We start from the raw sequence: 72,089 nt of genomic DNA, 5'->3' as shown, positions 1-72,089 counted from the left end.
AGTTTCTTTGGAATAAAATACTAAAAGTGAAAAGTCAGCATGGTGTGAGCATTTTTACAACAAACACAATGCCTCTTTTAAAAACATCACATAACCCTACCACCTAACCTAATACATGGGTATTGATTGGACTTTCTGAGCTAATAATTGTCTGGAGGTTTTAGAAACAACTTACTATATAATCAACAGAGAACCATTAGGAATTAATGCAATGTGGTGTGTTAGCAGGAAGAACATTGAGAATGTCACAAAAGGCTTCCTCTGGCGCTGTGCTTCCCAAACATTTTGGAACCACGACCTACCAAACTTTCTCGTCCCACCTAGCTTTATTGAATATGAGGTGGGTGATTTTTTTAAGTAACTAAATCATCGTGTGGTAGTGCATTGTCATTCACAGACAGCCCATTTTCAGTTGAAATGGCCACTAAATTTTCACAGACACACAGCTTTACTAATAAAACTATATTGCACAGAAATGAGAATGTGTGGAAATTGTGGTTTTCATTTATATTTATAATTTGTGCATCACCAAGTAAAGTGTCTTAATTTGTTTTAATCCAATTAAGATGTTTGGTTCCATCACACTTCAGAATTACAAAAAAAAGTGTTTCCGTTTTTCTTTCCTCAGTACTGAATGTTTACAGTACACTTGCAGGTATTTACATTTTGTTGTGTGTTACAAAATCTTACACCCTACAGCCTTTCTGTTCATACTCAGTGTACCCTGTCGCATAAATCACTTTACATTTCCTTCTCTGACTACAAAGTGAGAGGAGTTTATAAACATAAATCCCCATGTTAAAAAAACAGCAATATGTCAGAAGACCTAGCCTGACCTTTGACCTCTGTCGTTGAAGCCCAGCAAATATGCCAAGTTAAGTAAGGAGTTTAAAGGCATCTTTATTTATTGCTTGGAGTTTCACCACCTACCAAAAATCTGCTTGCTACCAACCCATAGTGTGGGAAATACTGCTCTGGCGAGCTCATGGAGAACATGTAGTGTCAGGTGAGAAATATAAACAAAGAATGAGCATCATGAGTCAGCATGCACTGTAAGCAAGTTTGCTGCGAGGGCTAACTGAGGCCTAGGTATCTCTAAGCCAGAAAAACACACTTTAGCACATCATAATAATTTTGTTGCAATTGCAATAGCTCTATGTCAGTATATAAGTGTGAAGTGGGGTGCAGAGCACATAGTATTAATGCACATTTTAGTTCAAACAAACTAAAGCTCCTTCACTTTCAAGTACTGTGCACAAGGGGAGCATACAATTTTCAGCCTCTGGGCCAGAGGACATTACAAATACCCGTAAGCCAATGCTACTATCATGCACTGATAGTAGTTAATTAAAAAATCTCTTTTGGTGGACAAGATAACGTCTACCCCAGGCAGAGCTTGGCATATCCTGATATGGTATTGGGAAACACCTCGAGGTACACAGAATAGTTCTACCACAATGCACCAAAGTGAAGCCTTTTATATGGCACCCAGGCCAGTTTTTATGTATTAGCAGTATCCATGCTGGGCACTGTTGTTTACACTGCTATCCTAAGGCCTTTGACACTGCCCTCCAGTTAGGTAATCATGTAATCCATTTCTACTCCTGACTCTCCAGGAATAGCTACGTTGAGCAGGAAAAGCTTACTGTGAGTGGTGGTAGTAGGATGGAACTTAAGAATTATCACAATAACTTCAATTTATATTAAGAGCTATGCTTTTAAAAAACAAACCTGCATTTGTAGTTAGGTCACATATAGTAGTTAAAGTTATGCACACCAAAGAGAGTCAGAAGGCCTTTGCACCTTCTGGAGTCCAGGTGTAACCCCTGGAAGTTTCCTGCTCCTCACAAAAGCTAACAATGGGTGCTATAAATAAATCTAAACTTGATTTTACAATACATGTGCACTGTATCTCAGTGAGGGCTCTCATCAGGACATCCCAGCAGGACAATCTTCTGCCCTCAGACTACCTGACAATGCCAGCTGTGTCAGTCACAGCCAGGTTACTATCATGTATCTCCTGTCCTAAGATATGTCTAAGCAGGGCTTTTAGTTGAATAAAAAACTGGGGGGTCTCTCAAATGGCATGGCCGATGTATTAAGGGCGTGGCTTAAAAATACGCACGCTAAAAATCTGTGCTTAGCATAGAGTGCCGCCGTACTGGTATTTTGCTGCTCTGGTCATTGCATCCAGAAATATAATATAACAAGTAACATTACACCTACAACAAGTCAGGGCTATTGGCTTTGCCAATGGTTGCTAGTTGCATAAGATAAATAGGCAACAACTATAGCTTCATTGTATATAATATTAAAAGTGCTTCCATTTTGAAATTATGAGACTGTGAAAGAACTATAATGAGCCTCGTTGAAGTTACCTCAAAGGCAGTGAAGGGTGGCACTGGGGCAGAGATAGTTAAGATTTTTTTCACCCTAAGGCTGAGGGCAACAATGGAGAGCACGATAGGGAACCGTCTCAGCACCTGCTTTGAAGAACTGTCGATGCTGAGCACAGCGAGGCCCCGGCCCATTTAAAGCCCTATGTCTAAGGCGTGTCTCGGTTTCTCCTGCAGCTCTGGGTTGAACCAGCAGTAGTGCAGTTATTGTGCTCAACATACCAGTAGCTACCCACTGAAAAATATCTCCACCCACCACACTACTAGCGAAGTGGTGTTATTGTAACTATTGGAGTTTTAAGAGCTACTAGATACGTGTTTTTAAATGTGAATCCATTACATGTGCAGCACCTTTAAAACAGTGCCTTTCCATTGGGTTTAATACCTCATCCATGCACATAATGATTTGATTACAAGTGTTATACAACCGTTATCAGCAGGCCAAGGATGGGATTCATGTTATTTGAGCTGTCTGGTGTCAGGGGTTATGTGGGTGACGTGACCCTTATGCGGAGGTGTACCTGCCCCTGAGTGAAGTCGGACACAGGTGAGTGGGGACCACAGGCTCTTCGAGAAGGAGAGCGCATGCGCGGCGGGTACCGACGGAGCGTGAACTTCACAAGGGAGGAGCGCCTCGCGGGCCTGTCTGAGGCAGGCTGTCAGGCTGTGACAGATGACGGAGGGAGGGGAGGAGTGCATCAAAGGCGCGCGTCTGGGGAGAAGACTTGTGGTAAGAAGAGAAGGCCGGAGCTAAGCAGGTGTTTGTTTTACGTCTGTCAGAAAGTTGATTAAAAGCAGGGAGGGGGGGAGAGAAGCAGCTGGCGCCCAGCCCAGTGGCATTAGTCGAGGGCAGTAGCGTTTAACGCTGCATCTCCACAGATATAGAGGCTGGAAAACTACAATTAACCCCCTGGAGGTAGTGACCCAAAGGCCTGAAAGGCAAACCCTTCAAGGTGCAAACTGGAAAATATAAATAACTGATACAAAAGCACGCCTTCGGAAGTGCACATGTATTTTTATGGTTTACGTTAATTTTATTCGCTTTAAGAAAGATATGCAAGCATTAGCGAAGCTAATGAGTCTTGGTCTTGCCTATGAGAGCTATTGGCAATGTTTTTTAGCCATGCAAGCAGGGTGGATGCTATGAAATGTGGTTAAAATTAATTTTAATAAGTTTTGTGACACAGCCAGGACCAATGGGCTTTTTTTTAAAGGTGTATTAGCATTTGATGCTTCATAGTCCTTTTTTAATTTTATTATTTTTAGGCATGCTACACAGCAGCTACTCTGCTATATTGCAGGGCTACACATCATTGGAGAGGTCGGCAATGCCCAGGCTGTACAGCATGAACAAAAGGCAATGACAGAGCCAATAGTTTCAACAGTGATACCTATTGAATTTGCAAATGCTTGTTAGGTCTTGGCAGAACACACCTGTAATTCTGAGCAAATCAGTTAATCTCCCTGTGGGTGGAAACGAAAAAAAATATGACATTTGGCAAAGACTCCTTTCACATCAAGAAAGCAATTGCGCCCATATCCATGTCTTAGTGAAAATACATTTGGAAGCAGATAATATCTGTTGTCAAAATAAAAGCAGATCACAACTGTTGTCAAAATAAACATCCATTTCAAAAGAGAAAATGGCTTCTTTAAAGTGTGCGTGGCATAGTAGAACATAGCTAGAAATGGCAAGAGGTTCAGAAAAGACGACACGGAAGAATAAAAAAATTCAAATACTACCTCAATCACAGCGCAATCGGTAGAAGGACAGCAATCAAGCTAAAGCAATCAGTACTTGGTCCATGCTGCAGCCAAAAGAATAGGAAGGAAGCTGGCTGATTAGAAGGAAACAATTAAGAGTGACAATCGGCAAACAAATGTTAAGCAATGGGGGCGGTGCAAGCCCCTTGTCGTATAAAATATCTCTCACAAGCAGGGCATGCGTTGTTGCAGGTGAGACCTAAAAAAACAGAACAAAAATCATCATCCAATGTTCGAAACAGACCCCTTCACAGTCAGAAGAAAAGAGGTACATGGCTCTTTGACCAAAACCAATCAAAAATATTGCAATCACCAGGGATCTTATAGAGTAAACTCAGTCTTGCTGAAGAACCTTCTGACAGGGTGGTGAGTAAAACAATGTCATACCATAAATATTCATTAAACAGAACTCAGAACATTATGCATTTTAGGCCTAAGTACAGCAAATAATCTTCAACTAGTTAAGTGCCCTACCGCTCTTCTCTTTTACTTCGCCCAAACCATTACTATTGCTCACTGTCTTCTACCAGACCAATACAGATTTTCTTAATGAACACAAGGATCTAACCACTAAAGTTTCAGAGAACATGAAAACTCTGCCTACCTCATTGGCCCTCCGTCTTGCTGGATTCCACAATGAGGAGTCTATCCTAAGGGACACAAGGTCCTTCTTGATAGGTTACAGTGAAAAGTGTTGCCCAAAGGTAGCCAAACTCAAGCCCAGAAAGTTTTGGATCCTCAACTCTCTGTTTCCTATATCCTTTTTCTGGCCGCCCCCCTGGTAACCATCTATCTCTTTCTTTTATTCTCACGCTCGACCAGCACTATTGTTGTTCCATTTTAATGGTCTTCAGAACTCCTGGTAGATAAACGTTGAACTCTCACTACTGATATGCAATGATCAGTTGCTTCTCGCAAAGATATCCGGCTACAGGAAATGTTGGACCTCTAAATGCAGGTTGCACCGTTAGTCTGTGGCAGCAATGCCCAGCATTCGAAGTTCACTGTTCATGGCCTCTATCTCCAATATGTCTATCTTATCTTCAAGGCTGACTACAGAGGACAAAGCACAGTCTTGAAATCTCAGGGAATTCTGGGAGTCCCCATCAAGTTGTTTGATAGTATCTTCCACGTTCACTACCTGATAGTGCTCAAATATGTCTATATTGTGGTTTCCTCAAACAGTGCTTTAGGGACAATAGTCTTCTCTCTATTCTCTTAGAAGATCCGTGTAAATCACACAGTGCTTCTATGCTTGAGGCATCTCCTGTGTGAGGGGAGTTCCTCCTACTTCTGCCAGCACTTTTCGCTTTCTGGTGGTGTTCCACAGAGCCAATTGCCTCTCACGAGCAGGGTTTCCGTAGCCTCCATAGACACTCATTTGTTATCCTTAGGTTCCATGGGTACTCTGGATCACCAATGGGAAGACCACGTCCCTCCTCTCATGCATGGAAGGCAAAATATCATTTGTCAGGGAGAAAGGTGTAACCAAAACACGAAGTCCTTGAGTATTCCCCTCTGTTTCCCCTTACTGCCACATCCTTCCCTGCGCCTTAATGCACTCCACATTCAGCATCGCAGGGTCCCCTCGGTTGCCGATTCCACCAGGGGCACTAGATTGCTCCCAGATGCTGTTGGATATTGCTGTCTCTTCTCGGCATAGGTTTAAAAGCTGACCACTGTCACCCTATTTGTCACTGGAGACTCATGTCTCATCTTATCCATGGGATGGCCAAGGGTTCAGGACCCACTGGAGCTCCATTCAGGGTATTTAAATTGAGCTGCACTTCTCCTCCCTTTCAGCAACTCACTCCTAATCTGCAGGCGCAGGTTGCTGTACAAAGGCCTTTCGGCACCTCGCCCCCGGTCTGCAGCGGCAGGTTGCTGTACGAAGGCCGGAGTCATGCTGGAGCTCATCGGGTTGCAGTCATCTTGGTCTGCAGCAAGCTCTGCCCCTATGTAAAAGGCACAGCTCTTTTGCTACAGGTGGTGTGCACCATTCAGTGATTGTATATTTCATTTTAAAGACTATTTTTCCAAATGCATTTTACTTTTTATGTTTTCCACATTTAGAGCTAGATTGGAGTCCTGAAGCGCAATATATTGTTGGTTTTTGGTCTTCATTTCCCATACATATATCTTGGAATCAACTGTATATACTGTTGTACAGATTTGGATCACTTGTCATGCTTCGTGCTTATAACATGTAGTAAAAATTTTGTCACTTTGTGATACAACAATTGTCTCTTCAGTTACAAGCCCCCGTTTGAGCGATGTTCTGTTACATGTTATGCTGAGTTGCCCTGTTAGCCTGCACAACACTGGATTAACACTATAGAGCCATGCAATTTTATATACCAATGAGAATTTACCACAAGTGACTAATACGAATGTATTGGCATATTGCATTTCAGGATTCATAGAGGTGCCACGTACCACTGAAGAGATAGGGGCACCACACATTCAGGTTCGCTGTCCCTCAAATGGGGTGGGCGCCTAGGACCAAAAACCTGGTTCCGCTACTCTTTAGCAGCGTAGTAGGCTGCGACTCTAGTTTGTGAGTGAAGCTGCCCTACATCAAGTGGGAGATCGGCTATAGTTCAGGGAGACTAGTTTTAGTAAGAAGTCAGCGTACAGGGTGGGCGATGATCTATGGCAGGGGTACGCTCCACACAAATAGCAAACTTGAGGTGATTGTAGCTTGTTAGAGGATTGTCTCCGAACTCAGTGTTTTGGGCATCCACTGGAATGAGGGGCCACAAGTTAGGGTTGTCTAAAATGTATATTTCATTTTCTTTGGAAACATAAGTTGTAGAATGATAGCGCAAATGGTTCTGGAAGCACAGAGACCTGTCGTAGCCAATGGTGAATTGGGATTATGGCTGTTTGTCCCTCCCAGGCCGGAGAAGTGCGGTTGTGGCCTCCCACAAATACCCATGGGTCAAAGCTCATCAACTGGTGCTGTAATGCTGTTCTTTAGAGGTTTCAGCATATTCTTGACCCACGTGTAATGGAGTTGTAATTCAGTTTAAGCATGGCTAGGTCTCATTTGAAGATTATTGTAGATCATAGGCAGTCTGCCTTCCTTTAGCCATCATCCATGTGGTTCTCAGTCAGTTAAAATGTCTTCTTATGCAACATATCAAGTCTGCTTCTTTGAGTGCAGGCCGTCCTGCAGCTCAGTCCCTAGTCTGGGCACAGCTAAGGAGCTCACCTGGGTCCCTATTACGGGCTGTGCGTACTGACCCTCTTTGTTTGCTGGTGCACATGGTGCAAACAGGCTCAGTGCACCCTATTACAATGAATGCGCTGCCCCCAGAGTGGCTGCAAAATTGTGCAGGCCTGAGGACAGCGCATTCAGTGAGAAAGGAAGTGACTGCTTCAAAGCCACTTTGTTTCTCTGATCGCCATGCAGGCAGGTGCAAGGGATGACTTCACCTACCTGCAGGTGGATGTCTGGGGGTACATTGGACTCCCTTTCAACTTAAGGGAGGGCTGCCCTCAGCGGGTGCACTGACAGTGCACCACCTTTTTGTGGAACACTGTCAGTGGGCTGCCGAAAGGCTTGTCTGCTCCCGCATCTATAATGCAGCATGGACACAGCGGTACAGTGATTCTCTCATTTGCGGGAAAACCCTCCCATGACAGTGCTGGCACTACATGTGCACCAGTACTATCAATATTACATAAGGTGCCGCGCAAGCATCAGGAGCGAATAGTCTGGTCTGGTTCCTGTTCAGATCTTTTTTTGATGCGGGTGCTGGCGAGGTTTTTTAGGTATCCAGGTTAATAGAAACTATTTATTTATTTATTTATTTAAGACACAGGAAGGGTGCAAAGGCCCACAATAAAAGGTGCCACCTGTAAAATTCATATTTTAAAGCAACCAGAGCTGGGCACTCTTTCTAGTTCTTTTTCACAGGTATTGGGGAAATGAGCAAAGCTCCAATTGGAAAGCAGATTGTGTATTAGAGGGACATAGTGCAGTTTCTGAGGATGCCTGTCCCTTATTGAGCAACAAATTTCAAAGCTTGCCAGGATGTAAATATTGATTATCCAACCTTTCCACATGTAATTCATGACTTTGCATAGGAAAGCTGTAGGCATGTTGTGACAGTCACCTGGCCAAATGAACAGGAAGGGAATTTCTATAATGTGCACAGCCTCTTTTCACAGGAAATTAACAACTTGGAGATGCTGTTGATATGTAGCCATGCTCCTAATCCTTGCCACCGTATGCAAATTTGCAACTTTGCTGATCAGCTTATTAGAGACCAGCTTGTTGTAACGTATTGTAATAAAAAAACTTCAAGAATGTTTGTGGTCATCAAAATACAATATTATTAGGTGTTTCTGGATGATGAAAGTATGGAAGCTTTTGGTCCAAAAGAGTTCTAGAGTTCAGGGGTCTGGGGCCCAAGATGTATATACCAAAATCCTTTGATCTCTTAGGCAGAGAGTGTCTGTGCCCAGCCAGAACCAGTTCTGCCTTCTCTGGTGTGACTTCCTGGCAGGAGGTGGAGACGGCATGGTCAGAGGCAGACCAGGCCCTTTGAGGTGCAAGGAAATCTCCTCCCCTTCCCCCGTTGCAGCCCAGGTCTATTCAGCCCTTTCCTGACCCTACCTAGACTATCTGGAGCCACTCCTGCTCCCCAGCCTTCAGTCATCCAAAACCCAGACAGGCAATCCACATTCCAGCAGAGGCACACGGGATGAATGAGCAAGAAAATACCTACTTTTTAAAAGGGGTATTTTCAAACACAGAATGTAAAAATCAGCTTCACGAAAAGATGCCAGTTATGTTTATAAGATTTTATAAACAAACTCCCTATTCTGTCCTATGGGGAACAGGTAACGAGTTTAATCTGACGGTCGTACATCAGTACAGATGATGTACGAACCTCAGATTTAACTCGTTTGCTCATTGGTTCCCCCTGTGTAGTTGTTTTGAAGTATTTTTCAGACTCTAAAAGTATGACAGGGTCAATTATACTTTAAGAACACTGACTGCCGCTGAGCTAATGCAGAGCACAACCAATAAATCAGTTCAGCTAATGTCCTGGGCCAGTATAGCATCCCTGCCTCCCAAAAAGAGTGTTCCAGCTTCTACCCCTTCCTCCAACCATCCTCTCAAAAAAAGAGAAGACATTCGATCACCTAAGAAGATTGCTAATGCAAATGGTCCCAGTGAGACTGATGGTGAAGAAACAGAAGGAAAAAAAAAAAAAAAAAGAAGCAAAAGAAAAAGAAACCCAAAGCCAATTCAGCTACCCCGGAAAGTCCTCAAGTTGAAAATGCTGTAGTACAAGAACTACCGAAGATTGAGGATGATGAAGAGTTTCCTGATTTGAGAGTTTCGACCACTGGCAGAGAAAGCAGGTTCAGAACAACAAGGCCTTTCTCCAGCAGTGGGATAACAGACCTACCTTCTGAGACCTGGGTAAAACCAGACATGGGGTGGCCTCCACAGAAACATTTTACAACTCAGTTGACAAATGCCAAACCCATTGGCACTTCATTGAAGACTCCTAGAGCAGAAAGTGCAACTGTAGCAGTAGAAAAAAAGAAAATACAGGTCGTCCTCCATATCTGTGGGTACTTTTCCCCGCAGTTCAATTATATGGTAGGTAGCAGACTCACCCTACCATAGTGTGTGGATAGTTTTAATTTGGTCCTGAAGAATTGCCATTGATCCCCCTGACTACCAGGCAAGAAACATGTTGACCAGAAAAGTAAAAGTAGAGCGTGATGCCTTGATTCATTATAGTCAGATAGCCGCCACTTCTTTTCTATTTTTAATCAGGTAGGGAGCCTACCAGAATAAATGTTTCTTATTGGACTTCCGCATCTGTTTTAGTTTTAGCACTCACCAGCACATCACATCCACACCTATTAGGCCCCTCACCCCCACGGCTCCATACGGCGAGGAACAAAAGATCTCCGTTAAAGAGTCCCTCATTGGGTGCCCGTCGGGTATTGCAGTGCCGACCCGACGAGGAGCAGGCCCAATGATGAAGCATGACACCTAGCGGGCTGCGTGTGTGAGGGCCCTAGTTCCAAAGGGATGATTTTTCCTCCCTTTTTCATAGGACGACAATTCACCACAGTGGATGTTTCACTAAGCTCTCTCACCTCTTTTTTAGACCCACAATAAGGAACTACGTACCCTCTCTTTGTATGACTGAGAATGAGGGCACAGAGAGCAGGGGCAGCACCATAGATAAAATATATATTGCCTTTTAAGATTAGGGAATAAGATTGTGTTCTAGGGATACCTACTGAGAATCAATCATATTATCATGTGACCTAGTGCAGTATATTTCCATTAGTAACATGCCTGTCCTATAGTACAAGTGTACCTGGACGACATGGCTGTTATGTAAATGCAATGAAAACGTACAAATATTACTTTCCGATATTACTTGTAATAACTTTTTTCTAGATCAATAGTTTAGTATTTCGGTGCAGTGTCTTGAACAGTGAAAAAAAACCTTTTTAGGTCTCGCCTACGCAGCGCCACATGCTGCTTAGAGAGACCTCTTGGCATCGCTCAGCACTTTTGCTAAAACTCGTGCATGTTTGCACTGCTCTCTATGGGCACTCGTGCACGTTTGGCGTTTCCCTTGCGGGAGTGAGCAGCGCCGCCATCTGTTAGCAATTATCGTGCCTTGCTGCTCGCTCCCTCAAGGGAAACGCCAGCAGCACGCATTTGTCATTTGGTGAACGTTTGCGTTCCATTTAATTATACAAGCATGGCTGCTTTTATCTTACCACTCGCAGGATGTGATTCTGAGTTTCTTCATATGTAATTATTCTGAACATTTCTCGTTGTGCTAAAACAGGCCGGCTCCGTGGAGGAGGGCGATGCTGCCATCTGAGCTCTACGAAATACAAAGGACGAACACTAGAGCTGCTGCGGCGAACCAGTTCCGAGCGACGAGTCCGAGCGGTGTTCTGTTTTCTCGGGGGTGGTAAATGCGCTTTGTGGATTTACTCACCGCGCTATCATCGCCGGGGGACTGAGCTCGGTTAGAGGATCATGTCCTGTATATAATTACCGGTCTCCAGCAGTGGGAGTGCCCAGCTGCAGTTCAGGACTATAACGGTTTAACAGCCTGCACGCGGCCTCGCTTGTTCCTCAGACAATGGTATGACCACGCGCACACAGCTATAACATTTCAAAAACTAAGGGAATGACGCGTTATTTATGAAGCCTGCCACACCGCGATAAAAGGTCGCTGCTCCAACACTTCATTAGTTTGTGAAAAAGTTACAGCCCTGGCAATATTGAATATTCAGTTGTATTGTCTGCCTTTGTTATTGATATCAGACGCGCCTTTGGTGCATGTGGTCCCCAAGCATGGGTCTGCCCATGGCTCCCTTTCCCGCGCTTCCCGTCATCTCCATGTTTGCCCACAGCTCATCCACCTTTTACCTAATCTTTTCTGCCTTACAATGTAGCCTAATAGACGTGTGTCCTTCTCAATACCACGCCTAGGCCCCGTCAGAGCTCCCCCCACATAAAATACCCCTATCCCATCATGCTTTTCCCAAAATTAGCCGTATCATTTCAACTGCAATCAGCCTCCCACCCCCTCGCACTTCAGCACGTAACCCCTTCGGAATCCTTTGCACTTCATCTTGCAGTCCCCCACCCCCTTTCTCCAGCTAGTCTTCCTTTAAAATGCTTTCTAAAATCAGCCATTGCCGTTCAGTGTTACATTTTCCCTCCTTAAAGCCGTGACCGCACGCCACCTCAAAAAGCAATCTGGAACTGTAGCATTCTCGCCTATAATGCCATTAATTCAGCATTTATTTGTTTCACAAACCTAATGTTTTCTTGGAATCTAAATAGTATGTTGCTGTTCCGCAAATGAATAGAACTCATTTTATTACACTAACACGATCGGTAGTGGTAATTGGTAGTAAGTAGCTTACTTACCCCAAGTTGTGGTCCTAGGGGTAGAGGGTGGGTACTTGGACTAAGGCACTATTGGTTCGGCGGTTAATGATAGGCTAAGAGGGAGGGAACGGCAGGAGATCATCAGATAGATACAGATTCCCCAACACCATTCGAATGGATGAATTTATAGAACAAATGTTTTACTGTTTTCTGTTTGTTTTCTTTTTGCAATTTTTATGTAGTGCCAACTCGACCTAAAGATATTGGAGCGCTTTACTTGAGCACCAGTTACGTTTCAAAAGGATACATTCATTTTGGGTAGGCAGGAAGAGATTAAGTGATTTGCCCAGAATCACAGGAAGTTTTTTTTTGGGGGCAGATTTATATAGCGCGAACACGACCCGAAGGTATTGGAGCTCTTTACATGAGCACCAGTTACGTTAGACAATGACAGATGTTGAGCCGATGCCGAGACTCGAACCGTGTTCCCCCAGTTCCCAAGTGGGCAGCTCTGGCCGTTACGCCTGTTCGGTGACAGATTTTCAGGGGGCGCACCGCTGCCAGCCACACACTAGGGGGCTGTATGTGTGTCCGGCACAGCAGCACTGTTCGACAAAGGGGCACACAACTAGAAAATAAAAGGCTCCAAGAGAGACACAATCTCGCGGTCATTACCCCCAGGTCCCTCCGTCCTCGTCCCATTCCTCACAAGTGGAGATTACTATCTCCGCGACAGATAAAAAGAACAGGAGCATGCTGGGATATCTAACCCACTCCCTCCCGCTGGGAGTACATAAGCGGTACCAGCCCAGCATGCAGCCTGTTCTTTTTTTCTGTCTTCCGACAGAATGGGACGTGTTGCTGACTTACCTGTGTGTTTCTTCGATGGATGTGTCGTCGGGCTGCTGGGCTGTCCTCGACGTCCTGTTCCGCGTCTCCTGGCCTGCCGGGCTTGCTGGGAGTCGCGTTGATTGGCGCCCGGCCCTTTGCGGCTGGGGCGCCGGATCTCTTCCAGGTTACTGAGCGCGTCTTCCTACGGCTTGGCCTGGCTGGAAGACGCGCTGATGTGGCTGTTATGGGGGTCCATGGGCTGCGCCGGGCGGTGCTCCTGGTCTCCCTGCCTGGCTTGTTGGTGTGCTGCTCGCCTTCTTTCGTCCCTGTTGCCCCTGCTGTTCCTGATGTTGGTGCAGGGGCGGACCTTGATGGGGGTCAGTGTCTGACCGGTTGCTGCAGCACTCTTCCTCGCCCGGCGCTGGTGTCTTGGAGGGCGCCTGGGCTGGATCTTGGGGGCAGGGCGCTTTTGGTGTGCTCTTCCTGCCCCTGTGGTGAGTACCACATAGCGGTTCCGCTTTTCTTCGCTACATGTTCCTCTGGCTCTGTGGTCTGTGCTTTGCCTGCTGGGTCTGGCTGTGCGCGGTGGGCTGCTTCGGCGGTCTTGGCTGGGGGAACTGCTTGGCTGCTTCGGTGGTATTCTCACCTTCCTTGCTGCTGGAGCTTTCTACTCTGGGACCTGGCATCCTCTGGTCTCTCCGTCTGCTGGTTGATTCCTGTTGGGGATTGTCCGTGCTGGCTTGTGGCGCTCCCTGTTCCTGCTTGCTGGGTTGGGGGCGTTACGTGGCTTTCTGCACTGTGTCTCTGCCTTGCTTCCCGGTGCTGCGGGGGGGGGGTTCCTCCTCCGGTTGTGGGTTCCCTGTCCTCCTTGTTTTCCGCTTGCTCGGCGCTTGTTGCTGGATGGCGTCTGGGCGGGGGGTTGGGGGACGGTCTCCGTTTGGTGGTGTTGGCCTGTCCCCCTGGTGGGTGCCGCATTTCTTTCTTCCCTGTGCTGCGCTCTTCTGCTGTACTGGCCTGCGGCCTTGGCTTCCTGTTTTCCGCTGCTGGGGGTGTGCCGGGGCTGGCGGGTGCTGTGGCCGTCCGCCCGTTCCCCTGTGCACGCTTCTGCTCTCCTGGGCTTTTTCGTTTTTGGGTGGGGTTCGGCCTGGTTCGTTCCTCTGGCCTGTGGGCTTCCGGCCTTCCTGCCCTGCGTGCTTCTGTTCCCCCTGGTTGGTGCCTGGTTGGATGTCCGCCTTGGTTGCCTGTTGCCCGGCTTCTTCTGCCTACTGCCTGTCCGCCCTGTTGGTTCCTGCCTGTTCTTGTGGATTCGGGCCTGGTGCGTGCCTATCTGGGTGCCTGCCTGCGGCTCCTGGTGCTGGGCGCTTCTTGCATCCTTCTGGGGGTGTTGGTGTGGCCCGTGCTCGGGGTGCCTTGTTTCTTTCTGCCCCCCTGTGCCTTTCCGGTGCTCTGGGCTTCGCTGTGTGGGGTTTCCTGGCCTGTGGCCTTTCCTCCCTGCTGGTGCCTGGTCATGTCTTGGTGTTGCGGCTGGGCGCGCCGGTGCCCTTGCGTTCGCTCCTCTCCTGCCCACCGGCGTGCCCTCCTGCCTGGGTTGGTGGGCTCCTTCCCCGGCGGGTTCCCTGTGGGTGAGGTTCGTGCTGGTTGTGGGTCAGGGAGGTGGGCCTGCGGCCCCCCGTTATTCCCCCGTCTGCGGCTCCTCTGCTCTTGCGCTTGGCCCCTGCTTGTGTTTGGCTGAGTTGCTTCTTGCGTCCTGCGTCGGGGTCCTTGGTGCTTCCGGACTCCCTGTTTCTTGGGTTCCCGGGGGGGGGGGGGCTGTTGTGCCCTCCCTCTGTCCCGGTAGGTCTTGGCCTTGGTTGGCTGTTGGCTCCGGGGCTGTCCTGGTGGGGCCCTGGTGGGCTTTCTGGCTGGTGTTGCTGCTTGCCTCTTGCCTCTTGCCTGGTGCTGTGTTGTGTTGCGCTGGGTTGGCTGGTGGGGTTTGGTTTCCTGTTGTGGTTTCCTTTTCCCCTCGTGTCTCTTCTTTGTGGCTTGGGGTCGTTTGCCTCTCGCTGCCGCTCCTTTTGCCTCCTGTGGTGGCTGGGTGTTGTGGGTCTTCCTTGGCTTCTGCCTGGGTGGGTCCTTGGTTTCTTAGGTGCGCTGCTTCTGTGCCCCTCCCTGTTTGTGGGTTCGGGCTGCCCTGTGCCCTTCTTTCCTGCTTGTGGGTGCCGCTCCCTGTGTCCTCCTCGCCGTGCTTCTCTTGGGCTTGGCCGGTGGATTTGTTGGTGGGGCTGCCGGTAGTGGTCTGGTGTCGGCCTCCCCTGGTGTGTGGGCCGAGTTGCTGCGTCCCCGCTCCCCTTTTTCGGCCTTGTGCTGGTGGTTGGCTTTGCCTGGGCCCTGGGGCTGTGGTTTTCCCCTTGTGGGCCTGTCCTTGGGCTTGTGCGTTTCCCGCTCCCGTGCGGCCTGCTTTCGGCCTGTGGTGTCTCTGGCCGTTGCTCTTGCTGGTTCTGCGTGGTTTGTTCTTCCCTTTTTGGGTATGTTCCCTCTCCCCCCGGGGGTTGTGCGCCTTTGGTTTCTCCGGGCTCCTCTCCTTTGGTTTGGGGGTGCCTGGGGTGTTCCGGGGTGCTGCTGGGGCCTCCGCTCTGCCTCTGTGGCGTTTGCTCCCTTACGGTCCTTGTTTTTGGCCTACCTTTGCGGGGTCCCTGCCTGGGTCCCTGCCTGGGTTCTTCCCTGGCCGCTCGTTCTCTGGTGCTTTTGGGCCTCTTTTTGGCCTCTTGCTGGCCGGTGGTTCTGGCCCTGTTGGTCTGGGTGCCGGGTTGGTCCTGTGTCCTTTCCTGTGCTGCTCCTTTGCGCCTGGCTGGTGAGCTGTGGCCTTTGTGTTGGTTGCCGGTTCTGGCTTGCCGGTCTCCCTCTCTGTTCCCCGGCTGCTTCTCCTCTCTTGGTGGCTTGGCTTGCTTTGGTGCCGATCCCTGGACCCCTTCTTGGTTGGGGTTTTTGGGGTTGGGTCGGTTGGCCCTTTGCCTCTCCTTTCGGGTTCTGATGCTCCGTTTTGGGGTCCTCTGGGCTGGCGGCTTGTGCGTTGTCCGGTTGGCTTCTAGGGTCCTCTGGGCTGCCTGCGTTGTTGGGCTGTTGGCCTCCTTGTTAGTCCTTCCTGTTTGGCCCTTCTTGGGGTTCGCCTTGGGTGGTTCCTTGGTGTCCTCCTGACTTGTGGGTCGGCTCTTGGTTGGTGGGGGTTCCTCCTTCCCAGTTCTGGGGTTTGTTTCCCTGGTTCTGTGTTCGGCCCTTGGTTGTTCTCTCCTGGCTGTTCGATGGCCGTGTGTGGAGTCTGCTTTGGGTGGCGCTTGTTGCTCTCCCTGGCCTTGCTTGGGTGGGTTCCTGGGTTCGTGTCCCTATGTCTCCTGCTTTTGGTTGCCTCGGTCCTGGCCTCTGGCTGGTTCCTGTGCCCGGGTTTTCTTCTCCCGGTGTGGCGGCCTTGGCTGCGGCCATCCGGTGTCTCTGCTGGGGTTGGCGTCTTATCTTTCCTGCCTTTTGGCCTGGGCCTTCTGTGGGTTTTCTGTGCCTCCGGTTCCTTTTTGCCGCGGTGTCGGCTGTTGGTCGGTGGGAGGGGGGGGGGGGGCCTTGTCTGGATGCCTTGGCCCCTTTCTTCCTGGTTGTTGCTCTGGGTCGGTGCCTGTTTTCTCGTCTGGTTCCTTCCTCTTCGGTCTTTGCGGCTCTGCGGGTGCCTTCCCCTGGTGTGTTGGGGTTGGTCCTGTGGTTGGTCGCGTTCGGTGTTTCTCTGAGTTTGGCGTGCCTTTTTGTTCTCCTCTTCCTTCCCCTCGCCTCTTGGTGTGGTATTTTGTGGGTTGGTCCGGCTGTGGGTCGCTTTCTTCCCTGTTCTGGGGGGTTCGCTCTCTGTCTTGCCCTGCTGTGTTCCTTCCTGGGCCTTTGGCCTGTCTCCCTGTGCAGCCTGCTCTCGTGTGCTCTTGAGCGTTGGGCCGGGATGTGCTGTTTTGTCCCTGTTGGGGCGGCTGCTTGGTGGTGCCTGGGGCTGTGGGCTTCTCCCTTGGTGGTTTTTCTCCTGGGTTGTTTGCCCTTCCTGGCTGGGTTGCTCCGTTGGGGCGCTTCAGCTTCTCCGGGGCTCCCTTTCCCTGGTGGTTCTGGGGGGTGGTTTCTCTTTCTGCCCCTCTGGGGGTTCCCTTGGGTCTTGCTTCTGGGTGCGGGGCCTCCTTGGGCTTGCCTGGGGGGTCTTGTGTTCGTTTGCGGTCCTTTCTTGCTCGTCCCCTGCTTGTTTTGGGGTCTCGGCTCTGTCGGCTTGGTTGGGGGCGTGGCTGGTTGTGTGCTCCTGCCTGCGTTTTCTTGTGGGCTCCCTTCTGCTTCTGTTGGGTGCCGTGTTTCTCGGTCTGGTGCCCCTGGCTTTGGTGGGGTTCCGGAAGGCCGGGTTCTCTGCTTTGATATTCTCCACTTGTGAGGAATGGGACGAGGACGGAGGGACCTGGGGGTAATGTCCTATTACTTACCGGTGATCTTCATTACTCCTGGTCCCGTAGTCCTCGTCCCATTCCTTACTTCCCTCCCTCCCTCCCTGACGGCCGGCCTTCCGGTTGTTGGCTTGGTATTTTCAGGCTGCATGCTGGGCTGGTACCGCTTATGTACTCCCAGCGGGAGGGAGTGGGTTAGGTATCCCAGCATGCTCCTGTTCTTTTTTTCTGTCGCGGAGATAGTAATCTCCACTTGTGAGGAATGGGACGAGGACTACGGGACCAGGAGTAATGAAGATTACCGGTAAGTAATAGGACATTTCAAACGTGCACAAACGATCCATCCATCCAGAGACCGCTTAAGCTTGATTAACCAGGATACACGTGACTGTCAAGTAGGTTGTGAGTGACAACTTCAAGCTGTCTTTTTAGTCAACCGTGGGCTGCGTTCGGGGACTTGTAATTTCACTTTTGTCCACCACAAGAATGAGCTAAAAATCCCACAAATCTTAGCGCTATTTGGCGGAAAACCGTGACTTTCAATCAATCAACTAACTTCAGTTTTATAGCTGCAACCTGTGGTTCTACTATAAAACTCTACAGTAATTGGTATGCAGTAGACTCCTCAGGGCCCGGTGTCACTGCACCTGCTGCTACAACCTAACTTGACTGTATGGCATTAGAAATGCGCGGTACACTCTGGTATGTTCTCTAAGATGAGGGCTAATCCCGAATTAAAGCCAATAAAAACATATACAACTTTGGGTAATTTACATAAAGTCAGTTTCTTTGTTTATGGTGCATTGGCTAGTTGGTCAAACAAGTCCCTTGTTTGAAGAAGCAAACAGTAGCCGTTAGGAGCAGGGCAAGGGGGTCGGACACAGAAGATTTGAATCCGGTTCACCTCAGATTTTCCACATTGACATCTCCGTAGTCCAAACCTTTGACTTTTGTTTTGCCACTTCGATACCTTCCATTGATCCACGAGCACGCGTTGCATTATATAGTGACGCGCACGTGCCAACCAACATTTTAAAAGGGGAAAGAGGGAGATTTTGAAAAAAATAAATCAAAATAAATCATAAATGACCCTAAATAAATAAATAAACCTGCCAAATCAAAGGGGTGGATTTCCCCCATTGACTTAAATGTAGACCGCCAGAATAAACCCATTTTGACTTTGAAAATCGGGATTCTCCCGCCTCAGTCAGGCTTGATTGCATGTATGTTGTGAAGGTATTTATACAGCTTTTCTGTGTGCTCTGCCATGCCTAAAGCACTTCAGACTGCACCCTTTATATCGCTTTAAACCTCTCTCGATATGGAGTAACTTCCGATTTGAGTCGGGGTCTTAGCGCCATTCACAGCGCTTGGTTGAAAGAGTGCTTGCTATTCCAATTTGGTCTATAAGAGACATGTTGGAGGTGCTGTTTAAATATTTGTCGCAGTGCATACGCACTAACTGTTACGTGCTGGGTATTGTGGGTCCTGTGATGTTGAAATGCTGACCTAATTTATCTTTTCAGTAAAAATACCCCGTGGTCGGCGAATAGTTGTGATTGGGGTAGCTGTCAGCGTACCTTATTTTGGCCAAAATTGGCTGTATGTACAACGAGGGTCAGATCACCTTAACGTGGGTTGTTGCAGTAGTTCCTTTCACCCAAAATATAATTGTGGCAGAAACAACACCACATACGTTTTGTCCTCGCACTAAGTGACATCACATTAAGTGATATCCCAATATTTGTTCCCAAAAAATGGGCATTGAGTAATTTTAGGTCTGGTGTTGGCCAAAACTTTTTATTTTATTAAAATTATGAATATATTATATTAATTTTTAGGGAATTTTGGCCCCTTGGTCTGTTGTGTTGTTCACATTTTTCTTACTCCCACTAAAGTGTACAGCAAGGGCTCATGGGTCTTGCCATTTTAGTCATTTACTCACTGTGAGTGGGGCCATTTTTACCCTATCACAAGGAACACTTCCGCACGCAAAGTTGTTCCTTTCATTGTCAGGGGCTACTGTGGCAATGCTTTTTAAGACTAAAAAAAAAAAAACAATTTCTCAGTTTCTCAAGCTCTGGCCACTCCCACAACAATGCTTTATAAAAGTCATGGCAAAAACAAAAAAGTATTGCAAACTCTAAAGGCAGAATGCCAATGCCCGAGCAATTGACTTTGCCAATACTTTTTTAACAGATTAATTTTTAACTTGTATTTAACCCATCAATAGTCTGTTTTGAATGCCCATTTGCTTTCTTGTACAAATTCAAAAAAATAAAACTCAAAATGAGGATCCACCTTGCCAAAAGCCTCTCTTGTCTTTAAAGAAGAGCCGCTATCGCTTTCGATGGTTCGCTTTTGCTGTCCTTTAATACCAGCGACCGGCTATATTGCTTTCAGTTGTTAAGTCGAGCCAACCATATAGCTCAGTTGTTATGATTGCAAAAGACTTATTGTGGGTTTACCAAGAATTTACAGGCCTGTAGCTTATCATTGGTTGGCTTTATTGTCACTCTTAATTGTTTGCTTCTTATTCAATGGCTTTCATCGCCCAGCTTGAGGGTCGTGTCCATTCCCTGGAGCATAACCTTTTTACTCTATATCTAATTTGCTGGCTTCTATCCTTCCACTGATCACTTTTAGAGAACTAAGCTTAAGCACTCCAAGAAAGTGCATGTGTTTTCCAGCTACCTCCCTCTTGTGCTTCTCCCACTGACAAATACCTGCCCCTGCACTCTGTGCTGCTATCTCCCTTTAGTTGCAAGCTCTCTTGTGTGCTTCTACCATGCCAAATGTACTCCCTCACTGGTACTCCATGTTGCTTTTATTGCCAGTTTGCTGTTCCCCTGGCTGCTTGGTTGCTGGCTCTCATGTTCTGCTTTTCCCCTACCCCTACCTGCTTCCTACTTCCTATTGTTTCCGAACCTACTCCTATGTTGCCCCTGACACCCACTATGTTTAAAAAAAAGATTAAATGTATTTATTTATTTGTGGAGGATCAGGCAGTCCATTGCTGCCGGCATCTCTATCTTAAACAAGCATTTGCATAGCCAATAGGTCTCGCCTTTGGGACCTTATAAGAGTTTTGCCATGTAACAGTTGATGTTGTTGCACCAAGGATATTGTGCTGCATAACTAAATACTTATGAGGTCCCAAAGGCGAGACCTATTGGCTATGCCAATGCTTGTTCTAGCTGGTGTCCGGTCTCCCCCGCCCTGTCTCATACTCACAAAGAACTATCTTTCATCTGCCTTTCCTGTTTGTTACCTTAAGGCTGGAAAATGGACGCGTTGACAAAATGCCTCGCCAAGGCCGTCAAAGGCACTTTGCTTGGACACTGATAACACCAACATATTTCATATGAATCACCTTTCCCTCCTTCCTTCCCCTTGGTGCAGTCATCTTGCTGGCCTGGAGTTTCCACCTCTGTCTGCCCTCAGCTGCCTTCGGTTTGCTGCACACCACGTCTAATGTCCTTGTGTCTTCTGTCCGCCTGACCACTATCTCATTCTCCTGAAATGCCTGGCACCCACCTCTCCTAGCATTGTTCCTTTGTTTCAGCAACACACATTTCCAGGAGGCAGCAGAAATGGCGTGCCAGAGGCCAGAAGGGCACATCCGCTCTCACCTGAACTTTGTTCTTGACTGTTGTTATTAATGGTGTGTTTTTTCTTCTTCTCAAGCTCTCTGCACCTTCCTTCCTCCCCCACAGGAAGACGTGTTTTATTTCTCTTACAGATTGCGCCCCTGCTCATCGCCTGTTCTTCGGACCCGACAGAGGGCCTCCTGTTACCTGTTGGCGTCCCATTGACCCGCCTCGTGATTTACTGCCGCGACGATCTTTTTATCTCTCCCAAGGCGGCCAGGCCTTGCATGCTGTCTCTGATGGCATTGTCCACAACTTGGATTCTCAAATATTCCTTTCCGCTTTCTTTACAGAGCCTACAATGCGCACACTTTTCACAATAGATTTTTCAGCATTGAAGTAGCATTTTGGATAGAGACGGGGAACATTTGGGGGGTGGGGGAAGCTCAGTGAGAAGAAGTGCAAATTCCAAATGTAAATCCTGTCTACTTCAGGGTGCATACACTATTTATTTGGTATGTATATTAAAAAACAAAACTAGCGCACAGAAGTTCAGTTTTAGGCACTTTCAATGTTATTACCAATCACAAAAAATACAGACACACAAACATCCACTGTACTTCTCGTGTGGCTGAAAACATATATAAGGACCCCCTTCAAATATGAATAAAAGGCAAAGGACCGGGGGAAAAGAAACAAGAGTTTATTTTATTTTTTTACAAGAAAAGGTTTCCTACCTACCTATATTACTTTCTCCAAGGACTCAATCTAACAGAACCAGACCACACTACACATCTGTAAAGGCAGGCTGCTTTGCCAAATAATATTTATTTATATATTATTTCTTTAGTTTATATTGTTTTTACTCTTTACACAAAATCTATTATTCTTTTTTAATACACTTCAAATGTATATGCATTTCTTCATAATATACATTGGATATATAATTCTTTGTGCGGAATTTTTAACATTTTATATATACATAAATACATTTTAAAAGCTTAAACTCCACAACACCACATTCCACTATCATCCCACTCACACTACAAAACATTCATCATATACCAATCTGGAGAGACAGAAAACATCAAACATCCTACAATACACCATTGGGGTCGCTATCATTCTCTCTTTTTGGTGTAATGGTGCCGGACAAAAGTGGGTATGTACATGTCCACCGCCTGGCAGCCGTTTTTAAGGGATTTGAGCCCAGAAAGAAGACATAGGCAGTGGCTATTGTGGATGCCCTTTTCAGTCAAAAACACACGATAGAAAACTAATTACCCCCTTAAAATCCCTTATTTATTAATTACTGTAGCATTTCCACAAAAATCATTCCTCCTGGCAGCTGGGTGAAGTGTGTGGGACCAGTGAAGTTCCAGCCCAGAGAAACCACATGCCCCGCATGCCTGCTCATGGACAAATAGAGAGGGGGGGCTTCTTAAAGGCACAGTGGAGTCTTTAAGAGACAAATCATAACACCATTGTAAACAATATAAGAAATGGATGAACAGCTCAAATGGATGACAGCGTGCCCAGATATTGTGCCACACGCAGTCCCTTTCATCGATAGATGCAATAATGGGATCTAATGCCCAGGTGCCGATGACACTGGTGCTGGCCCGTGATTAGCATTTGCACTCTACCTACACCTGTGTGTAAATGGGGGTAATATGTATGCAAAGAGTAATTTACATGTACGCAGATGCTCATGGGAGCTTTACCACCAGGTGCTACTTGGTGATGAATGTCTGTGCAGAGGGTGCAATCAGGACTCGTGCCCTAGTGGGTGTTAGTGTCAAACCGGCCCCACATTACATATGCATATGGGTTTTACTCTATTGAATGTCTCTAAATGGCTGATAGTGTTTCAGCTTGAGAAGTGGCCATGGCTGAGATCTCCAATGGAACTGGGATTATGTTCCTCCTGGAGAGCCATGGGCAGATTAGCCAAAGGGGAATAATTGGTGGCGATTCTTGGATTCGAGGACTTGGGGCTAGTAGGTCAGTGGTAGAGATGGTTGCGATGCAACCCCTGTCTCGGGTAAACAATACCTCATTCTCCACACAGTCAATTGCCTCATGTGGCATTCCAGAATTGTGGAACGAATCATATTCAATGACACATTCTGGAACTCCCCACTGAAAATGTTTAAAAGAAGGGCACACTTTCGGTGCTGGTTGGGTCTTCCCGAGTTACAGACTCCATTGTTCCATTTCAGACTATGAGCACGCATGGTCTTGTTTCATAGGCTATATCTTATGTCACTACACTACTTCACCCACCATCACCCCAGACACCTGTATTAAATATTGGAAGGACCATTCATTTGAGTCCCACAGTTTGAACCACCATCACTTCCACCCCCCTAATGTTAACATTTAAATACCTGTTACATCAACCTTATCAATTCAACATGTACAGTAACAGCAACTTCAACCCTAAAATTATCTTTTGTGTGCTTAATTTGTAAAAGAAATACATCCAGGAAAGCACGTTCTTAATTAGGAGGCCACGCCCTTTGTCACCAGTCAGTTGTCACCTCTCACCTCTCCCTCTGGCGCCGCCCACTGCATCTTAGCTCTGAGGGGGTGGGGGGGGCGAGGGGGGCAGCATCACACCCTCCTGCACATAGAGGATTAGGGAGATGCGAGGGGATTGTTGAAGAGTGTTTTGTGCTTTACTTTTTTGTCTTAAACCCCCAAGTCTTATGTCACCAGTTAAACACAACAGATGAAACGTTACATATAAACCCAAAATATTACAAAACATGGTGTGGTTGCACACCTTTCATTCTAACCATACCTAAACTCTACACACAAGAAATTAGGAGCACAATCCTAACACAACTAACGCACAAGCAAAAAAGCCAAACATTGTACTAACCTACCAATTACTAATATCGGGTTCCATGGTAGCATGCTGCTCGCTGTTAAAAGGGCTTCAATATCCCGTCAGGGGCCATAAGCGCAATGTAAATACAGAGACGTTTTAAGGCTTGGGCAAAGTGGCCTCTGGCCCAGGGTCCCAACCTTTAAGCCCTCCCCCCCAATAGAGCCAACTTTGTTCTGCAGAATCTTGCCCTGATGAATTAATTTTAAATACAATTTTACTGTAATCTATTTTTAATGAGGGTGGTGTGTGAGAGTCTATGACAGACAGTTTGCAGAGAAATGTTATGTTTATGTTTCATGCAACATCCATAAAAAAAGTTTCTTTTAGATCAAAACAGGACCTCACATATGAAGGGAGGGTGTCACAGAGATTATTTACAGTAATATCAGTGAGTTGAGGCTGTGTTACAATATTGAAAACACAACTATCCCTGAATATTAGATGTAAATGCATTTAGAATTTGGACGAGTGTGTCTGTGCACTGTGAGTGAATTGGCCATAGAGAGCATGAAAGCGCTGACATTGGTCCATAAATTCAAAGCAGTTTCGAACAGGGGCCTCTCAAAATACGTTTGGCTGAGGGCCCCCAAAATCCTTAAGATGTCACTGTATAAATACCGTTACAATTAAGCAAAACCAGACACTATCAAAGGAAACACTTCTCAGCGGCAGTGGCGTAGCAAGGTCAGGTGGTACCCGGTGCGGAAAATTTCTTGTCACCCCCTGCTTGACAAAATGGCAAAAATATGTTTAAAACACATTTTGTCACCCCCCTCAGTGATGACACCCGGGGCAGCCCGTACCCACCGCACCCGCCTTCCTACGCCACAGCGGTAGGTGTGAACTTGAGGACACTCGCCCAAATCAAATGTCATACAAAACGAGCAAAGTGCTGTGTTTTCTTGCTCTGCGGGATGTGTTTCCCTTCAAATCAATACATTTGATGGAAATAATCATAAGGAGTCTACCTGTTCAACGACCAACATAGGTATATTCATCACATTGTAAACTCGAGAGTGATGTAATAATGGAACTTGATCAGCTTTTCAAACTTTATTTCTGAACTAAATGCCACAGAGGCCCATAGGTTCAATATTGGCAAAATACTATTGCTTATCATATTCACAGAACTTCACACCACACCAGATATTGAAGCTGTTCTAGAAGTCCGTAAAACATCTCAAATGCGTCTTTTCATCATTTACTTGAAGATATTTGTATTGTCTTTCATTCCATACACTTGGGAAATTGAGCAGTCAATTTGTCTTGAAACCAGGAACCTAGTCCATTGTCCGGCTTCTCGCTAACCCTCGAGGTCACAGGGACAATTGAGCAACTAAGCACTAGTCAGGCACTAGCAAAAGTGAGAGTCCTGGGGCTGTATTATATAAGGTGCCCGGGGGCGAAACGGGCGTTTGCGCCCGCTTTGCGTGCCCCCCGGGGTGCTTTAGTATTATAGACGGCAACACAGATGCTTGTGCGTCCCCTTCTATAATACCAATAGCGCTGGTGCACTTAATGCGCCAGCGCTACCTACAGAGGGTGTTCCCTCATTTGCATAGGGGCGTGCCCTATGCAAATGCCGATCTGCATATTGCAGATCGGCATTGTTTGCGCCCGGCACACTGGGCATTGTTTGCGCCCGGTGTGCCGGGCGCAAACAATGCTGATCTGCAATACGGTCCCTGGTATTCCCTGGTGCGCTGGGTACTTAGTCTGAGATGTAAAGTGGACCTCCCAAGCCCTCGTGACTTTTTGGGTAGAAGTGGATGAGTTGATTAGCCCTAATGTAATGGTGTTAATCCCAAAGTGGGCGTTTGTTTCTGGAAAAGCAAAAACCTAATAACCCCCCCACACTTGTTGTTTTCTCCCAGGTTATGGGGATCATTATTGTTTTTTTTGTCCTTAAGCGCCAGGTTTAACAGACAGAGCAGTATTGTCTTTACAAACTGGAGATAAACAGACAACAGACAGAGCCGCGTTTTTGTGAGAAGTAAAAGATGTGATAGGGTGTTGGACTGTAATGACCGGGACCACAATGAAAATTAATTCTGGCCAACTATCATCTGACGATTTAAGAATAATCATTTATCAATGCAGCAACAGGTATTAAGATTATTCAGATGGGTGGGCTGATCACCTGATCTTTGAAACATCTGCCTACAGAAACACTCTTCAAGCCTTAATCCACTCCTCATAATGCAGATGACATGAATGAGCCATAAAAGATGCTTCTGTTATGAGAAATTCCAGGACAGGGTGGTAAGGCTTACCTATATGTTCCTAGGAAAGCACCCACCATTCACTGGTCTACTTAATTGTTTCCCAATATTAGAGAAGACCTAGAGAAAAGGATGCAGTAACTGAGGAGCTTGGTAGGAAGTTCTGATTCTATAGAGATTTATTGTAATAGGTTTAAACATCTTTTCGCATGTACTAACCCTATTTTGCAAGTCGGTAACCCTTTTACTGACTCGCAAAATAAGGTTTGTGATGCGCTATTAAGAAAGGGCGTACCAAGTACGTCCCTTCCTAATAGTAAACCGTAAAGGCATGTGCGATTGTTTTACGAAATGTGTTCGCAAAACAATCGCAGTTTACTGCCTACTTCAAATAAGCCACTAAGGTGGTAAGCCAGTCGCAAACGGGAAGGTGTCCCAAAGGAACTCCTTCCCCTATGTGGCCGGCAGCGAAAACATTTTTTTAAAAGCAGGCCGTGGGCCCTGGGACCACTGCCTGCTCTTAAAAAATGAAACAGAAACGTTTTCTTTTTTCTTTTTGAAATGCTTTCCATTTTTCTTTTTAAAAAACGGGATGCATTTAAAAAAAACTAAAACATTGCTTTATTTAAAATCAAACACAGACATGGTGGTCTGCTGTCCCCAGCAGGCCACTATCCATGTGTTATTGCCCATACCCAATGGGTCGCAAATTGTGACGTGCCTCAAGAATATTGATGAGGCAGGTCGTATGCAATCCCATTGGGAATCACTAATGTGTCTGAGACAATTCATTTGTGAGTTGTAAAAAATCACAATTTGTGAGTCACAAAAGCTAATGGTCGTACATCTAGCCCTATGCCCTTTTCTGAATCACATATAGAGAAATTAATTACAGTAGCAGTAATTGAATAAACCTGTAAAATAGGTCTCTACCAGTGCAGGGAAAGGAAGTACTTACCCTGCCGCTGGCGAGTCAGTGGATTCAAGCAACTCAGAAGGTATTGATAATGTATGAGAACCTATATTTGTCTTTTTTGACTCTTGTTTAAAACAGACATTCTCTCCCTGTTCTCATTTGCTGTTTGCACTTTATTTTTCTTTTTGTTTTTTTTTAAATCTAACTATTGAGGAGAACCCAGCCTGACCGAAGGGCACATTGTTACACAGTAAAGGTTCTCAGCTGCAGGAGAGATGTCCATTGCACCCTGTGTCACAATTTGGACTCATGGTGTTGGGTGGTTGCCTGGACGGAAGGCATGAAGGGGAGTAACCTTCCACCGTGTCATGGAAACCATGGTGCATGGCCCGTGCAATGAACAAATGAAGCAGGACACCGTAACGTGGGGAAAGAAAAAGAGATGGTGAGGGTCTGCAATGCAGGTTTTGAACCAAGTAAGCAGAGTACAGGAGATTTAGTAAGCGCAAGAGCGTGTAGAGTCTATAAAGGGAAAATGGAAGGAAGGGTCTTGTAGCCAAGAGGAAGGAAGGGAGAGAGATGAGGGTGGATAATGGCTCGAAGAGCCAAATCAAGTTAAGGCCAAGTCTAGGAATTTACACTGAAAGAAGGATGTCCAGAAGACAAGAGTGTCTGCTGGAGAAGTATTCAAGGCAGGAAGGGAAAGCACCAAACTCATAAGGGAATAGCAGAAGACAGGTTAAGAGCTGCTAGAGAGACATGGATGAACTTATCTAGTTCCATGTGCAGCAATAAAGAGGCAGTAACTGGGAGCTGTGCCTCATATGCATTTGCTTTGTCTATTTATTGATGCTTCAGGGGCATAACACCCCCCTATCATCTCCGCCTCATTCTCTCAGAACTCTGCTTCAGAAAATCCTTGAAAACCTGGATTTTTGGAGCTGCTGACTCACTCTGCCTTTCACTTATCTAAGTTATTCATATTTGCGGTAGCAGCATCCATTTGAGCATGTTTCTGCACAGTACCAAGATACTCCTAGGAGTGATAGTTGCGCTTTACTAATAATATATACAATACAATAATAAAAGGTATTACACAACGATTTGTGCAGGAGCCTCATGATGTCACACTAATTCATTATTTAATAATTACATTGTTAAAATGGACTAACACTCCAAATACAGCAGCATATGTTTGTAGAACATTGCCCAGCCTTATTTAACAACATAGGGCCCGATTTAGAGTTTCGCAGGCATGGTACTCTGCTCGCAGCGGTGAAGGACTACCCTGAGGGCCAATCTCTAGGTCCATCCACCCAATTTTGAGTCTAGAGGACTGCCAGATTTACTCCGTCAGCGTAATCCTTCCTCCGACAGCCCGAGGGAGTATAGGCTGTTGGAAGTAAGCCATCCATCTGTCCGCCATATTTAAAGTGGTTGGTTGGATGGCTTTCTTTTTTTACTATCTGTCTCCACCAGGAATATCCTGGTGGTGAGGGACAATCAAAATAAATAAAGGACCCCCCACACCACGGGGCTATTTTTCACTCTTCCAAAAATAAACTTCCACATTACTTTTTGAATGCTGCATAAACCATTTGCATATTTCCTCTTACTCTGAATGCTTTTGTGCCAAGCTACGGGAGGGTTAAGCACAAGTTAATTTAGTGATTATTTTTGGTTTATCCTGACAAGGATTGTGTTTATTGTTTGAGAGGAACTTCCACCCCTTCATCAATTAGTCCAATTTCTTACAACTATAATTTTTAAGTAACAAAAATTACTCCTTCTGGTGTAGGCCATAAACAAAAGAGTTGCTTTTATTTTTTGAAATTAGGAGGGTTTCTTTCATCTCCAATGTCCGATGTTTTCTTAGTCACTGTTCCCAAATATTTGCTCTTCTCCCTTTCTCTCCTCTCATTTCCACTGGATATTGTTGTTTTCTTGTATTTTCTTCCTGTTTATTTACATGCTTAGTGGCTTATTACGATGTCCGTCGGAGTTGCCTCTGATTGACACCGTCTCTGTCTCTGGACTGACCAACCTCCAGTCAGCGGTTCCCACCGTCTGATTACGATGTGACCGAACACTGTTCGGTCGCATACTCACTTTTCTCTATGGGAGCTTCTGTAAACCAGCCGTAACACAGGCTCCTATAGAGAAATGTGTGTGTGTAAAACCCTGCACCCTATGGTGCCTGCCACACAGTGCAGGGTTTTACAAGGGGGTACCCTAGGTACCCCCTCAACCACCAAACGTACGCCGCAGAGACAAGGGAGCCCTGCTAGGGGCCCCCAAAGTCGCTTTCCGACAGCCTTTCCATGTCGGAAAGGGCGGCATGGAAAGGCTGTGGGAAACTGACATTGTAATCCCGATGGCGGAAACGCCATCCACAGGGGATTACAGTGCGGTTCAGACTGGCAGGAAGACTCCGAGAGCTGGTCGGAACCGAGTCGGAATGACCGGCTGATTTACGTCCGACCGCCGACATTGTTATTGGGTGGTCGGAAAGCCTCCGACCGCGGTTGGAAAGCTTCTGACGAATGGTTGGAGGTTTTCCAACCAACATCTTAATCGACCCCTTAATCTTTTCCCAGTTACCTGCTTGCTCTTTATCCCATTTTCATTTCAGCACATGCAGGATAATAGAGACAGGAATACTAGAGAGTTATGGACAGTTATTCTTTAATGCTATTTAAAAGTAAATGGTGAGGGAGCCTTCTTACCTGCTTCTATAGAGGGACCGTTATTAACATGCCATGTCGTAATACCTTTCTGCCTACCTTGATACATTCATACTTTTTCTTCTTTATTTCCATCCTCTCCTCCCACCTTTCTGTTTTGTTCCTCATTTGCTTCCTTCTGTCCTCTCTCCCTTCACTTTCCTGCATTCTTTCTTTACACCCTCCCTCCCTCTTTTCATGCCTCCTCTTTCCATCTCATCTCTTTCAAATGATTATTTCAAAATTCCGGAAAGGGACTTGCAATGTGAAGGAGTGGCTGTAACTGTGAGATAAATTGTCGAAAGTTTAAGGTGAAGTTCTAACAAAAACCGTGCACGGCAATCCGTCGCCAAAACGTTTGGCCGCACCAGCAGCTATTTTCATCTGATGAGTGTGTGTGCAGTTATTTTAAATGCCACAATTAGAGCATCACAAGACGATACCTCTTATCACAACTGGTCCTAGCTGTCAACAGCAGTGATTACTGCCAGAAAGCAAAGCAGAGGTATGCATGCTGGATTCTTGAAGCTACAGGGGATGGGCGATGCCAAAACGTTGTCTATCACAAGCACTAAAATTATAGCTGAGCAGAATAGTCTTGATGTAATTCAGGCTCCTTCCATTTAAATTTCAGGTTTTCTCAATTGATAGAAAGACGTTCGGTTTAATATAACTTTATTACGAGAATAAAAAGAATATAGTGCAGGCTTATCTCTAGAATGACGGAGTTAGGGCAAAGGAAAGTCTTTTTAGGTCTAGGCTACCAGACAGTAACAATGATTAGCATTAGCAGCAAAGGTAAGGATCGGAGAACAAGTGAGCCCTTATATGGCATTGGCACCAAGTTTAGGGCGTTGACTAAATGGTGGAGAAATTGCATTAAAATAAATACTAACATCATAAATTACTTTGGAAGATCATCACCCAAGAACGACTTCTAATAGTAAAATAGTCGATAATTAATTCCAAGTTCCTATCGTCCTTTTCTCAGTAGATCAGATAGCAGTAGTAGCAGACCTTGACTGGTTGCAGGAGAAATGGAATAGGTCTTGAAGAATGAGAGTGGATAAATGAAGGACTTAGTCGCTGCCTAATAGCTCAGTGAAGTGTTCAAAGTGTGAAAGAGACCAACAGTGATCAAGAGAAGCAGGGATATAGAATAACATAAAGGCAGGACAGAAATAGTTGGAAGAGAGTAGTGTCTGAAGATAAAGATATAGAAGAGAGCAAGATGGAAGAGCAGCCTTTAGGTGCTACCAGAATTACAGCAAGCTGAGTTTGGCTCTGATGTCTGCTGGGAGAGAGTTCCACAGAAAAGTTGTAGCTCCAGAGAAAGAGTGATGCTAGGCATGCATTGTTCTGAAGTTTGGGCTTTCAAGCAGAAGGGCGTCTTTACTTCTGAGTCCTCCCAGGCCTCCTAATAATTGAGTAGGTTATGATGAACTGCCTTGTAGGTCAGGCAGCCCAATCTAAACTATATTCTTGCCTCAAAAGGCACCCAGTGTCTGTCATTTCTTGGAGGACGAAAGAAGTCTAGCAGTGGAGTGGTGATTTGCTATAAAAAGGCAGATGTTGCATTGCGGCACACCAGCTAGAACAGCATTGCCAGAGCCAATGGCTGCCTATTTTAGGAGACCTGGAGGTAGAAACCGTAGATTTTTTTCAGAGCCCTTAGGTAAAAGTTTGCCACTTTTGTTATTTTGTTAACTTGAAGTATGATTGAAAATTAATGTTCGAGAATGTTTCTGAGTGAGTGTACCACGGGTGAGATCGATGGTGTATTTTGCAATATTCAGTTGCATTAGCAGTTTGTTGTTGAAGCTTTCCTTGTACTTTGGGGAAACAAATATGAATTCAGTTTTTTGAGGATTTAATGTGAGGACATTTTCAGTCATCCATGATTGTATTATATGTTTAATAGCATATATCGGATGGTATAGATGTCCTATCAAGATGTGAAGTGTCAAAACGTGATGCATGTCATATCCGAATATATCTATTACTCACCCCAACAGTGGTTCCGACGGGTCTGACCAACATACTGAATGCTACATCTAACACTGGAATTGTATCTGAAAGCTGGACTAGGGGCACTGGGCCAAGCCTGTGCTTAAAAAGGCTAAACATGACACTAGTGGGGAGGCCAGCATTTGGCCAACCTCTTTACCACCTGTTAATTCAAAGATTAGCTAAGAATATGGTTCATTGGATTTCTAATTATTTAGAAGTCACAAACGTCTTGAATGCCTCGTCTTTGGGCTTTAATTTAGGGGTGGGGACTGAGGTCACTTTGTTCATCTTCAGTGACCTCAAATTAAGTATCTATGATAGCCACCCTATACATCTTATCCTTCTTGGTCTCTCTGCCACCTTATGGTGGATCACACTAGCTTTGTCCAATGAGACTGACTGCAGTTGGCCTTCATCTGATGGCCTTGACGTGGTTCTTGACCTTCCTCTGTGGGCAGAGCTAGATTTTGTCACTCCATCCAATGGAAGCAACTGTCAATCTCTTGCTGGGTTCCACAGGACTATTCTTTTACCTCCATTTTGTTTAATGTCAAAATGCAGCCGCTGGGAGCAATCATTAGCTCATTTGGTGTGGTGACTGCTCCGTAAACTGATACTACTTATCTTGCCATGTGCTCCATTTTCATCTGCTGAATAGAATATGTGTTCTCACTCATCTGCTATTCAGACCTGGATGAGTAGTATATTGCTGTAGCTAAATCCCAACAAAGCAGAGGTTCTGATCCTGGTCCATGACTTGGTGAAACCAGGCTTCTGGACCAGTGGAAAGGGTAACATTCCTTCCCCACTTCTTAAGGGGAAGACACATAGTTAGTATTCTCTGTTTGTCTTGAGGTGTAGTATGAGGGGAAACTGCTTCCAACCGGCTGGTCTTGTAAGCAATACAGAAGAGGATTTCATCACGCTTTGTGGGCATTCTATTCTATTCTATGCTGTTTGCATTTATAAAGCACATGCCCACCCAACAGGGCTTCCCAGCTCTAAGAAGAAAGAAAGGCAGACAAGATCTTAACACGCATGCTCAAAAAGCTAGGTCTTAAGAATCTTTCTAAAGCTAAGTTCATCAGGGGAGGAAGAAGGTTCCAAAGTTTAGCTTCCAAATAAGAGAAGGACCGGCCCCACTTCTGCTTGTACTAAATTTGGGTATCACTGCTAAAAGAGCAATTGATGATCTTAGGGGTCTTGATGGCATCTATGGTTTAATTGGATAAAGGGGCAAGATTTGGCTGTTGTTGTTGAAACCTCAATATACAAGATACAGTGCTTTAAATGGAACCCAATGAAGGTTGGCGTGTGAGTTTGAGATACAATGATGTTTCGGGAGCCTCAACAGCAGACGGTTTGCAGCATTTTGGACAATCTAAAGTCTTCTGCTCAAGGACTAAGAAATACCCAAATAAAGTACATTTTCATAGTGAAGCTGAGATGTTACTAAGGCCTGTACCACAGTTCTTTGGGTGGTATTTGGCAGAATTCCTAATAACTTTCCAATGGCTCTTAAAATACCAAAACATCCTGCCGCTGGTTTCCTGATCCGGGCTTCAAAAGACAACTTGTCATCAAGCCATATCCCTAGATCTTTAATGGTAGTTTTAGGATGTGGCTGAGATCCGAAACTATCTGGCCAACACTCAGGAGTCCAGCAGTTAGGGTTATTGCCTATAACCATAACCTCAGTTTTTCCACTGTCACGTTTTAGGCAGCATTTGGACATCCACTTGACTTCTGCCAAAAGGCATGCCACTTTAGAATGCTGTTGATGGGCCAGGGAGAGGACCAGTTTGGTATCATCAGCATAGCACATGAGGGAGAGTCCAAAAGTACTGAACTATGTCGGAGAGAGGGCAAAAATAGACATTGAACAGTGCAGGACACAAAGACAAGCCCTGAGGAGTTCCATATTCGAGGGACAAAGGATCAGAATAGAAAGCCATTTCCAGGCCCACTGTGTCACCCCAAGATTATGAAGTCTCTCCTGCAGAATTGCGTAGGAGACTGTGTTAAAAGTGGCACTAAGGGCCCAACAAGATTAAGGCTCTCATACAGCCTAGGTCCAGTGTATATTTAAGGACCTCAACCACAGCCAGATTCGTGGATTCAGTGCTATGACCAAGAAGGAAACCTGTCTGAGAAGGATGAAGCCGTTGACTCTGCTCTAGAAATTCAGGTAGCTGAATGTCAACATGCTTCTCCAGAATCCTCTATAAAAAGGGGAAGAGTGAGATAGGCCTGTAGTTTTCCAATTTTAAGAGGGCCAGAGTCAGCTTTTTAGTAGCGGTTTAACAACTGAATGCTTCCAGGTCTTATTTACAACTCAACTAAACAGGGCATCTTTCTCATGATAGTGTTTATTGTCTGTGGACTAATCGCGTGGATGTCAACCACAACCTGCACATCCTGCTAGAGCTGGTCTATTGTTCATGGTTTGTAACATATATTGTATGAGCGTTCTCTATAAGGAGACTGTGTACAACATCAACGAGTGGTGGGATTTCCTGACATGGAAAGGGTGTACATTCAGCTAGTAATGCCCTATAATGTACAGGTAACTTTGCTGCTTTATAAACCCAAACCTGCCCTGAGGCAGCGTCTAAAGCCTCAAACTCCACCCATGATAAAAATGTTTCAAAGGCATACTCTGCGTGTGCAACTATTACAAATTTAACTTCACCCTAATCATTGTGGACACCTCTATTCTAGAGATGTTGTGTAACTGCCTCTCTGTAATTTACTCCTCTCGCAATTGGAGAAGTAGCAATTTTAACTGAACAAATTCAGTAAAACATGAGATTCAGACTCAAAGAAAACCACAGATAGGGAATAACCTTTCAAGACTCAAGCTTGACTAGCCTACAGTAAATAGATGCTTCCTTTTTTCCTATAGGAGGTAACCATGATTACTATGGACTTCTCTGTGTACTTATAATGCTGGTCCTCTTGGGTGTTCACATTCAAAAATATTGGCCAAAGGTCCCAAAAAACAGAATGTCGATGTTGGGTGCCATATTGATTGCTCTAGGACTCTGGCCTTTGTCTACAAGATTTGGCTTTCCCACCCACGGGTGCCTGAATGAGTCCAGTGCAGCATGGCTTGAGCGGACGAGTCCAGCTTATTGTAGCCCCACCTTGAGTGCCATGTTGCATATCCTATGGCTCTGGCCTAGGTCTACAAGGTTTGTCTTTCCCACTCACAGGTGCATTGACTGAGTTCAGTGAGCCATCGCTTGAGTGGATAAATCCAGGTTATTGTTGCCCCACACAACCCCACTGAGCACACTTGCTGGTGTGGTGTCTGTGCATTCTGAATTACTAACAGTCCCGTAAAGGAGTCATGGTTACAGTGATAATTCGAACCCAATATTGTTCTTTATAATATCACATGCAAGTGCTGTACTAAGAAAATACACATTTATTAAAAAGATTTTATTTCAACAGTCTCATCCTGTTGCTTAGTACATCAGTAATAACCACGCAAAATATAATTAAAACATCACATATGCCTGTCACTTGCAGTGAGAATAGTATGAACAGTTCTAGCATGATTAGAATATTCCTAGCAGCCTAACACCCTAAAGACTACTTCTATTCACTTTACTATGAGAGCATAAGGTAACTAACTTGCTTCTAGGGTTCCTTGAGGCTCAGTGTACTGCGTACCTGTTCACACCGGAGCAGCTGTGATTATCAGACTTCAGCTGGGAGAGAGTGTCCCCCTGGAAGGAAAACACACATCAGCTGGCTTCAGCTCCTCTCCTCTCAGTATCAGCTCTAAGAGTAAGAATGGATTCTTCTGCAGTCTGACAGGACCTCTTGCAGTAACCTGGGGGAAAAGCCTCTCTCCTTTGGTGGTCAATTCATGGGTTTATATATTGTTGACCACTTACTTCTACGCTACATCATGGGGCTTTCCATTAGTTCGAGTCATAAACAGCATGATAAAAATGTCAACTTGTATTAAATGTTTCATCATCCACTGCCAGACATTGAAAAGTAGATATCATGTAGATATTATGGAACTTGCAGCAGATGTGTGTTGCCTTATGTGCTAACAAAGTCATGGTTTAGATGAATTGGCGCTTTTATGATTTGTGCAAAAGATAATGTAATGCTGCATTTGGGCCAAAGACAGACAGAAAAACCTAATTTGCTGACAGTGTAGTCTGGCTTTGGAAGTTTTTGACAGTACAGAATGGGAAATAACCACCCACACCAGAGGGGTCGAAGAAATCAGGAATTCCGCCCGGGAGAGCTCTAGCATGCTGACCTTAAGGCGGATGTGTGGATTATTTAGTGTGTTGTACATGCTTTGTTTGTTTACATTAAATAGTTACGTTTTCATAAATTCTTGAATTTGACTAGACAATCTAATTATTACTACTACTGCTTGTATGTTGAGTTATGAGCCTGTCTTGCCTGGCACTTGCCTTCCCCATAGAATCGTTTGACTTCTCGACTGGCGTTACCTCTGGGAGTCAAGTGTTTCATGGGATAATACTTGGCACAGTTACTCTGGACCCATAGTAGGCGGGGTCCTGGGATGTCAAAAAGAAAGGCATAAACCTCCTATGGTTGGGCCCAGTAGCTCCTGATTGCCCAATGGACCACTAAATGGAATTCTGACATCATCTAACACAAATATATTTTCCTAATTATCATTTACAAAAATCTCATCTATTGGGTGTGGCTTTTCTATTACTAATTTCAATGGAGAGATATTTTTGCAGTTAGTGACACAATATTTACGTGAGACAATTTTCTGACTACGATATCCTGCTATCACGTCTCCAATAACACCTCATTGCCACGGGTGGCAGTGTTGATGCATGGACAACAGATCATTTGTGTGTCACAAAAGACAACTACCCGATGAATCATGAATCCAAGGTCAAGAATTCCAAATGCAGAACCTGTATCGGACTCGTAATACCAATCAGCATAACCAGGATTCAGAGGTTCCATACCAGGGAATGGTGAACGTTGGGAACTTATGAACCAGGAACATACATGTCCTTTCTTTGGAGAACGCTCAGTCTAGCAGCGTTGACAGTGGATGAGGCGGACAGTTCTGGTCCCTGTTTGTCTCCAGGGTATAATGAAATGTTGTCCTACAAGTAGGAGGAGACAGCCTATGGAGCAAGCTCGACATAGCTGCAGCTTAACATTATGGAGGGTGGGGTTGTCTCTGTTTCAGCACCAGGACCTGATCAGTCTAGCAGCTTGCTTTGGAAGGACTTGTAGCAGTTCGCCTTCTTGAGAGTCTAAAATATCCATGTACTTGCTACATTTATCAGTCATCGGGAAGAGCAGATTAAGGTGTGGCCACTGTTTGAAGATTGCTGGAAAACGCACATTGGTCTTAGCTTTTGTCAGTGGATAGTTCATGCATTAATCAAGGAGGTTGTGTGTTTTGCCAGGAAAGCCAAGTTGTTTAGGTAAATCCTGAAGCTATTTATTGATTCTTTACACGGTTTATGCTTCTTACAGTGTAGGTGACAGTTGCTATGAATTTCTCTTGATTAGTGTAGCAGGGAAAGTCCATCATTTAGGGTGTTGGAGCTCGACTGAATTTCCAAACAATATTTTAAAAAATCCTTCTTCAGTGCGGCTGAAGCAGAGACCAGGTAAGTCCTGCTTCAGGTAAGGAAGAAAGGTCAAGGAAAAAAGCATGAAAAAACTCTTGCAAACAAGTGAGATGAGGACTAGACCTGAAACACAAGTGAACAGGCATGCAACAATGTACTTTTTAAGTTCTGACTGGGTAAAAGGATGGCTTGATGGGCGCCTGCTTCATGATGCACTGAGGACTCAGTTTCATTGCGTTCCAAACCATGCTACAGAGTGTGTGTAATAAAGACATTTGTAGAAGAGAAATTACAAAATGGCATTTACCAATCTGAAGAGTTTCATTTTAAAACACATTAAATTGGGCCCTTAGTGAATGATATCAAAACATTTTTTTATACCCAACTAGCTTTGAAAAAACTAATAGTTGTTCTAGAATCTTAATGTGTAAATACTGGAATTTTCAGGTTTTTCAGCAAGAATAAAATGCTTAGAATTTGGGCACTACTCGTTGTGTGCTTCCTAAGTTAAGTGAACGTGTTGCATAGTGGAGGGTGCCCCTATGGTGCTACGCTAACATTTATTTATTTATAGGATTTGTAGAGTGCAACTGTCACCTTACAGGTATCCTGGCACTACGAGCTTTCATCTCGACATATCGGCTATGAAAGGGGAACAAGACAGCCACAGATTACTTAGGGAAGATGTTATAATCTAGCAAGTGCTTAATGCATCCTCTCTGTTGTTGCCCTTTGCCTTGCTGCTCAGTCTATGTGATGTCATTAGAATGTTGAAGAGGGTTTGAGTGGAAGAAGGAGTCAGTTGGTGTGGAAGGGCTGAGCGGCATGGAGGCTGCTCCTGCTGGGGCATAATATGAGGCATAACTTGGATCTGATCTGAAGAATAAAGCAGTGATCTTGAGTTACATTCTGGACTACGTATCTTTCTTTCAACTGTAACACTGGTGACGATTTTAAAGAACCTGCGTGCTACTTCAATGGAGAATGGACTTTTAAAACTAAAGGAATTTCAAGTAAGTGAAATTACAACACGTGGATTTGAAGAAACCTGGCACCCCTAATGCCCCACCAGTGACCCTGTCATCGGTCGCCCACAACTCAAGTGTGCCAGCTTCTGTTTGACTGCCTGCTGCCTTGGAAGAGTGACTGCCAGCTTTTGCTGCGTTGTCCCTGCATTGGCCCAGATTGCAAATCTTTGATTGAACTCTACATGTGCAGTGAATTGGCAGCGTGTGTTGTGCACCCAGCCACGCATTAATATTGTGAACCTTGACTGCAGTGTTGCTTAACAGCGTCTGGGCTTATCTCGGGGACATTCAGTATTCGGGGGCATATGTCGAGCCCCGGTGTTAACGGTTCTTCTTTAGTTAAACTATCCCAATGTGTGGTGACCGGACCATCAGATTCAGTGATCGGGGGAAAAGCTCGGGCCTCGGAGTAATTGTGTCATGGTTATGCAATTAATGTGCCAACATATCTGTCTGGAAAGGCATTCCGGCCCCAACTGTTGTGATGAGTTGCCCTGTTGTTGGTGATTAGTTTCCGAGTGGGTGTGTGAGGAAAAAAGGGGAAATAAGACTGCCTTGATTGCTCTAACTTCGCTCCCACCGCATCATTTGAATTGCCTGTGGCAGTTACCTGTGGAGCGAGCTTGGGCGCCCGTGCAGGCCATCGTTCTGTTCTTGGAGCGACCACCATCGTGTGCCTGACTGTGACGTTAATGATGTCTCTGTCCAGAGCTGCTAAAAGACGCTCTGCTGTGAGGACATGCGATGAGCCATCTGGCACTCTTCACGTAGCGTGCTACCATTTTATGATTGGCAGGTCTACACTTCCTGCCTGTATTCTTCTCACATTGCCAACCATGACTGGAAACGGAATAGTGCGGTGACATCTGATTAATAACTGCTCCCCATGATGAAGTAGTGAGGTGAAGAAGTGAACTCTTATGAAAAACGAGCCACGTGGTCATTGTAAATTAGCGTTTTTTTTTCCGATACTGTTGGATGGTGTTCTCGGATGAGAAGTCACTTACCGGTCATTCGACTGTTTTGCTAACTTCTCGGATGTGACATCTATGTTTTTGCCATAATGAATAATACCATACTTATGTACACTTTTATTAAGTGTATTGCTTTGTTTGCTTCCCATTGCGCTGTACTCTGTTGTGTTGAACGTGTTTAATGTGAATACACTGATGAGTGAATGTTGTATATGGTGGTGTATCACTAGTTTTATCCCTAGTCCTGCCGCTGTTCTTGGTTGTGGGTTGACATAGGCTCGTCACCCTGTAAGCAATGTGTTCTGCAAGTGTATGCAGCGCAGTTGTGTGTGTGCGCAATTGTGTGCAGTAGGGGGAGTTCTGTAGTCTCCCTAGTCCTGGAAGCGTGTGCAGTAGAGGGTTTGTCCCTAGTCCTGCCGCTGTCCTTGGTTGTTGGTTGACAAAGGTTCGTCACCCTGTAAGCAATGTGTCCTGCAAGTGTATGCAGGGCAGTTGTGTGTGTTCAAGTGTGTGCAGTAGGGGGAGTTCTGTAGTGTCCCTAGTCCTGCAAGCATGTGCAGTAGAGGGGTTTGCCCTAGTCCTGCCGCTGTTTTGTAGTTTCCCTAGTCCTGCAAGCGTGTGTAGTTGAGGGTTTGTCCCTAGTTCTGCCGCTGTCCTTGGTTGTGGGTTGACATAGGTTCATCACCCTGTAGGCAATGTGTGTCTTTACCCCCTGTGGTTGTTATGAGAATATAAGTTTTCTCACAGTTTGGGAATATGAGAAGACTCCGAAGCTTCTCTGGATTTATCATTGTTTTTGGTTGAGGTTTACGTAGTACCCTGTGTTTTGGGGTTGTAAAATTACCCCTAGAGTGTTACGCCTTGGAGTTTAGGCGTGCAAAGTGAAGAATACACACTTTTGTGTTTCTCTTGTCTTTTCTAGCTGGGATGGGAATGTGGTGTTTGACGATGTTCTTGAAGATTGATGTTATTCTTGAAGCTTGATGTTATTCTTGAAGCTTGATGTTATTCTTGAAGCTCTTGACTTTTTGTATGTGTGTATGTCCACCTCTGCACATTTATTTATTGTTAGTCATATTGCATGCATATAATATGATCTCGCATGCTTGTATTTTTACAAGATGTTATTCTTGAAGCTCGTTGACTTTTCATATGTGTGTATGTCCACCGCCGCACATTTATTTATTGTCAGTCATATTGCATGTATATACTATGATCTCGCATGCTTGTATTTTTACAATTTTGATGAGGGGCGATGTGTTATAATCTAGCAAGTGATTAATGCATCCTCTCTATTGTTGCCCTTTGCCTTTCTGCTCAGTCTATGTGATGTCACCAGAATGTTGAAGAGGGTTTGAGTGGAAGAAGGAATCAGTTGGTGTGGAAGGGCTGAGCGGCAAGGAGGCTGCTCCTGGTGGGGCATAGTATGAGGCATAACATGGATCTGATCTGAAGAATAAAGCAGTGATCTTGAGTTACATTCTGGACTACGTATCTTTCTTTCAACTGTAACAGAAGAGTCACATCTGCAAAGTCTTCTTAAAATGTAGTAGATCAGTAGCTGCTGTAAGAGTGTCTGGTAACTTATTCCACAATTGGGCTATATTAGCTGAAAAGGCTTGACTGCCTTGTCTGGTCATGTGGCATCTTGATATGCATAGGAGGCTAGCTGAAGCTGAACGGGGAAATCTGCCTGGGGTATATCTCTTTAGGCTCTATTGTAAGGGCACGGGGCCGGAGCCCGGCAGGGCCTTAATACAATACACAAGGACTTAAAGGCTATCTTCTGTTTCAGAGGAAGCAAATCTGGTTCCTTCATTGTCACAGACACAGATGCCTTACAAGGTCTGTTTAATGCCAGTTTATCGGCTGAGGTTTGGACTCTATGCAGTCTATTAATCAGATAGTCTGGTGCTCCAAGTAGCAGTTCATTGCAATAATATAACCTACTCAGAATAACACTGTGCACTATAAGAGATTTAGCTTGGGCTGGCAGCAGTAGGAAGAGTTTCCTGAGACCTCGCAGGAGTGTGATGCAGGTCTGTGCTACTTTATTTATATGTTTCTCCAGGAAAAGATTAGCGTCAAAGGTGACCCCGAGATTACGGACTATGTCAGGAAGATGCAGCTCTTGTTCAGTTGGAAGTGGCCAAAAATTAGAGGGAAGTACCATGGGGACTTTATTTGCCAAGCAGCAGAGGAGCTCAGTTTTTTCCCTGTTGAATTTGAGGGAATTTGGTAGGTTAATTGCATTTTCCTTTTATTAAGACCTTTCACCTTTGAGTCAGACCCCGACCTAATTGTGAGATGGACAATTAACAGCTGATATCTCCACCTGCACACTTCATTTTTGGTGATCATGATGTAGGGTTATGTTATGTTACCATCATTGTAAAGCACAAAACTACTCACTTCTGAAGGAGTATCCTGGCGCTAGGCAGACTTAAGCAGAGAAAAGGCAACTTAACAAAATAGCCATGTTTTCAGTCTTTTTTTAAGTTTCCAAAGTCAGAACAAAAATGAATGTGGTGTGGAAGACTGTTCCGGCAGTAGAAGAACAGATAGGAAAAGGAGCGACCCCCGTGTCTTCAGGTTCGAATGCGGTGAGGTCTTAGAAAGGCTTCATCCATGAATCTTAGGTTACTAGTAAGACAGGCCAATTCTCACAGGAGATTTATGGGTAAGATATAGAAATTTGAACAGTGAACATTTCCTGACTGGAAGCCAGTGTAAATATTTCAGTGTAGGAGTAGAAGGGGTGAACTTTGCAAGAAGGGGCCCTTACATGCTAAATGTACTTGCTTAACATAGGGAAAATAACACTGAAGGGGGAAAAAGAACATAAGCAAGTATACAAAATACCAAAAAAATGTATCCAGACAATACAACAATTATTTTATACAGAACAATGTGCACTACTTATAAATATTAAACATGACAATATTGATTTATTTGGTAGAAAAACGTATTTTTTATTTCTTTTATCAAAGAATTGTTGTATCGTGCTAAATAATTTATATAGTTAAAACCATCAATACAAAAAAATACATTGTATTACAATTGTGTATCCATGAAAACCAGTTCATTTAACATTCATAGGTGTTCTGATAATTTGTTAAATTACACAGTAGAAACAAGTGGCGAAATCCAATATGATTGTAAGAAATGAGAAGGTTGGCGGTAGGTTGGAATACATTTTTTGTATTTTGGATACTTGCTTAAGTTCTTTGTCCCCCTTTAGGAGCAGAAGGGGTGCCAGTAGGAAATCTACAGATTAAGTGGGCCACAGTGCTGTGAACCACCTGAAGTCTGGAGAGAAGTGTCTCATTGGCAGCTGCCAGAAGAGCATTGTCATCATCCAGGTGACTGGTGAAAATAGCCTGGACCAGTGTTCTCCTAGGGGCTCAATGGGAGCCAAGAGGATACCTTTGTTAAGTGCCGTAATGTATAGAGACAAGGACCACAGATGCTGGTGACTTGACCTTTCATGGATGGAGTATTGTCCACCAGAATGCCCAGGTTCTTTACAACTCTCTTGGGACTCGGAGCAGGCCCTAACTCTGTAGGCCACCAGTTATCTGACCAAAGTGTCTGTGCTTTGACAAGCCAAAGAATTTCAGTCTTTCCTCTGTTCAAGTTAAGGTTTATCTAGGCGGCCACCTTACACATACAGTCTATGAATCTAACTTTAAATGACTCAGAGTCCTTTGCAAAAGAGATTATCAATTGGGTGTCATCGGTGTACGATATTATATCAAAGCCGCACGCACGTGCAATCTTAGCAAGCGGGGCTACATAGATGTTAAAAAGGGTTGGGTTTAAGGAAGATCCCTGCAGTACTCCTTTATCTAAGGTCATAGATTTTGAATTGAAAGGATGGAACGGCCAAAAAATCTTTAAGCCACTCTAGAATTTTCCAGCCAAAGCACATCTCATACAGTCTCTGGAGAAGAATAGAATGTGAGACCGTATCGAACGCCGTGCACAGGTCAAGTAAGACACGCATGGCTGTAATGCTTTTGTCCAACAGTAAACGGGTGGAGTCCAAAACTGCTAGTAGGACGGTCTCAGCACTATGAGAAGCCCTGAAACCTGATTGTGAGGTATCCAATATACCATTGTCCTCCAGATAATTGGAGAGTTGTTTATTGACGAGGCCTTCCAGAATTTTGCTAAGAAGAGGTAAAATGGAGATGGGCCTGTAAATCACAAGGTCAGTGGGATCTGCGTTAGGTATTTTTAAAAATAGGGATAGCCTGTTCAGATTTCCAAGCCTGTGGCAACTTTACTGTATCTAAAGATAGATTGAGTAGATCTGTGATACAAGGAGTAACGGAGGAAGATAGGGAAGAGGCTATATAGGCAGGAGAAGGGTTGCACAGAGAGCGGGATGATCTTGAGAAATGGCCTCAAAGTGAATCAACTGGGCAGGGGCTGAATGAGGTAGAGAAATCTGATTGCATGAGTCCGCAGAACTACCTATCGCTGTAGGAAAGCTTTTATAGATCATAGACATCTTGTCCTCAAAATCGTTTGCAAGTGCATCACAGAACTTTTAGAAGAAGGCATTGCAAACTTGCAGGCTGACGGTTTGGTAAATTTGTTAAGAAGTTTAAATAATTATTTTGAGGAGTTGCCTGCCAGATCTATCATTCTAATAATGTGGGATTTATGAGCTTCCCTAATCTTCCTATGATAGGTGCGCAGGGCATGCTTATAGACCCTTCTATTCGGGGAGGCCTTTGTTCTGCGCCATCTCCTTTCCAGCCTTTTGCTGATAAATTGATCAGTTCTTAACTCGGCTGAATACCATGGGGCCTGTGATTTGGAAGGTCTATTTTTAGCACCTTTAATAAGGGCCACTACATCAAGAGCTTTGATGAGGGAATTGCGATGCTGGAAACTGCGTCAGTGACCTTATCAGAGCTCTGTTTTTTCAGAGGACAAAAAAGTAGAGTGGAAATTTTGGGGATTCATTTGTCTCCAGGTCTGATCTTATTCCTCCCAACCTTTGTAAACTTGCTGACCATGACAGGCCCAGGAAGATCAAGACTAATAGCATAATGATCAGTGCAAACTAGGTTCAAACTGTACTGCTTGTAGCTCATAACTGCATACCCAGGTTCTGAGAGACACAGGGTAACCCCATTATATTTAATGGCAGTCCAAACTAAGGGCATCGCACTGTCAATTTCTGGGAGATGAGCATTAATAAAAAGAAGATCCAGGGTGTGGCCTGTAACATGAGTTAGTCAAACAACCCTCTGTTGTAGCCCTAGCATGTCCAAGTCAGAAAGGAGTTGGCTGACATCAGGGTCTGGTATACTTTCCTCGTGATAATTAAAGTCACCCAGTACCATGAAATTATCAGTTGCCAGTGAATGTGGTGACAGGTACTCAACTAGCTTGTGACTGAAATCTCTCTTGGGGCCTGGTGGATGATAAACCAAGCCCCTCTCCAAGTATCTCCTGAGGGAGGCTCTATCTTAAATTTACACATCTCAACCCAGTTGGCGAGAAGCGTATCAGTGAGAGAGACCTTTATGGTTTCAGAGAAGGTGATTGCTATACCCCCTTCAATTTTTTGTTCCCTATCCAACTTGATCACCTTATATTCGTCAGGAAAGGCAATAGGAATACTAGGTAAAGCCAGAGGATGAGGCCATGTGTTCGTAATGAAACAGATGTCTACGTTAAGGGAGGACAAAAGATCCCATAGTTAAAGTACGTGTTTGGAGATAGATCTAGTGTTGCAGTATAAACCTCTGATTGTTGTGGGGTGGGCCTCTGTAGGGTTAGCCGAAATAGGGTTTGCCAGTTCCTGACTATTTCCTAAACTCTTTTCACGCTCATAGCCAATGCACATTTGATTAAGAAATGAATGTTTATAATCTCACTGGACGGCTCCTTTTTAAGTCTGCCTTGGCAGTACATCTGCCAGCAGATGTACTGTGATCAACCTTAGAAAGAGTTTTAGGAGTACTACAGAGAGAAGCTTTGGCTCCATCCACAGGTTGGTAGCGAGAATTACATGTCCTGATTGGTCAGCAATTGTGTGCTTCCACAGCAAAAGTGCTCCCCCTCCAGGAAGCGTGATTATTTTGTTGGTTTATCTAGCTGTCTGAGCAAGCAGAAGTATGTGTGTGCTGTTAAAGTGTCTTAGATAACTAGATAATTTTCAGTGTTTGCTTTTCTCAAGCTGCAGCACAGCTGCGAGCAGAGAAGTCATGAGGCATGGATTGTAGTTTTAGCACCCTCCCCTTCCATCAATAACTTCAGACTTCATAATGACATTTTATGTTTAAGAGCAGTATGGGGTGCCCAAGGCTACACTAGCCTACATGGATTATTAGACCTTGCTTGACAGTTTAGCTGTTGCCTAACCTTATGTAAGAAAAAGGAGCTTTCAGAGTACTACTGAGACAGTGACATAGGCTCCACCCACATGTTGGTTCACCTAAGTACAGGATTTTATGTTGATGAATTGTTGTTCTTCCACTAAAAAGACTGCTTTTATTGCAGTTTTTGGCTTGTGTCATAACATATATTCGATACTGCAGGGCTGAGTTGGTAAAGGTGACAAACCAATAATTATAATTCTAGGCCTGATCTATTTATTACAAAATTTCATGGTAAAGGCAGTCGAACTGACATCCTTATTGTGAATACCATATGTTAAAGTCAATAGGCACTTAAGTGCGGATTTTATCATTCTATATTACAGCCTACAAATAGGTATTTTGTTCCATAAAATTTCAGTTTACTGTAGTAGGTCAGGGTTTTGCTGTTGGTTAGCATGTGTGACAAGTGGATATTGAAGGTTTGCTCCATGTGAATGTGCTAAAAACAATAGGCTTTTAAGGACGGATTGTTATTACACTGTATAAAGACTCTAGGTAGGTATTTTGTTACATGGAATCTTGCAGATTACTGTAGTAGGCAAGGGATTTGGCGTTGGTGACCCATTATAGCAAACCATGGGGATTTGCATTATGATAATCCTTATTTCGGCCCTATTAGTAGAGAGTTTATATTGTTTTGACAACTGTATTTTGTACATATTCATAATTTTATTATGATATACCTGATGGTTGCTTTGTGGGAAAGCTGAAGCTCAGTACAGGAGGCCTCAGTTGGTTATGTTGACGTGTAAGCAAATTCCACTGCTGATTATTCTGTACTTTAACAAGTACTAGAGCAGCACAAATGCAATATTTTTATCTGTTTATTATAATGAAAATGTTATAGTTGACCTAATGCATGTGAGTTGCAGAGTCAGACATTGTCTTCTATTCTTTTTCTCTGCCTGTGCTTTGAATGTGACCTTCATTATTATATTAATTGTGCAAAATCCAGTTAGCTCTATGGTCTTGTATGAACTGTAGCTTTTTCAAAATGTATTATTTTCAATTCATGTTGTTCCTGGAGAGGACTGATCTTTAACTTTATACAATCAAAGGCCACTTATTTTGGTTGAACAGAGGTGTTTATATTGTTTAATGTGCTTTTGTTTCCTGTTGTAGGGCATAATACAGGATTATTCAATAGATAAAGAGTAAAAGGCCAGGTTTGCGAACCTGTTTGCGCATGCAAAAACCAATAGAGGTATGTACCATACCAAAATATTTTGGAATTGCGAGTCGCAATTAGGAAGGGGCGTTCCCTTCCTAATAGCGAGCGCAACCCCATGTACAAATGTTTTGTGAACGCAATTGTGGTCGCAAAACTCTCGCAAATTACCACCCTCTTCAAGAGGGTGGTAATGGGGTCGCAAAAGGGAAGGGGTCCCCAGGGGAACCCTTCCCCTTTGCAAACGCAGGGGAAAATATTTTTTAAGGGCAGGCAGTGATCCCACTGAAATGAAAACTTTCATTTTTTTCTTTTTAAATGCATCCCGTTTTCCTGCATTTAAAAAAGAAACTGCTTTATTTAAAAGCAGTCCCAGACATGGTGGTCTGCTGAGCCCAGCAGGCCACCATACCTGGGAGGGCCTGCCATTTCCATTGGGGTTGCAAATCGCGAGAGGCTCATTATTATTCATGAGTCTCTCAATTTGCGACCCCATTGGGAATCGCTAACAGTGTGTTACACACTGTTGTACATCCAAAATAGCACCTCGCAAATTGCGAGTCGCAAAATACTCGCAATTTGCGAGGCGCTATTTTGGGCGTCGTACATCTGGCTCCATGTGATGTGTTTTCTTTTTTACTATTGGATTATGAAATGTAACTTTCTTCATCATGCCACAGTGTCTGTACGGCTTCTCTGTTGGAAAGTGTATAAAGACTCTCCAACTGGAAGAAGAGCCAAGATTTTCCCTTGCTTTGGTTGGAGGCAGGCTTCATGACAGACCTCTTATTATTATAGCTCTTAGAATATTTTCCACACTTCTCTCCTGCCTTTAACTGAGCAGTCTTTATGACAAATTGCTTATTATTTGCTTTGTGCTGGACTGTATTCAGTTCTGGCTATTGACAAGATTAGAGCTCAATTTCCACTGCCAATGATATATGCACAGATTTTGCATTTTGTATGTTTTGATTTGATTGGCTACCCATATACAGTTTAGCCTACTATAATGATTCTTGAATTATAAATAAACCTTCATGGTATGTACTTTGAATCCTTTCTCTATGTAGATTTTCTATGCATATTATCTGGGTAAAGTCTTGCAATTGTGTGTAGGGCTGTCGTCCTTAGAGACTCACACATAGCCCTGATCCATCAATTGGCCCTTTTGATGTAAAAAGTGCCGACTGTGACAAGCCAATGATAACAGCTAAAGGCCTTATTGGTTAATTCGGAAAACTATTTCAGATTCCATAGATCTGATCTGTTTATTATGAAAAGTTAAGATAAATGCAGGACACTTGACATATTGATTGTGAAAAGAATAATTTATGGGTTATATCTTTTTATTCACATTTTAGATAGAACAACATCAACCACCTACATCCATAGGCCGGTGGGGTAAGTTACTGTATAACAACGATTCTATAAAGAAAACAAAACAAAGGAATAAGAAAGGAAGAAAAGGAGGGAAGCCCAGCTGCCTAGGCAGAAGTCTCCAAAACTGACCCTTATTTAGAGGTATAACTTAATGCTCCCGGGGGAGTTTACTCTTCCCCATGGACTGCCTGTGTGAGGTGTAGCACCCGCAGGAACACCGGGCATGTCAATTCCATAAATTCGGTGGACAGGAATTTGATGTAGAGCCCCACGTTTTGTCAAAGTGCCATAGCGTTCCCTTGGCACCTGCGGTCAACCTTTCCATGCGCACAATATCCCACATTTTGTGCAGCCAATCTAAGTGGCTCGGGACTGCCCGTAGTGGCTCATCTAGCTAAAAGTGTCTGTTTAGGAGGGCCCAGTGCTAGTGCAATCGCTCTACCCTGGTTTGAGCGCAGAGGGAAGGTCAGGGCATTGGGAAGGCCCAAGAGGACATAGCTTGGGAATCTGGGAAGGTTGGTCTCATAAATATTATCTATATCCCCCAGGACCGTGGACCAAAGTTGCTGGATCTTTGGGCAATCCCATAATAGGTGTGTGAGGGTACCTTCCCTCCTATACTGTCTCCAGCACTGTGTGTCCCCAGCAGCTCGCCACTTTGCAGTCCTCACAGGGGTATAATACCAATAATGTGCGATTTTGATGAACATCTCCTTGCCCGCTGTACTGCACGAAGATGCCGGTGCCCTATGGATTATATCCTGCCACTCCTTAACCAAAAATTCCCACTCACATTCATTCTCCCACCTACGCTGCACTGGTGTTTTGGCAGGGTGTTGAGGTGCAATAAGGAAGGAATATATATCCGAGAGCAACTTCTTATCTGAATGGCGGGTAATGAACCATTTCTCAAATGTCGTTAAATGGCGACTAGCGTGTGGACGCATATGGGGTTGCGTGACCCAGTGTCTCAGCGGAATGTATTGCCAGTGAAAATCTCTTGAAAGGTCATAGTTGACGCACAACTTCTCAAACTCCATCACACCCTCCTCATCAAATAGGTTCCCTATCCGCTTGCAATTGGCTTCTTGCCACTTAATGTAAGCATCTCCGGTAGCTGCTGGTGGGAATTCCGGATGTCCTATAAAGGGGATCAGGAGGACCGGGGGGTGGATAGCAGTCTTTTCACTTGTACCCTGTCCCACGCTCCCATCGTTGCCCTAGTTACTGGCGAGATGTACATTCCCTAAGGCCGGAATTTCTTGGAGAGCCACAGCACCTTCCACACATGAATCCCAGTGACCACAGTGCTTCTCTGATGCTGGCCTTTACCATTCCATCATGTATTAGAGTTGGGCCGCCTGATATTATCTTTCTAAGTGTGGTATACCCAATCCTCCATCTTTCAGCTTCAGGTAGGTCTGATAGCGGGCCATTCACACTTTCTTTCCCCCCATATAAAATCGCACATTAGGTGTTGTAGTTGGGATAACACCTTGGCATGGGATTGTAGGGGGAGTGTTTGCATGACATATACAATTTGGGGAAGTAATGTCATTTTGATTGCTGCTAACCTACCCAGCCAGGACAATGTGTGTACCTTCCACTTCCAACAGCTCCGATCTAGTCATGGTGAGTAAGGCCACGTAGTTCTCTTTCGCTGTGCGCTCAGGGGTAGGGAAGATCCTCAGACCCAGATACGTCAACCCCCCAGGGGCCCACACAAACAAAAACTCCCCCACCAGCCACGATCGATCTACACTGGGGATCGTCAAGCTGAGGGCTTGTGTTTTTTGTAAGTTAACTTTGAACCCAGACACCTCGCCAAAATTTGTTAATTGTTGGACAAGTGGGGGTAGAGAGGTAAACAGGTTTGTCAGTATCAGCAGCACGTCATCGGCATACAGCGCAATTTTGTGCTCCCTGTCTCCCATGTGGAGTCCTGTGATGCCCTTGTGCTGGCGAATATCAGGGGCGGTGCCTCCATTAGGGCGCTGGGGCGTTGCCCCACAAGCCGCCCGCAGCTCCCTCGACGTCTCTGAACTTAAGTAAACTCTCAGTTTACTTAAGTTCAGAGACGCCGAGGGAGAATTGACAATCATGTCAGTCAGCATGACGTCGGACCGCCCACCCCCTTCCCCACCCCCTTCAGAGTCTGAAGGAGGTGGGCGGTCAAATGTCAAGTTGACTGACATGATTGTCAGACCAGGGGCAGCAGGCAGCACCACAAGTGCGCATGACTGGGGAAGGTCGGCAAATTTTTCCGCCGTGCCCAGTCATGCGCACTAGTGTCTGCACAGGCTGGCACATACCCATTAGGAGAGCGAGGGTTGAGCAAAGGCTCAAACCTCGGTCTCCTAATGGGCAGGCGGGCGAAGAGTAACCGTGCCCTAAGTCAATCATAGCACTGCTGGCAGCGCCAGGATTGGCTGAGAGGGGTTGCCACCCACATGCCAGCAGTGATGCGGCTGTTCCCTTCCTGTAGGCGCCAACAGACCCGAGGCGGTGCGGCCCTGCCCAGTGACACCCCCACCCCGCGTGACAACCCCCCGCCCGCGAGCCGCGACTGCATCAGGCTGTTGCTTCAGTGTAAAACGACCTGCTTTCAGCAGTAAAGTTAATTATTTCCAGGTGAAAGACTGGTAATTTTGCTTCTCTCCTGCGAGTTGTGCACGGAATTACGCCCACGAATATGCCGCTTGCATTTCATTCAATCAATGCTTCATATAACCTCCCATTGATTCATTTATTCATGGCAGACATCGGCGGGACATCAGTGTCTACGGGGTACTAAACACATTTGTAGTTCACATGAAATCTTTTACAGGGAAGTAGGGAACTGAACACCTGCCAATTGGTCTCACTGTTTTTAGCCGTGATCGCACAGGATTCTGAAGTGTATTCTTTCAAACTACATTCTTTACAGTGCCTGAACTCCCATGCGGAAGCTTCGAAGCAATGTCGTGGTCACGAGAATGGAGGGGACCGCAGAGAGGTACGAAGGGGAACAGAATTACCACTGGAAGCTGCAGATAAAACAAATGCTTGGCTACTACGAGATGCTAAGTGACTGTTAGAGCGAATTGTTTGATTTTATGCACCTGATAGGGAGCAGCATAAACCATAGTGATATCCAAATCTGTTCGCGCAGAAAGGTCCCTGGTAACAGAAATGTACGGATGGACCCTTCTAGCTGTGGGGACGGAGTCGGCTTAACACGGCAGGAATGCGTTTTATGTCCACCTGCAACAGATAAAAAACAAGGCTCGTCCTGCAGTCTAAAATATACGGTAAGCCTGTGGAACACTAGTGGATTCGCATAGGCAGAAATCAGGTGTCTAGGAAAGAAATTAAATCTGAATATTAAATGGATTAAACAAAAAAAAGGTGTTGTCCATTGAAAACAAGCCACTAAAAATCAATAAACAAAGTCGTTATGAGACTTCGGGGTGGGTTGATGATTTGTAAAGAAAAATGTCTGATGGGTCGAAAAACATAATAAAAGGGAAGCCAACTTCTACATGAGTACAGTCTGGGGAAGTGGGCGTGCGCTGAACTGTGATTTCGGTAACAATGTGTGAGTTGGCCTTCTGTTTTAGTGGTTGCCGTGCGGCGGTTACGCTGGAAAACATGAAAGACCCAGCTCTGAAGAGAAAAATACTGTCACCCTAAACATAAGTGATTAAACGTGATTTTCCCATGAGCCTCCTTACTCTGGGTGTGAGGGTGTTTGCGGGGGGTAGTGGAGGGGGGAAGCTGACGGATAACCACTCCCTTGTAGTGAGATCAGCAAATTAGCGAGGGGGGCGGGGGTTGTACGGATTTCTTTCGCCATAAAGGGAATCCCTGAGATGAAAGCCTAACCAGACACACAAAACACAAAGAGATCGCATACGGCAAACTTGTACTTCCCTGGCAATGAGTGGGTTAATTGGTTGTGCTTGTGGTATGTAAAGTAAAGAAAAAAGTGACTGAGAAAGATTTGTTTTTATTATTAGTCAAGCGTCTGGAAAAGTGGTCGTTAATGAAGACTTGCTGGGTTCTACGCTGCATTGTAATAACGCATAGGCCTACACGTCTGTGCACACACACACAGGCGCCTTTCTGCACTCGCCACTGTGCACTACGAGACCAGACTTACGAAGTGCAGACTTATTGCTGATGTCAAATCTTTACCGCTTTTTAAAAGGTCACCACAGCTTTTAAAACCCATTCTTACCCAGAACCCCCCAAAAAATGCTGTGTAGGTGTTAAATTGTACCTGCACTTGACACCGTGTCGGGCATGTGCATTTTGGCCAGCCGCTGGGTTGTGTCCTAGCTGATCTACGGTTCAAAATATTTATTTTACATAGTTGACAGCATAACTAGGCAGCTTCAAGGGTCCGGAGCAGAGATCTGGGAGAAAAGGAGAGATAGAAGGTAGGACGGGAGAAAAGGAGAGATGAAAAGATGGATGGGTGATGGAGAGAAAGATGGATGGACGGATGGCAAGAAAGGTGAATAGATGGAGACAAAAGATAGTGATGGTACTGGGAATGTATGACACTATATGTGGACAAGTTAACAAATAAAAGGAAGAGCTCAAACAGAGCTGAACGATTCACTGTCTTTGTTAGAACAGATTCACAATTGCTTTATTAACCTTCCTGCTATCTCAAATTTGCTTGAAAATGCACCATTTGCCCACTCTTTTTTCAAAATTTTCTAGGGGGGAGAACCCCCCATAGGTGATTCACGCGTGCTCGCTACGCTCGCACGCATCATTGCAGTGCGCCATTGTTTTACGCTTCACCACTTTCGAATGCCACCAGCCGCCACTGGCGAATATGCTCCGCAAACGGCTCCATGTACAACGCAAATAACAAAGGGGACATGGGGAGCCCTGCCTTGTCCCCCGTGAAACTCTGAAGGTGGGGGATGATACACCATTTACCTTGACCTTTGCCTCTGAAAGGGAATAGTTGCACAGGACCCAGCCCTAGAACCTTTCCCCAAGCCCAAACCTAGAGAGGACCGTCTGCAGATATGACCAATGAACCCTGTCAAAGGCCTTCTCTGCATCCACTGACAGGACCATAGTTGGAGTCTGTGTTCATTGTGCTTTCTCTTAGATATGGCAGAGCCTCTTGGTCCCATCGCTACAGCCTCTTTCCGGGATAAACCCAGACTGATCTGGGTCCACCAGACCCTGCATATGCAGAGCCAGCTGCGCCGCCAGCATGCCCGTGAATATCTTCAAATCTGCGTTCAGCATGTAGATAGGCCTGTATGACATGCATTTCTTGGGATCTTTACCAGGTTTTGTGAGGACAATAATGGAGACCATTTGCATAGTGGGAGAAAGGCTACCTGTCTCACTAAACGAATTGTAGAGGCAAGCAAGAAGGGGGAAGACCTCGGCCGCAAATATTTGATAAAATTCAGGAGTACAGCCATCACCTCTGGGGGCCTTGCCGGAGGGTAGTCCTCGTGTGGTCCGAGACACCTCATCTGAGGTGAAGTCAACATCCAGTCCAGACGCCTCCTGCGTTAACTGGGCCTCCGGCCATGTAGCTCACTGCCGCCTCTCTGTCTAATGGCTCTTCCTTATAGAAGCTGGAGTAAAATCTCTCTCTCAAATGGCCCATGATGCTGTCATCTGTTCACAGCCACTTCCCTCCTGGGCCCTCCATCTCCACAACCTGACGCTGTTCCACCTGTGCACGCAGTTTATGTGCCAAGAGTCTGACCGCCTTGTTCCCCGTCATAGTATGTCTGTTTTGTATGCACCAGGGCATATTCAGCTCGGTCCATATCCAGCGCCTTTAGTTGTTTCTGCGCCAGCGTCAGTTTGTGCCTGGTTTGGACCGCTCCCGTCCTTTGGTGTACTACCTCTAACTCTTTAAATTTGCCCTCCAGGGTCTCACATTTAGCCCTCCTGTCCCTGTTCAAGCTTGCCGAGATAGCCAGAAACTGCCCCCGGAGAACCGCTTTGAGTTGTCCCATAGTAGTGTAGGTGATGTCGAGCCATCATCATTTATTTCTAAGAAATCCTGAATGGCTTTCCGGATCTGATCTACGTTATGTTCATGTGTAAGTATCCTAGCATTCTGGCGCCACCGCCTCTGGGGGCCAAGGATCCCGGGTAACTGCACTGAGAGTGAAATGTGGGAGTGGTAAGACAGTGCTGCAGCTCCGATTGCCTCTGCAGCCGTCGCTTGGGATATGTGAGGGGAAACCAGGAAAAAATCTGGTCTTGCATAGGTCTGGTGTGCTGCCCAAATGAAAGTGAACTCGCTTGCCCCTGGGTTACGCAGGCACCACACATCCACCAAACCCACATCTGCCAGCCAGCTCCTCGTTGCTTCTGAGAGCACCCCTGTTCTTCCTGTCCTCGATACTGATCTATCCTTCTGGGGGCCCTGCACAATGTTGAAGTCCCCCCTATTATTAAATCTTCATCTGGGGAAGTCAGAACCTCCCAAGGGCCTGCCTAACAAAGGGTTACTGCGTATCATTAGGAGCGTAACTGGAAGCCACGGTGTAGGTGCGGCCCCTGAGTTCTATCCGCAGGGACAGCAGTCTTCCTGGTATTTCTGCCTGTATCGCTAGGGCCATCCTCAAGAAATGTGAGGCAAATAAGATGGCCACTCCCGCCCGTTTTCCCTGTGTGGAAGAAGTGTTGCCTGTCAAACCATCTTGATCTAAAGCATCTCCAGTCTGCGTGAGCAAAATGTGTTTCTTGTAGGAGACAAACATCACATTTTGACTCTTTGAGGAAGTTGAGTAGGGCTATCCGCTTCATGGGGGCATAGAGGCCTCTAACGTTGAGGCTCAATATCTTAAAAGGATGACCTTGCATAATTGTGATTAGGACTAATAAGCGGAAGCGGGACAGAGCATAAATACAGCCAAATAGGGCGTCCTCATGGTAGCTTGTACAGTCAAACAAATGGGGGGAACCCCCTCCTCGGGGCACGCTGCACACTCCTGTCCCCAATGGACTTACTGGCCAGCGAGGAAGGGAATTCCCACCCGACCACCCCAGGGTTACCATCTCAGGAGTACTGACTGATTGTCTTGCCCCAACCTCCCTTCCCTATATCCGACCCCACAGGAACCACATGCATCAGGGGGGCCGGGGACCCTGCCCCCGGGTGGTCGACATCCTGGAACGCATTATTCCCTGATGGGCCCTCCCTGCCTCCCAGTACCCCAAATCCCATGGGCAACTCCACCACTTCCCCCCTAGAGAAAGCAAAGAGGGAAAAAACACAGCATATAGAAAAGAACAAAAATGAAAGAACCAATCAACAAACTGAGGTCCCACACTCAGGAAAGGATATCGCCAATCAAGGTGGGTCCATGAGCCTGGCGACTGGCCATCACCCTGTTTCAGGCACTTCCCAAGGGGGCGAGAGGTCTCAGCTGGGTGAGGTCATTACCTCCGGAAGACTCTAGGCTCTTGTCCAGATCAGCTACATGCGGGTCAAGCAAGCTTATCCCCCGGACTAAGACTCTCCGGTCTCAGTCTCTCCTTCATGTTTCTGTAGTTGCTGCAGTAGTGCCTCCCTTTCATATGAGCTTTTCGACTCCGTTGGTTTCATCACTAGTTCTCTCCCTTTTCGTTGCCGGCTGCTTGATCTGCTCCCAGAGCGTTCCTTCTGCGACTTTTGTGAGTTCTCCAGATCCGCATCTTGGGCCACCTCAGGGCCCAGAATTGATTTTGCCTCCTCTAGTGGTCATATTGTATGTGTTTCTAGTTGCCAAACGAAGGACAGCCTAAAGGGGTGGCCCCATCTATAACGGATTCCCTTTTTCCTCAGGAAGGCAGTGGCTGGCCGCAGCAGTTTGCGCCGTTGGAGGGTGGCCGCTGATAAGTCCTGAGAGATGCCCACCTGCAACGCCTCAAAGGTGATCACTGCGGTGTTACGAGTTACCGTAATGATCTTCTCCTTTTGGGCGTAGGAGTGTAGACATGTGAGGATATCCTGTGGTTGCCCTGCCCCAGACGCAGGGCACCCTGCCCAGTGGGTGCGATCCAAGAGGATATCTTTGTCCCTCAATTCAGGTGTTACATGCTTGAAGAGCCGATCCACAAACTCCTCCAGGCTCCCGACGACTGCCCGGAGTGGAACCCACTTGATTCGGATGTTAGGGCGTCTGGACTGTTGTCAGAATCTTCAAGGCAGTTGCACAGCGCCTCGTTCTTGTCCCTCAACTCTAGAAGCTCTCGGAATGCTCCTGGACTTCTTCTTCCCTGGTGCCGCCATTGCCTTCGAGGGCATCCATCCTATCCCCCAGTTCTGTTAAGTCAGACTCAGTGGCGGCTGGTGACATTTGAAAGTGGTGAGTCGTAAATGTTGGGTATAAGTGTTATTTCGTGTTTGGGCAGAAAACTTTCAAGAAACCAATGGCAAATGATACATTTGAAAGCCAAATTTGAGACAAGTAATTGTGAAAGTGCAGTGATGAAATATTTAAACACATCAAAACCTGCCCCATGTCTTACTGCCTTAAATATATTAAACAGTTACTCTAGTGAGCCATTTGATGATTTGACACAAGTACTGTGGAAATGAAACTATAAATATGTTGCACATAAGCAATCTGAAGATTCGGCAGGTATCTCTTCACGATAAAGTGCATTTTGACACCACTGCAGGGCTGGATACAGTTCTCTACCAAGAGACACATGCAGTGTGTAGGAAGAAGGTGGTGTCGCACCCACACCCTACCACCTAACAGACTTTTGCAATGAAACCTCCTTTCAGATGCCCCGTAAACGGACAGGTGCTTTCGGCTATAGCACAAACACAACATGGTAACTACAGCGGCAGAAGCATTAATTCTGGGTCTTGCTCCCCAGCCAGGGGTCACCCACACCTGCACCGCCGATGTTTGCTTAAATCACAACTATGTAAGCGGACAGTAAACACAGAGCTCTGAATACTGCGCAAGTCATACTTGAATATTGTGATACGCAATGCCCTCAGCTCGAAAGCAGCATTCACTGAACGCTTTGTTATATAAATTGCATAACACGCTTCCACTATTTGGGTTGCAGCCCAGCTACAACATTGTTCAACATATAGAAAGTCCGTGGCATCTGACACCCACAGGCACATGTGTGAACATTACGAATCCAGACAGACATACACAGTTTCTGGCACTAACCTGAAAATCTGACCTCAGTATGAAGAATTGAACTGAACATGATTTTTTAAGAATGCGCATCACAATAAATACTACTTCAAAGTAAAATAGTATAAAATATGCGCATCCATTGTCCGAGTACATTTGACATACTTATGTACAATGTCCGCAATCTGAACTTTTTGCCTATGCGCACTATTGTGTGAATTTAATGAACATCAAATGTACATATTCACACGTGTTCGAAGACGGAGTCCAGTGTTCAACACAGACTGAATAAATATGCACACCTTTCCATACTGGTGCATTTGCATCCTTAACCAAATTAAATAAACGCTGACAGAATATACATCTATACTAACCGTACACACACGTTGTAACGTTATATTGCTTCTTCCGAATGGTTTTAAGGAAAAAAACACATTACACTTGGCAAGATGCATCTAGGCAGAAATATCATCATGTCAGAAACACGCTACACCTCTGTATGTTAGGCAGTGTGTCATAGAAGCAATTTACACATAACCCGGCCATTATAAAAACACACCGCGCAGGTGATGATATGTCCGGTTTTATGATTTCTTTTTATATGTAGTTGGAATCACTTAGAGTGAAGCTTTCTGCAGCCTTCAGCCTTGTGCGTGTTAAATCACTGTACGAAACTGCACTTGCACTGCGCCCAGTAGCGGCTGGCATGACGGGCGGGTGGGCGGGTGGAAATGGGGTTGTCGCGGGGGAGGTACGGGAAGGGGGAGGGGTTTGTTTAATTTAAAAAATATATCAAATAAAACTTAACTTACCGTCCTGTGCCGCTGCCACCTCAGCTTCTCTATGTAGGCTATGGAACAAGCATTGGCATAGCCAATATGTCTCTCTTTTGGGATCTTATAAGTGTTTAGCCATGCAACACTTAATGTTGTTTAATGAAGGATATTGTGCTGGATAACTAAACACTTACAATGTCCCAAAAGCGAGACCTATTGGCTATGCATTGGGACGCCTTTTAACTGTTTAGGTAGAGCTATTGACTTTGCCAATGTTTCTAAGCTGTGCTGTAAAGAAGTGGAGCTGCTGTGCAGCATGCTAAGAAGTTGTAATTAAAAAGTGTAAGAAGCACTGAGTGATGTTGTGCTGGCATTGAGTGATGCTGTGGTGGCCCTGAGTGATGCTGTGGTGGTGCTGACTGATGCTGTGGTGTGGAAATGTAAAATCTGAATCTCTCGTTTTTTGATTAAGCTATGCTTCATCCATTCTCACCCCTGCCCTACTTTCAGTCAGGAACATGGATTTGGTCAGAATGGCTTTGAGGTATTGTTTCTGCTTGGGGCTGGAAATTATTAATGGGAATAGTGATTATAGGAGCCATCTTTCTCACTTGCTGTTGCTGCATTCAGCGTCTCCCTGTGATATGTATATGGCTACCTGTAACAGTATCAAGCCTTCCCCAATTAATGTTCATGAATTAAGTAGAGAAATGATGATGCATACTGAAATTTATGAATTGATGAATATTAAATGTACAAGATTAATATATGTACTTTTAAAATGGGTTCAGCATAGCTGAAAAGGAAGGGCTATGGAAATGTAAAATCTGAATCTCTCATTTTTTGATTAAGCTATGCTTCATCCATTCTCACCCCTGCCCTACTTTCAGTCTGGTTCTCTTCTCGACACCGCATCTGTATAAACATTAGGTAAAGAATTGCAGGTTGGGACATTGTAGGCTGTGTAAACATGCAGAGTCAGCTTGCTCGAAGGTTTTCAGGCAATATTTAATCCTTAAGTAAAGTCTACTCAGAATAGCACATTTTGTTGCTCAGCCTTAAAACGTAGAAATTGCACAAGACACCGAGGCTGTCAGATTCTTGCCTTGACTCATTTGTGTGTTCTTTCCAAAGTTCTATTTACCTCTGGGCGTTCCTTGTTTGTGATCTTCCCTATAAAAACCCATGTAGCCATTGTTCAAGTGTGCTCCTTCCTTGAGTAAATCCATGGTGCTCGTTGGATGGAGACCCATTCTGAATGTTTAATACATTACCTATGGTTTGTACTTCGTTCCACTGTTGATTCCTCCTTACTTGATAAGGAGACGTGGCAAGAGTGGTGACCCTGCACCAAGCAGATTAAAATTAATCTGTTCCACAGTGGTGATGCTGATTGATGCTGTGGCGCTACAGAGTGATGCTGTGGTAGTGCATAGTGATGCTGTGGTGGTACTGAGTGATGCTGTGGTGTTTCTGAGTGATGCTGTGGTGTTCCTGAGTGATGCTATGGTGAAGGTGAGTGATGCTGTGATGGCCCTGAGTGATGCTGTGGTGGTGCTGAGTGATGATGTGGTGCTGCTGACTGATGCTGTGGTGGCCCTGAGTGATGCTGTGGTGGTGCTGACTGTTGCTGTGGTGGTGCTGACTGTTGCTGTGGTGATGCTGATTGACGCTGTGGTGCTGCATAGTGATGCTGTGGTGGCCCTGAGTGATGCTGTGGTGGTGCTGAGTGATGATGTGGTGGTGCTGACTGATGCTGAGCGATATTGTGCTGGCCCTGAGTGATGCTGTGGTTGTGCTGAGTGATGCTGTGGTGATGCTGACTGATGCTGTGGTAGCGCTGAGTGATATGGTTGTGTCCCTGAGTGATGCTGTAGTGGTGCTGAGTGATCTTGTGGTGGTGTTGAGTAATGCAGTGTTGGCCCTGCTGAACTGTGTACTGCTGCACCCGTGAGATAGCGCTTAATGCCACAGCTCTATCCATTCCAAAATGTAGTACATTGACAGCTTTAGCACTACCAAATGTAATGAATCCATTTATTCTCCTCTCTGGGATGAAGGTGTGGGGGGCGTTTGACCTTGTTAGGAACTTGTGACGCTACAGGGCACAGAGAGATAGAGGGCGGAAGGAAAGGAGGAATGAGAGAAGCTTTAGAGCGGGAGACTTGGGGCAATGAAGAGAGGGAGACCATGAAAAGGGAAAGGGCTAGAGAGATTAATGGAGATGTGGTATACAATGAAACAGAAATCGGACAAAGGAGGGTCGATAGTAATAAAGATAGACTCATGGAAAGGGGGAGAATGCTTTAAAATGGAAGGCAGAAAGAGACATGGTGATAGTGAAGCGAGAGAAGGTGAAGAGAGGAAGAGGGCCCGATATAACGAAGTACAGCGAGGGGGGGGGTTAGGCAATTTACGAAAGAGTGAAGAAAGAAAGGAAAAGGGGGTTTGTGAAAGAATGGTTAACACAGCAAAGGAGACATAGGGAGGTCGGGAGCGGGAGGGGTAACACGGAGAAAGATGAGATACAGGGAAAGGGGGAGAATGATGGAGGGGCCAAAGAAAGCAATAAAGAAATAAAGGGAGCGGGGGCCAGACATGCGCTGCTGACGAGAGAGGAAAGCCAGATGGCGCCTCTGCTCGTAAGCGCGCGCCCGCGCTCCAACACTGCATTTGGTCTTGCATTTGCAAAGTTTAAAGTTATTGGTATTGTAAATGGCAATGTCTTTTATGTATTTGTTTTTAAAACCAACAAATAGATAAAAGGTTTGTTATTTATAATAGGTGAAAGGTTAACGCAAAACGCTGCTAAAGGAAGAGCTCCCGCGGATTGCTCTGGTTTTTAAAGGGCAGTGTATTTGTTTGCTGCTTAAATAATTTTATAGATTTTGTAACTTAATACAACATAATGTTTTCACAACAAAAAAAAATCTTACGGGCATAATACACACCAAAATATATGCTGTTTAATTAAAGCAGCGCGGGAGGAGGTCGAAATTGTGCTATACAGCAGTAGCAGAGTCTACGGTGTTAAATAGAAACACCCTGTCACTCCTATCACCGTACGCAGAGATGTTACCAGGCTTGTCGCCTATTTATTTGCAGCACGGCTTCCTTTGTTCTTATTCTAAGATGTAAACGGATGCTGCTTTGATGTATGCAACTACAAAATATATGCTGTTTAATTAAAGCACCATGGGAGGAGACCCGGATTGCCCACAAGATCCAAGTGATGGCATGGAAGACAAGCCAGGGAGTTGTGTGTGCGCGAGAGCGTGACGTGGTCATAAAAGTGAAAGTGATCGTGATCGCGGGCTGTAAGGGTGCCCGCGAGCGATGCACTTAATGAGCCATGACGGAAGCGCGTGCCCACGCGCATAACCCCATGCTCTATGCCACAAGCAAAAGCGTGAGGTAGCATTTTCTGAAGCCCACTTACTAAAAGTCTCGCCAGTGCAGCGCATGCGCTGGCTCAGGCGAGACCAAAAAAGGGAGAGTGGGCGGGCCTGCTCAAGGGCAGCGGGGAGTGGTTGTGCATCCTGACTGTTTGGTCGGCCCCAGGGCCGACCAAACAGTCAGTACGCACAACAGTGGGCAAGCCACTCCCCACCCGCCCTCGAGCAGGACCGCCCACCCCCAACCAGGCACTTCTGCTTTCTCGCAGTGCGAGAAGTAGAAACATAAAATGGTAGTTAATTAATACCATTTATGTTTCTGCCTTCTCGCACTGCAAGAAAGCAGTAGGGTAATGCCCCCAAGCCCCAATGGGGGAGCCGCCACTGGTCAGACTTAAGGGTTCTAATGTCTGTGGCCACCTGTTGCCTTAGGGCGCAAAGATGTCTCTTAGCACCCCAAACAGCTGCTCAATAAAATGGCGTGTGACCGGCTCCGTGGTGTTGTCCATCGACTCGGACAAGGCTGTGTCACCCGTGGCCCCGGAGGGTGAGGTAGCCCGGGCCTCAGTTCTTTTGGGGCCAGGCTTCTCCAGCATCCCTTTGATGGAGCCGTCTTTTATGGTCTGGCCCGAGTCCATTCTAGAAGTCTGGGGGTTCCCTTGCTGCCCAGAATGTTGGCCCACACCCGGTGGAGCTCTGTGGCTTATCTGTGAGGTCCTAGGCCGCCTCCGCCTTCTCCCTTGCTTTCAGACAAGTATGCTCTCTCCGGCTGTGGTCGGGATCTTGCTGGCCGGCGGTGACCCCTCCAGACCCCTATTGATTCCTGGCCTCCTCACCTCCAGATCCGGCTTAGTGCAGCTCCTTCCTCTCGTTGCACTCGGGCTTTGCTAGCTCGGGCTCTGAAGCTCCTAGGTCACTCCCCGTTCCGGGCTGCACTCGTTTCCACCCTTGGGGCCCGTATGTGCACTGTTCCTCCTTGTTATTGCTAGGGGCCGCTTATGGTGTCCGAGGAGACCCTCTCCATGCTATCCATCTCTAACCTCTGTGGTAAATAATTTAATTACCGGGACTTAATTTGATACAGAACATAATAAAAATAGCTCAATAAATAAGAGGCAGAATCCGTGGTATTAGAGGTTAAGAACGGGCTTTATTCCAATAAACGATTTCGAAATCGTGGACTCCAGGTTCCATCACCACGGAGGCTCAGGAAGTGAAGTACATACATTATTGATAATTAATTACTTTTATACAATAGGCATTACAGTGAAGCAAATGCGAGAGGCGTAACAATTGATAAGGAAGATAACATTATTCGTACGTAATGAAAATGGGCGTGATTGGGCGTAACAAAGGAACGTCATCAGGCATGATGTCATAATGGGGTGGTTCCATGAAAGAATTTCGCAATGTCAGCAAAAATACTTGGCAGAGATGCGCGCGCAGCAGCATGACGTGTGATTGACGTGCAGCTAGGGGGTGAAGGGGACTTGACATTTAGCTCTACATATGGCGACAGATGTCTAGAGGGTCAAGTCAACCTAATCCCAAATCATATCTAACATCCTATGTTTAAAGAACTATGTTATCCAAAAGAGAGGCCTTCTTGGAGTAGAATCTTATTCTATACTGACTATACTGACTGTTAGTGCGTGTACAAGCGTCTAAGTGTCTACACTAGATGCGAGGACAGGAATCTTCCATAGTAACAGGGCTATGAATTACTTGCATAAAGACAGAGAAGCCGGGCTTCTGCTCGGTAGCTGGCAGAATGTTTACTTAAACTACTAGACAGGAATGCATTGGGCAGGGAACGGAGCAGATAATTTCGAAGGTGAAATACAGTTCTTGGCAGGCAGCAAGCTGATGTCAGGCATCGTGAGCCGCGCAGAGGATGAGACAAAGTTCATGGTCACAGATGCAGGCTCGGACTGGAGCTTCAGAGACAGAAAGCAAGAAAAGCTTGATGACAGAATCAGGGCCTACTTGCCTGGACTGTAAAATGGCATAAGTGAACCATATAAAGGCGGTGGCCTTTCGTACTTAGGAATGGAATATCCGGCCCATTCATGGCGGATCAACAGAGGACATGTTAACGGTGGACGCACATGTATTTGCGTCTTCATAACTGGAACTGGAGGGAACATACATGTGCTTGTAACATGCACATAGAACCGTTGGGGTCCAAGATAGGGGACATAACTGACCAGAAAAATCCATATTTCCACATTCCCTCCTTGTCCCCTACTTGCCCGTCAAGAGATATCAATCTTCATTAATCCATTGATCTGTTCATATAGCATCATTTGTTCTTCTTTCTTCTTCCGGGATCTTGAATGAAAATCTTGATGTGGAATGCACGATGTGGCACACAGACCACAAATCGCTGGTCCATATTGCAGGCATAAGCAGCAACTGAATAGTATGAGAAGGCCAATACCTAGGAAGGATAGGACCCTCCATCCAAAGGTAGATAATACACTCCAAAACCAACCGGACCAAGTCCAGGTGCCTGGATTCTGGTGTATCTGGCTTACAATCTTATGAAGGCGAGTTATGGCTTTATATACAGATGGCGAATTTTCTGGTATGAAAATGCAACAGCTTGATCCGATGACCCTACAAGCTCCGCCCCTATCGGCCAGGATGACGTCAAGGACAAGACGATTTTGAAGCACAACAATCCGCATAGCAGACTGCTCTTCTGTTAAATTGCCTAAGGCGGAAATAGTTTCGTTCACTACTGCTTCAAGGGTTCTAGTCAATCTACGTATCAGCTTACTATTAGTAACGGTACCTATATAGGGAAAGAGACCTTTATTGAAATCTGTGTATTTTTCCCATGCTGTTTCAGTGTAATCGACTATTGGGAGATCTCTCCTTTCTCTATTGTGTACTAAATGAATATTTCTGTGATAATCAGGAGGAGCTAGAAAAACAGGTGGCAAAAGGAATCCAATGTAGCAGGTACCATCCCAATCTAGAGGCAAACGTACATATGCCGTCTGACCACATATAAAATAGGAATGGCGGGAAGCTCTAAATGTCGACTTGCCTTGATCACTGAATTCTATTACAGTGGTGCATCTACTATGGCCCATATGTATGGAACCATTCTTTCTCACACATAATTCACCTTTTACTGGAAATACTGACATGGCGGGCAAACTTGGATTAGCTTCGGATTCGACATTCAAGATCAGGAGATTAAGCGTAAAATTACCTAATCCATATACTTCATTTTCTAGATCAGTTCCTGTTCTTTTGGGAAGTCCCTCCTTGTTGGGGTGGCAGACTTTAAGTAAAACTAAGTTCAGATTTCCCCATACCCCATTGTCTTGATAAACTGCAGAGTTCGAATCTTGGGAATTAAGTAAACTAAACCATGCTCCACAGGAGCCGTTGTGTGTGAACGGGTATGGAAAAAGAGGTAGAATTCCTTTATAGTTCTGATAGGGAGGGAGTCGGCCACATATCCAACAATTTGTAGCATTGCTAACCTGATGGGAATGATGTAACATACTAATAAACGTATTATTGCGCAGCGCAAATCTGTATGACAATTCATGCGGAGGTAATTCGCTAAAAGAATGTTCAGCAGTAATATTATAAACATGTCTAGAAATAGGAGAACATATGTGCAACAATATACTTGCAGTAATTATTAAAAGACTTAGGAAAAACAAAATCAATAACGTCACTGTGCAATGACTACGCAGTGATTTACAGTACGCCTGTCGTTTCAGCATTTTTCGGGTGCATTCTCTATTCAGGTCCAAGGGATACATGTCAGAGACAATTCAACCGCTTCACCTCGGAGAGGACTTAAACAATCAAATTGCTTGACTGATTGGACCTGAGCTTTAGTTTATAATGTTCGGCATTACTCTTTTCAACAAAAGGAAGTTTTGAGTCAATGGGTGAAGACACACGAGATGTGGTATTCACATCTGCTGGTAGTCCATGAAATTTCTTGATATGACTTGAATGTATCCAGCCTTTTCTGCCTTCGATCTTCACGGCTGTCCTCGTCGTTAATAACACGAGCTGAGGCGACCTCCACCTAGGATCCAGCTGAGTCTTTCGATCAAAGTTCCTCACCAAAACGAGATCCCCCGGAATTACGTCATGGGGTTTCACCTCAGTGTTGTCAGGAAAAGCTGCAGCTACCTGTGAACGACAAGATTGTAGTGCAGACATCAAGGAAGCCAAATAATCTGTCAGCATATTACAGTCAATATCAGTTATTTTACGTGGTACAGGCGTCCCCCACATATTTGGTGGTCTGCCAAAGATCACCTCATACGGGGATAGCCCTGTTCGAGAGTGTGCTACCATTCTCATGTAAAAGAGTGCAACTGGTAATGCTACTACCCAGTCGACACCTTTCTCCCTGCATATTTTGGACAATCTGATTTTCAAAGTTTGATTATGTCGTTCCACGAGACCTGCTGCCTCGGGGTGTCGGACACAATGAAACTTCCACTGATATCCTAACAAAAGTGAAACGTGTTTCATTAGTTCGGATGAGAACGGCTGGCCGTTATCTGAGTAGACAGCACGTGGTAAACCGTATCGTGGGAAGAATTCTCGAACTAACTGTTTGGCAGTAGTCGGGGCAGTGTAATCTGAAACCGGGTACGCCTCTGTCCAACGGGAAAGAGCACAGACAACTACGAGAACATATTTGAATCCTCGACATCGTTCCATCTGGATATAATCCATCTGGAGAATTTCAAAAGGGTGATCAGGAGGCTGAAATCCACCCTGCTCTACGGGAATGCTTTTTCCTGGGTTAAACTGACAACAGATCATACAGGTACGAACTTTTTGTTTCGCTGCTGCTCGTAAATGCTTGTTGAACCAAATATGTTGAATGCTGTCTAGCATAGCTTTCTCTCCTAGATGCGCTGGACTATGGACAGTGTTAATAATGACTTGGACCATTGAATCAGGAAGGAACCACACAGATTTTTCCTTCGTCATCCATCCTTGATCCGTTTGGATCCCTCCTAATTCAGTCCATTTCCTTATTTCGTCTGGAGTAGCATGTGTCTGTATGTCAATTACATCAAGAGCGGGATCCTTAACCATCATGCAATGTGTTGGTGTCTGGACTATTGTCTTTATCATGTCGGATGTTTGAGTTTGAGCAGTCTGTTTAGCTGTTCTGTCAGCTAGATCATTGCCTTGAGAAATGATATCAGTAATTTTCGTATGAGCTTTGCATTTCATAATCGATATTAAAATGGGTAGATGTATTGCATCTAATAAGGCATGAATGAGGGGTCCGTGCTGAATGTGGGCACCGTGAGAAGTTAAATAACCTCTCTCTCGCCACAGCACGCCGAAGTCATGTACAACTCCGAATGCATAACGTGAATCAGTGTATATGTTGACTCTTTTATTTGTGGCTTGAATACAGGCTTGTGTCAGAGCGACGAGCTCTGCTGCTTGAGCGGACAAGGTATTTATACACTTGGTTTCGATAATTTCAGTGTCTGTTGTGACTGCGTAAGCGGCCACTAACTCTCCTGTACTTGTTCTCATACATGAACCATCTACATACAACGTCAGGTCTGGATCTGACAATGGGACATCTGTCAAGTCTTGTCTGGGTTTCGTCGTTATTGTAATAACATCAATACAATCATGGGCTAGTGGGTCTGTTCCGATTACAGGTAAAAGTGTGGCAGGATTCAATGTGTTACAACGTCTGATTTCTATATGTGGCTGAAACAATGTTAGTTCATACCCTGTAAGTCGTGCTATAGTCAAGTGTTGTGTTTGCGTTCGATTCACAAGAACCTCTACTGCATGTGGCACTTGGACTGTCAATGGATGTCCTAACACTATGGCATCGCTTTGTCTGATTGCTAAAGCTGTCGCTGCCACTGATTTCAGGCACGCAGGCAGAGCACACGGTTTGTGTGATCCTGCTTGTTCCTGCGTGAGTACTGACAAGGCAGTACCTTCTCGTTCTGTAACAAAGAGTGTAAAATGTTTTCTGTAACATGGTGTTGCTAAAACAGGTGCTTGGCATAGAGCTTTCTTTAAGCTTTCAAAAGCTAGTGTGTGTTCCTGAGTCCAAGGGAGGACAGTCGGTGTGGCTGCCTCCTGTGTTGTTAATTGAATGAGTGGTTTTGCTAGAAATGCATATTGAGGGATCCACTGCCTACAGTATGAAGTGAGGCCTATGAAAGCCCGCACCTCCTTTAGTGTCTTGGGTATTGGCATATTTGCAATTAGCTGGATGCGATCTGGTGTAAGCTGCCTTCCCTCCTTGGACAGCGAGTGACCAAGGTAAATAACTCGCTGGACACAGAATTGCAGCTTAGAAGGGGACACCTTGTGCCCCTTTTCGGCTAGAAATTGTAAAACCGTCAGTGATGCTTTTTCACATTCAGGTTCGCTTCGGGCGGTGATCAGCAGATCATCGACATATTGAAGCAGAGCAGTGTTGACTGGCATGTGTATACTGTCAAGTTCTCGTTTCAATGCTTGGCTATAGATGCTGGGGCTTTCTGTAAATCCTTGAGGTGCGCGTGTGAATTTAAAGCTACGTCCATTTAAACTAAATCCGAACAAATATTGGCTTTCCGGATCTATTGGGACGCTGAAAAAGGCATTCTTGAGATCAATTACAGTAAAGAACGTTGCTTCGGAATCAATAGCTGTCAGTAATGAAGAGATGTCTGGAACTACGGGGTATTGTGGTACAATACATTTATTTAATTCGCGCAGATCAATAACCAATCGATATACTGGGGGAGCCTTTGGATCAGTTCGTTTAAGAATCGGAATTATCGGTGAATTACATACATTGGAGTCGGTCTCCACAACCACTCCTTGGCCAATAAGCTCGTCAATGATTTGCAGTAAAGCCATTACAGCATCTGGGGGTAACTTGTATTGTCGCATTCGTGGTAGTACCACTCCTGCCTTTAGTGTGACTCGATAGGGTGTAATGTTCATGCAACCAACATCTGTAGGGCCTTGTGCCCATAAATGTGTGGGTAAAGTCTGCAGTCGGGAATCCATATCTCGAGACACATAATGACCTTTGAAATCACGTAAAAACAATCTTACTCCTTCCGGAGAACAACATATTATAGCTCCTAGAGCTTTCAGTGTTTTTATACCTAACAAGTTTTCTGGACATGATTTAGTAAGCAATAAATCTGTAGTTCTGGTCAAGGGTCCTATCGTAAGTGGAAGAGGCTGTGATACTTCATTAACAATAGGTTTTCCTGAAAAACCAAGGGAAATATTCTGTGAGCCTGGGAGGGGTGCCCCTGGAACTTCACTACGTTTTATAGTTGTTCGACTTGCCCCTGTATCTAGTAAAAATTTTCTATCTTGGCCTAATAATTCACTATGTACATAAGGTCCTTCTTGGTCTACAGGGACCTCGATAAGGGGTAAGTCAACTTCCCTCTCTAGGCTGGTTCATGCATATCGTTGATAATCAGGATAGTCATACTGTGCTGTCTGGTACAGCTGTCGTGTCGTGGTTTGTGTGGCAGCAGCAGGCAACGCTGGTGCGGCTGGCACAAACTGTATAGACTGTTGTGGGGCCGGCATGGCCTGTGCATGCTGCGGTGCTCCTTGTTCATTCTGATCCTGTCGAGGTGGCCGTGGTCTTTCTTTTGTAATGCCTGTGGCGATATTACGCTTCAGGACTGGGCAGTCATGTATGTAATGTCCTGGCTGTTTACAATAGTTATATGTCCCTTTTATAGGTCCTGCTGAATCACCAGAATGTGTCGTACCCTTTTTATGTCCTTCAGTTGGAACTGTCTGGGAGACTAGCATTTTCATTTTCGTGTCTTTCATGCGTCTTTGTTCATGTTCTTGTTCTTCTCTAATTCTATTGTAATGGTACTGTAACATTTGTAGCATTTGTGATGGCGTATTACCTTGCCAGGTACTCTCGAATTTTAATACTCTATTCTTCACTTGGGGCAAGGAATTTTCAACTAATTTTGTCACAAACAGATGTGGGTATGACTCGCTACTTGCTTTTATACCACTATTTATACCAAAACATTTTTCGAATCGGGCATAGAAATCACTAGTGTCTTCATCTTGCTTTTGTTTACAGGCTGAGATTGCACCCCAGTCTTCCTTTTTCGTGGTTAATAAACGTGGCAGTACCTGTACTAGTAAACCTGGCAGTGCTTTAGTTTTGTCCCCAAGCCCCGAACCTGGACCTCGGGCCTTTTCTTCATTTTCTAATGCTGTCCAATCTATCTTTTGGTCTCCTACCTCCCACTCTTTTTCCTTGAGTTTTTCATAAATGCCAGCAGGCATTAATACCTTTAATATTGTCATAATGTCGGGATAGGTATACTCTCCCATGAGTAACATGTCTTTAATTTCTCGGTGGAAACCCGCTGGGTCTTTGTCATGACTGGGTACCACTTTCTTCATTTCTAACAATTCTATTTTCGATATGGGCGTATATACATATACACGTTTAAACTGATTGTCCTCGCCCTTTATTGGGTGCACTTCTCGTAAGGGATTCTGTCTGTCCATGTAATACATCGGTCTTTCCTTGATGGGCAGTGAATCATGTTCTGGACATACGAAAAGAATGTACTGTTTTCTAGATTCTAGTATTTCCTTAATTGACTTAGTACCTGAACCTTTCCATCTATTCGTGAGTAATTCGGTCAATATATCAGGTAAGGGACCAGGATCTGAATGTTGGCTTTTATATAGTATAAGAAGTTGTTGAATCATATAAATCCCAGCTAAACGCTGTTCATCTGGGGTGAGGTTCAAAAATGTGTGCGCTACTGTATCATCACCATATTTTCCGGGACTGTCAACCCAATGAACGGCTGACCTGGCTAATTCTTGTTCATCCATAGAATCGAGTAAATGATAACCCCTTCGTTCTCGCAGTAATTTGTCAGTGGCTTGGAACGAATGCTCGGGGGACCTCATATTTATTATAGGTGCTTGGAAATTCCTGTTATTATCTGGACATATCGGACGTATCGGGTCAGTAAAGTATCTAGTACTATTACAAGATCTTCCTCTACCTACATAGGCTATGGTTTCTGACTGTCCTGTGGACAGTCCTGATCCTTCCTCCTCCTCATTTTGTTCAAACTGGTCTACCGCTAATCTTTCTTCGTGTAGGCGTTCTATTTCTTTTCGGATCTTTCTGCACATGGCTATTATACATTTTTGCCTATCATGTCTCCCTTCTGATATATTCTGGCTCCATCTGGTAAGAGTTTGCATTATTTCCGGATCTACCCCCGGTCGGTCTTGATTTCTGATTACGCAATTTATGAGGAAACGTAACAGTTCCCCCTGTATCTCCACTTTCTGGTATTCCATAGCTCTGTTAATACATTCAGAGTCTCGCCCTGTTTGGACATAATGATATATATTATCTAGATGCATAGTCATTCCTGGTAACTTCCCTAAATACACCGCGGCTCGTCTGATACGTAATGATGCCATGATCATTTCGTCCTCTTTGCCGGGCACAGGGTCATATCTACAATCTATAAGAAGTTCCTTAAGCGTGCGGGCATTTATGAGTTTGGGGGTACGTGGATGTGCTGACTCTTGAAAAGTAAGTTTATTTACTCTGGGTGGCGTAGAAAAAATATTGGTAGCACCTCCAGTAGCCCCGTCTGGAGTATCGGGCGTGAAAGGATTCGTAGAACGCGATACAGCAACTATAGGTGTGGACACAGCTATAGAAGTAGCTGTAGGAACAGATGTGGAAACGGACGTGCTTGCCGGAACTTGTGTCAGGATTTGATGCTGTAGAGATACAGATACAGGATCTTGGCGTTGAACCTCCCCGGCCGACGGTCTATGTGGGGCGGGGTTAGCATACTCGGGAGCTGCGTCATCTAAATATGAGGAAAGAAAAACATCTTCTGCGGTTCTAGGATGCCCCTTAGGATGTACTTTTATTGGAAATAATGGGGGTGGCAAGTCTTTTGGTATCCCCGGAGTAGCCTTAGGTAATCCCTCGGCCAGAAGGGGATACATACCCTTCATAAGGGCATGTCTTTGTCTGTCTACTTGTTCTGATTTCACTCGTGTACCTTCTTCAATTAATAGATTTTCTCGAACTTTATTTGAATTCTCTTTACTCTTCTCTTCCTGTCTACGTGCTTTTTCTGTGCGTCTATACGATTCTTTACGCCATAATTCAATGGCGTCTTTCTGTGATTGTCTAGCTTTCTTTTTCCATAATTCTTCCTCTACTTTCACGATGCACTCTGCATCCCAGGTCCCAGCTGCGGGCCACCTCTGACTTTCTGGTAATTCCTTAGTGTAGTCTACCCATAGATCAAGAAATAATATAGCGTCTAGGCCGTGTTTATGATACATGAAGTACCCTGGAGTGTCCCTAGGAGGAATGGGAACAGCTTCTTCGAGTACCCCTTTTCTAGTTGTGATCTGTCTTAGTTTCGAAAAGAGCGGCATATTGAGAACTGGTCTGCTACTTGATCTTGAACAAACTTAATACAATAAAACACAATAATGAACAGTCATTCACACCACAATATGCAGGACGTAT

Source organism: Triturus cristatus, chromosome 6, assembly GCF_964204655.1.
Source record: "Triturus cristatus chromosome 6, aTriCri1.1, whole genome shotgun sequence".
Lineage (NCBI taxonomy): Eukaryota > Metazoa > Chordata > Amphibia > Caudata > Salamandridae > Triturus > Triturus cristatus.
This window is presented reverse-complemented; position numbering follows the sequence as displayed.